Source organism: Coptis chinensis, chromosome 2 (genome assembly GCF_015680905.1).
Source record: "Coptis chinensis isolate HL-2020 chromosome 2, ASM1568090v1, whole genome shotgun sequence".
Lineage (NCBI taxonomy): Eukaryota > Viridiplantae > Streptophyta > Magnoliopsida > Ranunculales > Ranunculaceae > Coptis > Coptis chinensis.
Window position 1 is genome coordinate 23,119,881 of NC_141457.1, and position 72,089 is coordinate 23,191,969.

General features: G+C 36.3%; 4 protein-coding genes and 1 pseudogene across 8 annotated transcripts; 3 read left to right on the forward strand and 2 right to left on the reverse strand.

The window, feature by feature from the left end:
• Window positions 1-5,424: 5,424 nt before the first annotated feature.
• On the forward strand, window positions 5,425-10,801 carry LOC147515413 (uncharacterized). Of its 2 annotated transcripts, XR_015210451.1 has the most exons (4): window positions 5,425-5,561; window positions 6,473-8,944; window positions 10,076-10,281; window positions 10,379-10,801. XR_015210451.1 is itself a non-coding variant. In XM_086587435.1 (3 exons), the coding sequence occupies exon 2, from the start codon at window positions 6,655-6,657 to the stop codon at window positions 8,911-8,913; it is 2,259 nt and encodes a 752-aa protein (XP_086443561.1). In that variant the 5' UTR covers window positions 5,425-5,561; window positions 6,473-6,654; the 3' UTR covers window positions 8,914-8,944; window positions 10,379-10,801. The 2 variants fall into 2 exon arrangements, 1 of the variants encoding a protein (XP_086443561.1); XM_086587435.1 differs by lacking the exon at window positions 10,076-10,281.
• A 9-nt stretch (window positions 10,802-10,810) lies between these two features.
• On the forward strand, window positions 10,811-14,228 carry LOC147515414 (protein TIFY 9-like). Of its 3 annotated transcripts, none has more exons than XM_086587455.1 (6): window positions 10,811-11,246; window positions 11,322-11,394; window positions 11,480-11,555; window positions 11,640-11,709; window positions 11,806-11,863; window positions 13,956-14,228. In XM_086587455.1, the coding sequence occupies exons 1-6, from the start codon at window positions 11,144-11,146 to the stop codon at window positions 14,023-14,025; spliced, it is 450 nt and encodes a 149-aa protein (XP_086443581.1). In that variant the 5' UTR covers window positions 10,811-11,143; the 3' UTR covers window positions 14,026-14,228. The 3 variants fall into 3 exon arrangements, with proteins under 3 accessions (XP_086443581.1, XP_086443574.1, XP_086443590.1); XM_086587448.1 differs by having other exon boundaries at window positions 10,866-11,246; window positions 13,953-14,228; XM_086587464.1 differs by having other exon boundaries at window positions 10,893-11,240.
• A 3,753-nt stretch (window positions 14,229-17,981) lies between these two features.
• Window positions 17,982-47,325, forward strand: LOC147515415 (neuroblastoma-amplified sequence protein). Its single transcript, XM_086592902.1, is given in 17 exon segments — window positions 17,982-18,209; window positions 18,297-18,345; window positions 19,876-19,964; window positions 19,966-20,059; window positions 20,786-20,990; window positions 21,749-21,972; window positions 22,146-23,142; window positions 24,163-24,547; window positions 24,550-25,150; window positions 26,773-26,866; window positions 27,676-27,991; window positions 28,428-29,183; window positions 29,253-29,621; window positions 36,200-37,068; window positions 37,196-37,246; window positions 37,349-37,421; window positions 41,101-47,325. Coding segments are annotated over 17 exon segments (5,442 nt in total). The 5' UTR covers window positions 17,982-18,104; the 3' UTR covers window positions 41,266-47,325.
• On the reverse strand, window positions 41,383-44,780 carry LOC147515416 (protein CYPRO4-like; annotated as a pseudogene). The gene is made up of 4 exons (XR_015212978.1): window positions 44,662-44,780; window positions 44,384-44,568; window positions 43,796-43,920; window positions 41,383-43,645 (listed from the first exon to the last, which is right to left on the reverse strand). The product of XR_015212978.1 is annotated as a protein CYPRO4-like (transcript).
• Window positions 46,452-47,348, reverse strand: LOC147515417 (uncharacterized). Its single transcript, XM_086587476.1, has one exon. It carries the CDS (start codon window positions 47,296-47,298, stop codon window positions 46,645-46,647), a length of 654 nt encoding a protein of 217 aa, XP_086443602.1. The 5' UTR covers window positions 47,299-47,348; the 3' UTR covers window positions 46,452-46,644.
• Window positions 47,349-72,089: the final 24,741 nt, after the last annotated feature.

Genomic DNA, 72,089 nt, shown 5'->3' on the forward strand with positions numbered 1-72,089 from the left:
TTTGTCTATATACTGTTTGAAATCGCATGTGATTCGTGCATGTGTGGTTACCTAATCAATCTTGCATCAGAAGTATTGTATCATACGCCTTTGCCACATAAGAAAGAGCCACATCGAAAAATATGTGACACGTAATTAGAGAAAAAAAAAACTTGGCACGTATGAAAAAATTGAACGGAAGTGTAACAGAAGGTAACGTTGCAAAATGTGGTACACTTCGTTACCCAAATTTGCTAAAAAAAAATTTATGCCTCAATGTTTGATTTCGTGTATAGTTCGTTACCCATCTATGCATTTTTTTTCATTAGTATATAGTTAACAACATATCATCCATCTTATGCATAGTCTTGGGGGATTTGACTTAAAATGACCCACATATAGTCTTGAATATAAAAGATTCATTATGTTTTCTCAATGCATTCCATGGGAGTGCATCCTTAAGGTAACCGGGTCCTCCTCTTGGAGTGTGTGGTTGTAAGCGCAGAAACCTTAGTCCACTTATATCTCTCACATTCTAGTATATTTAGCACTTTTTATTCGTAGTTTGAGTAGTGTTACTCTATGAAGCGAGTATACTATTTTTTATTTCTTTATTTTACACATCTTTTTCAAAAATGATTGTTTTTCCCCGTTCTCATAATAAAAGACTCTCTATACAACAATAGTATGTGATTTTCTACAAAACAAAAACACGGGCAATGAATTCCACCTAGACCAACCCTTAGAAGTACGCAATCTCCATTCTTCTAAGGGCGGTTTAAGGATCAGTTATGTGTTACTAAGGGTCGTCCATATCACCATGTTATTCGTACAAGATATCTTACGTCTTGTACATTAAATCCCCCAACACACATAACTGAAGCCACATTTTGACTAGATTGGGTTCAATAAAGAGTCGACACGAAAGTTGCCTAAGATCACCTGTTATAGTTTGTTTTCAAACTTAGCTTTAGAAATCACAGCTTTTGTACGAGTTATATCTTTATAACATCTCTAAATAGTTTTCCAAAATCTTGAGGATATAAAAAACTGAAAATCTTACTTCCCAGAGTAACCAAAATGATATTGGATAAACATATGATTTTATTCTCTTATAGAAACCCTCTATATGGTTAGAGATACATTTTGATTGAGAAAAACAATTTTTTGCAAACACACACACACACACACACACACACACACACACACACACACACACACACATTTTATATGTGTATGTATAGACAGTTGTTTACATACTTTTTATTTCACACTTTTTATTTCTTCAATTGTTAGTGTAATAATAATCATGTATGCATATTTAGATTTTCTTATGCGGAATTTGGTATATGAGTAGAAAATAATAGATATACATCATGCCACAATTTCGAATTTATGCACTATGTAGGTTTTCAAAAATAAATATAAAAACCCAAAAATTTCATAGTAGAATAATTATGTAACTTACTATAACCCATGTATTTCTCATTCTATATCCAACAACCCACGCTCCGAACTTGTTTGGGGGTAGTATATTTTTATCACAAAGAACATAATACAAGTGTACTGCCTTTTTTGCTTATGTTTCTATGGTAATCTCTTTCCTTATCTCTTCATACTTTGATGACAAAACATATTTATGTTTGGGGGAGGTATAATAACATTTTGCAAAAACTAGGCATTTCTTATACCAATATATTTCTTTCTTTCTTAAATTTTTTTTCAAAAGACCAAAAAATAGTTTTCTATTTAGTACTAAAAGTTTTGTTTCCCGTTTTTTGTGATAAATAAATAGTCTAGAAGTCTCATTATAGCAATAGAGTGAATCTTCGAACTTAGACTAATATACGTACAATAGTTTCTACATCTTTTCATGAATGACATACATAAACATCATTGATTGTATATAGCAGTAAGTTTCCAAGACTAAGGTTAGAACAATTAAGTTCCATATCCTGTAAGAATCTAGCCAAAAGCCTCATCTTATTGATTATTGAGTGATGACAAAAAGGATGTATGGATACGATAGAAAAGCCACACGTCCACTTGCTTGATCACTACGCCATATCCTATTTAGGCCATTTTTGGATCGATATAGCCAAATAAAAGTTAAAAATCCAAAAAGATATTTTTCCTCTAGTTATCCCATTTTTAGCCTTCAAAAATTTATTAAGCCTTTTTATTCTTTGACATCAATCTCTCACCCGTTACAACACACAAAAAAAAACTTAAACAGTTGACGACTTGAGAATAGGATGAGTATCAAAAATAGAGATGCGAAGATCTTGTACAAAAACAGATCAGTTAGTTGCTTCGAAAAGAAAGAAAAGAAAAGAAAGACCCCTCAAAAACCAAAACTCTAAAAAACTCTAAGGAGTCAAAAATTGAATCTCTCAAAAGTTCAAAATCAAATGGAGTTGATTTCAAAAGAAACAAAAGCAAAGTTAGAACTCCCAAAAATCAACATCATATGGAGTCACAAAGCCAAAGAGCTAAAACATGAATCACAATTCGAAAGCGACGAACAAAACGAGGTTCTTCTCTAGTTACAAGTATTTTGAAGACCCAATTTCTCAAATCATCATATTTTGTTTTCCCTTCTATTTTCTTTCTAAATCATCACCCTAGCCCCGTAACTCCTAATAAAAGACCTCTAGCTCGACTAGGAATAGGATGGTGTGATAGTAAGTGGCAATTATGATCAATCGACCCCAGTTTTCTTTGAACGTCATTCGTGTATGTGAGGAATATAAATGCCTGTTGCATTTGAGAGAACGAAACTTGAGTGAATCTATTAAAGAGTTTATGTTTCGACACATCCCTGTGAGAACCCAACTTAAGGACGCTTTCCAAAAGTTTCAGAAATGACTCTGTTTTTTCATTTCATTGCTCATGTTTGTGCATTTACCTTTAAATGATTAAATTATTGTACATATGTTATCCTAAGTTCAAAGGAGCTTGTCCTTATTCCCCGCTAATGAGATGTATAGACTTCTGAGAATAAATAAGGAGACAAAGCCCTTTGTGCTAGATAGAGGAAGTTTGTGAGTACCTTCTCTGGAAAACTCTCACGAGGCTTAAGCTCGTCCACTAGGGAATTCCTAGTGGTTTAAGGCCTTATTGCATATGGTCAATGCAATCGCACTTTGCGAAACGAGATTAGTATAATAAATCACAGATTTGTGATCTTAGTTTTTTTCTCTCTCATTTTTGCTTGAGGACAAACAAAATGTTGTTTTGGGGTAGTTGATCAGACCCCAAGTATGCATTTTTATCCCTTTACATTACTGCGTTATAGCCATTCTTATGCATAATAAATGGATAACTCATACCTTTTACTATCATTTGCAGGTTACATGCCTTTTCAGACTACTTATCGTAAAATATGCACTTTAGCGCCAAAATGAGCTCTATCAATGTTATTTATGAAGACTCGAGCTTATATGAGAAAGTGCTTAAAAGTCAATGGTCAAAGTCAACGGTCAAAGACTCAAACCTAAAAGTCTGAAGATTTTGTCCTTAGCTCAGAAGACTAAAGATGATGTCCTTATCTCAAAAGTGGTCTTAGCTTGCTCTTCCTTTGCCCTAGCTTGCTCAAGAAGAAAAGATAAAGCCTAAAGCAAAAAGGAAAAGTAAAAAAGCAAACACCATGAGGTGTCCTACATCTAGAGGAGGATGGCAAATATGTAAATGTAAAAGTAAGGGTATATAAACAAAAAGTGTAGAGAGAAATCATTATCCAATTCTTGGCTTGACAAACCAAGGATTGAGATAATTTACTCATGTTTTTTAGATAGATTTATTTTATTTCAAAGTTTTATTTCTTGTTTTGCTATTTTCCATTTTTCAAACTTTATGCTTTCTTTAATTTAAAGTCTTTCCTTGCAGTTAAATACTTGTCTTTCAATTTTGTTATCAATCAACTTGTTTCCTACACTTCCCTTTTGTCATTTCAATCAATAGAAGCATGTCACACTCAATTAAATTAGTGTGACTTGTTAACCAAGTTATTTCTTTTTCTTTCCCTTGTTATTTTAAGTTTTTAATCCAAAACAACCAACTTTTAATATTTTTTATCTTCCTAGCACTTTAGACAACTTGTTTTCAATCATTTTAGAGATTAGAAACATGAATAGGAGAAGTTTTAGGTACGGTTTTGTTTTGTAGCCATCAAACCATCCTCTTCAACATAAGATTAATTAGGACAAACTTCAACCGACTACTCACCACAACATACTCATCAACTTCACATGCTCAACCAAATTTGGCATGCCAAACTCAAAAAACCATTCCAATGGGCACTTTTTAGCAGTTGTTAAGTTCGGGAGACGGTTGATAGAAACTCTGCAGTCTGTATATTAAGTTGCAACAGACGATAGAAAGTCTGCCATCAATTTAATTAAAATAAGGGACAAACAACACAGTTTCTACCATTTGTACACAACTTACCAACAGACGGCAGAAACTGTGTCATCTGTCTCCCGAAACTTAATTATGAGAGCTGCTAGACAATGCTACAAATTTGGTTTGGTTTATCACACCAGCCAAATTTATGAGCATTCTAGCAAGGGTCGCAGTATTGACACCCCACTTTTTAGAACTGGCACCCCTTTGACCAATTCAAAGGTACTGGCACCCCTCCATTAATCACATAAAAAAACACTTACGGCAAAAAGCTGTCGCGAGATCGCACAATCCACAGCATCGGGTTGCCACGAGATCCCATATCCCACGGAAGGTAGTTGCCGTGTGTATTTTTTTTAATAGCCACCATAAAAAAAAGTTAGTTGCCGCGAGATGATTGTGTTCACTAAAATGGAGTCTTTGTTTGTGTTAATTATCAAAACTCTTATTCATTAATTTGATCATAAATTTTTCTTATAGCATATGAAATATATTTGCTGTGAGATAGCAAAATTATACATCGATTGTACATTATTTTGTTATGGTTTTGGTGTTGTTCTTGGAGTGTATAAAAAAGTTTTAAAGAAGAAAATGAGGTATCCATATGTTATGTGTGTTCAATACGCAAAATTTGAAGTGGAAAAAAAAACAAAAAACACAAAAAAAATATTCCACGACAACTCCCTACCATGGGATATGGGATCTCACGGTAACCCGATGCCATGGATTGTGCGATATCGCGACAACTGTCTGCCGTGAGATATGGGGTCTCGCGGCAATCCAATGTTGTAGAACTATTGGGCCTGTGGGATATAAAAGGACATATAAGGAACAACCATTATTATTTTACTTTTTGTCAAAAGAGTGTCAATCTCATAAAGTGGGGTGCCAATACCGCGCCCCTTCTAGTAGCCACATTATAATTACATTTTGGTGTTTGGAGTGCTATATGGACTTTAGCAGCCCCATATCTCAGCCCATTGGACTTGGAGTTGCTATTAGGACCCAGTTTTAAATTACACATAAGTAGTTGGAAATTTGGAAAGACCCAGTCTCAAACTCTCTTTCCCTCTCCTACTTTCCCCACTCTCAAAAGTACTACAGTTTTGTTGTTTTATTTTGCTTCTTCCTCAAAAAACCCCCACTTCGAGAATCTCCATTTCTCAACTCAATAACTAGTAAGTCTTCTTTATACCCTTATGTGTATTTCTTTGTTTCATGTACTACATTTTACTATATAATATCATTTTTTTCCCTTGTTATATGGTTGATGTTCTTAAGTGATGGGGTGGGTTGCTTTATTTTTGCTAGACTTCCATTTTGAGTAAATGGGTTTTCAGTTTTGGTTGATGGGTTGAGAAACTTGGGGTTCAATTGTATTTTGTTTTGTTAAAAACCAGGTTTTTGTTCTTGTACTGGAATTGAGAGTGAATAAATGAGTAAATTTTGTGTTTTTTTGGCTTATGGTTCATTGTTTTGTCATATTGAGTACTTGTCATGAATGGTTTAGTCACTGTCGTTGTGTACTATATTGGAAGGTTGATACTGGTTTTATTCTTAACTGTTGTGGACTTCGAATTATAATGTTTATTTATTTATTTATTGGTAAGCCTGTTTTAAATGAGATCAGTGACTCTTTGATGCTGGCGGGGTTTGAGCCCCAGACCTCTGGTATCATCACCCAAAGGTTTTACCGACTTTGCTAGTCAGCACCTGCATTATAATGTATTTAGATATGAATATGTCACTACTTTGTAATTATTATTCTCATATTTCCCATTGTTGTAGTCAACCTCATGAATCCTATAATGCCATCATTAGTCATCAAATGACGGTCTAACCTTGGTATGGTGATGATGGTTTCGAGAATCTAGGTTTTCTTTTTTGGTACATTTTCACAGCCTTTAAGGTAGTTACAGTCACTTTCATGTAGAACTAATTAGTGTATCACATTACAAGATGTATAACTGGCTGCATGTTGGGGTACATTGTTTGATATCTGGCAAGTTAAATTTTCTCTTGTTCTTCATCATCTTCTTTTATATGTAACTAGATTGAAAGGGTACTTTCCGCCCCTCCCCCCTTTCAGGTTGTTAATAGATTTCTGGTTCACACGGCATATTCTGCTCCCACTATCTGGATTCTTGCAATGGTCCTTGATAAGGGCTGACCAGCTCATGTGTTGCACCCATTGGAGTCAATTTGGAGGGGAATTCTTCTAGTTCATTTAAACGAATGTAAAGTGGTTCTTCTCAGACTTGTATTTTAGAAATGGATTGCAACAAAGATGAGGCCATCAAAGCCAAAGAAATTGCCGAGAAGAAAATACAAAACAAAGATTTTACTGGAGCAAAGAAGATAGCAACTAAGGCTCTACATCTATGGCCCAATCTTGCTGGCATCCCCCAGATACTGACAGTCTGTGATGTACACTGTTCCGCTGAACAGAAGTTCTTGGGTAATGATAAGGATTGGTATGGTATCCTTCAAGTTGAAGTAACGTCCGATGAGGCATCCATTAAGAAGCAGTACAGGAAGCTTGCCCTCCTGCTTCATCCTGACAAAAACAAATTGCATGGTGCAGAAGCTGCTTTTAAGCTAATCGGAGAAGCGCACAGGGTGCTTACAGATCGAGTGAAGCGATCGCTCTTTGACATGAAGTATAAGGCCCTTAAAGATAGATCAGAAGTACCACAGCAAGGCCAACAGTGGCCAAATCCTGTTCGAACTGGGGTAGCTAAAAGCTATGGGAATGTCAGTAGACCACATTATACAAGTGTAAACCTTCCTCCGCAACCTGCCCCGCCACCAAACGTCCGATCAACTTTCTGGACTGCTTGCCCTTACTGTGCTATGATATATCAGTATTACAACGATTTACTGAAGAGAACTCTTCAATGCCAAAGCTGCATGAAGCCTTTTGTTGCTTATGATTTGAATCTCCATCGTGTGCCAGCAGGAGTACCATTGGGAGCTCCCTGGAATCAGCCTGCAGTTCCCCAACAGAATGAGGTCGGTCAGGATGGTCAGAAAGTGGGATCACAAAGTACAGTTCAGGATTTACCACCCAACATGGGATTTCAAGGGCATAAATCTGGCACTTCCAATGTTAATGGCATATCTGAAGCCAAAGGCGAAGAAGATAAGGGTGTGAATGAGGAAGACAGAATGGAAGGCCAAAACCGGGCAAAACATCGTGAAGTTCCCCAACAGAGTGTGGTCGGTCAGGATGGTCATAAAGTGGGATTACAAAGTACTTTTCAGGGTTTACCGCCCAACATGGGATTTCAAGGGTGTAAAGCTGGCACTTCCAATGTTAATGGCATATCTAAAACCAACGGAAAAGAAGGTAAGGGTGTGAATAAGAAAGACATAATGGAAGGCCAAAACAAGCACAGGTTTGAAGCAGAGGACTGCAATGCAGGCAGGAAGAGGAAGAACCCAGAATCGGAATCATGTGAAAGTTGTAATACTGAAAGTAGCACCAGAAGTGATGATATTAAAATTCCTGATGATATCAAAGGCAGTGTTCCTGTGGCCCAAAATTCTGGTAGCCCTGAAAGCCTCAACACTCGGAGGTCTGCTCGTCAAAAGCGCCAGGCTATATGTGATGAAGATAATAATGATTACCATGTGGGGTCTCAGAGGCACAGTAAGACATCATTTGTTGTAAAAAATCGATGTAAATCAACTTCAAGAGAAGAGGGGTCCAAAATTGTGAAACCAAAAGAAAGTGCTCCTAAGAAACAAATCTCGCGTAATGGCAATGTCAAAGGTAAGCCAAGTAAGAGCAATGGAGAAAGTGCAGTGGGTACAGAAAGTGATGAAGAAGAATCCGAAATCGATGGCATTGAAGTGCCTGATCCAGAATTTTATGTTTTTGATAATGATAGGAAGGAAGACTGTTTTAAAAGTGATCAAATGTGGGCTGTTTATGATGATATGGATAGCATGCCTAGATTCTATGCTTGGATCAGGAAAGTTTTCTCTCCTGCATTAAAGGTGAAGTTTACATGGTTGGAGGCCAAACCAGATGATCAAGATGAGAAGATATGGGTTGAGGCACAGTTGCCTGCTTCGTGTGGTAAGTTTAAACTTGGGAAGACAGAAATTGTCGAAGGAGTTAATATGTTTTCTCATAAGGTTATATGTGTAAAAAGCAGCGGGAGAGGTACATTTGAGATATACCCTAGAAAGGGTGAAACATGGGCTGTCTTTAAGAACTGGGATCTTAAGTGGAGCCTTGATTGTGACTATGAATTAGAATTTGTTGAGATTCTGTCAGATTATGATGAACAGTATGGCGTTGGTGTTGTGTACTTGGATAAGGTGAAAGGTTTTGTAAGCCTCTTTCAGCCAAAGAATGGACAGGCTCCATCTCAAATTCCACCAAAGGAGCTCTACAAATTTTCGCACATGGTCCCTTCATATAGAACATTGGGGAAAGAAAGAGGTGGTATTCCTGAAGGATCTTTTGAACTGGATCCTGCTTCTTTGCCTTCTAATCTGCTGGAAGCCAAAAAAGTATAATTGGATAAAGGCGTGGATTTTGTGAAAATGGGTATATTTCTCAATCCTTATTGAAATTATGCTTGGTTTTACTGTTCTTTTGTGTCCATGTGTATTGGTGAGTATCACAGTTTGTTTATCCAAAGGGTGCTTCAGCCTCAGTTTGCTTCATTTTTATTCTCATGTTTCCATTTTTCACAAACTACTAATATGACCCGTCTTACTATCCGTGAATACGAACTGCAGTTTTTGTCTGTAGCTTTTATCAAAGTCCTTGCGATAGATTTATACAAAAATCTTAGAAACTTGTAACTGATTGGAAAGAACTGTTGTAGTGTAGCAGATAGAGATAACAGAGTTTTATAACAGCTCAGTTGATTGCGTTTTGTCTGGACGAAGTTTTTATTCCCCACCCCCATAACTTACTGCTCAATGTTGTTGTTTCTTTTTCCTGTTTGTTTTGTCCCACCTATTTCTGTTTTTCTTGCCAGTTTACTTCTTCCTTCGACGGTGTTCCTGGTTATGTAATGATTGCTATAGTCTGTTGCATTGTCAGTTCTCTTCTCTTTATTGGCATTAAAGCTCATGATTGTTAACTAAATCAACATTTAGCAACGTAATTCAGCTCATTCAGCTTGTCTTTCGTTTATGATCAGTTAGTTTAACATGTGAATGACAGCACTGAACAGTAGACGAGTTCTGATATTAATATTATAGACTATAGATAAAAAGCTTATGATGAACTGTGTCTGACCTATAATAGTATCCCAAAAACAGAGAACACAAAGTTATATGTAGATAAAAAAAAAGGGGAAACAGTCCAAGCTTTATACCCACCCTCCTCTTCAGCCAGTCTTTATGTCCGTTGAGTTTAATAGATGTGGGCTAGGTGGGCTGGCTTGTGTTAAGTTAATAGCTTGTAAATTATGCGAGTTAAGGTTTTGCGACTATAATCAAATGATTGAAGCTTACAGGGTGTTGGGTATGTAATGCTATTGGATGTAATTGATGGTGATCTTGATCAGCATGGTTTTGATTTGAAAGGAAATGAGGATATTGGAGTGGTTTAATTCTGGTCTGAGTTTTGTTTTTTACCTTTTTGGTTGTCTTATCTTGTCTTTCTGCATCTGATCTCTTACCAATGAGTTTCTTTTCATGAATATATTATTGTATCTTTTTGCAGTTTTAGACATTTACCCACTAAGTTTATACTCGAGAATGTTTATGAGGACTGGACGAAAGTGTGCTTGCTTCGTTATTACTCCATTTGGACTTAAAGATGCAAGCCCGTACATAACAATATTTCAGCACTTCTCCGCCATTATCATAAAATTTTGCAGGCTGTGTTCACTATCAAAGACACTGCAGAAACCACAAACTGCATTAACTGTTAGTCACGCACACTGCAGGCTCAGTGTTGACCCAAGCTTGCTAGCTGGGTATGGATACTTATTAAGATATTCTAACTGGAAGTTTCTGGCTGCAGGAACTGAACAAGGTTGCGCAACAGATGCTGAATGTAATAGAGCAATCAATTGGTGCAAGCAGCACCAGCAAACCAAACTTCTGATTGAAATGCTCTCAACTTTTTGGAGAATGAAGAAGGGAGTTTGACGTTCTGGTGAAAAGACATTTTGATAGAGACGCTGCAGAAGCACTGGGAATATTTCTAACTAAAAGAAGTGCAAGCAAATATGACAGCACATAAGTTAGCTGTATTTGCTATTATTAGCCTATTAGCAGACCCTACTGTATGGAACTTATGGACTATGGAGTATGGATTATCCCTCCTTCCTGGCTACTAATAATAAGCTGTTTGGAGGTGGACTATAGGAAATGTAACTCCCATTTGAACTACATATTATGATTACCAACCAAAAAGTTTATATATGGTGACTGCTTTAAGGAAGCCTAACTTACAGCTAGTTAAAAATGGGTTAAAAAAAAGTTAGAGGTAAATTTGGCAATAAACAATTTTAAGAAGGCTATTCTTGTACTTTACCAAACCAACATTTTCGAAAAGCTCGAGGAAATCGTGCCGTTTCGAATTGTTTAGTTAAAGTTTACTTGTGATTCTCTTCTTCCGTCCTTGATTCCTTCTTCTAATGGACTTGACTCCTTTTCTTTCTCGTGTTCCCTTTTATTTCTAAAGTTAAAACCTCGTGACTTTCCCCTCTTTTTCTCCTCTTTGCATTTATTATATATTCTCACCAAAATTTTCTGTCCATTACTCACCAAAAAAAAAAAAAACATGTCTGGAGCAACAGCAGAACTCGAGAACGGGACTCCCTCCAAATCATCTCAGTTCCAAAGGCTTTTTCAACACACAAGAACCGTTCGTGGTACTGGTATCGGTACATATATAATTATATTATATGTTGTTTCATTTCTTTTTTTTTTTTTTTTTTTATTCATTTTGTGTTTTACAGATATTCAAAGTTCTATTTCTAAGATTAGTCCAGAAATTCTTAAGACTATGATTGGAACTACCCCAATTAGCAGGTAACAATTTATTGTTGACGTTTCTTCTTATGAGTTTGTTCCGATCCCCTAAACTTTTGGACTTGATTTTGTTCTAATTTTGTAGTCCTGGAATACCCACTACTCCTTTGACCATTTTCTATAATGGAACTGTTTCAGTCTTCAATATGCCCCATGATAAGGTTTTTTTTTATTACTTGGATTTGAGTTTCCTTGTTTTGATTTTTTCGGAATAATTTATTTACAGATTTTTTGTTTTTCCTTAGGCTGAAAACATTTTGAAACTTGCTGAAGACGGAAATTTGAAGTTTGGTGAACACAAATTACTTGATAAAGGTAAATGATTTTTTTTTTTTTTTTTTTTCTTTACTAGTTACTTTTGTTAGGTTATATTTCTTGTTATTTAAGCGTTGTGAAAATGAAATCTTGTAGATTTGCCCTTTGCCCGGAAGAAATCTTTGCAGAGGTTTCTTGAAAAGCGTAAGGAGAGGTACATTTACTGATTTACCTGCTTTTGGCCGTTTTGAATGAAGCACGAAAAACACATGTTGATTTTTTGAAATTTATTTTAACTAAAATATCGGTGTTTCATTATGGTCATCTTATCTTGTTTTACGATTTTAAAAAAAAATTTAGCACGTTTTTCTTATTCGCGTGGAAAAGTAAGATGCCCGCCTAAAGTGAGAGAAAGATTCTGCATATATTCTTTTAGATGGCGTATGTGTGCACACGAAACACCCCAAATTCACGCTGCATTACAAAAGTGACAACTAACCAATCAAAGATTTGTAGCATAGCAAATTATAGCAACCACCTGAGCTAGAATGAATGCAATGCAAACCCCCTGTTAGAGCATCTTTAGGAGCGAAATAAAAAAAACACCAAATTTTTGAACTAAATTAAATACCAAACAAAAAAAACACCAATTATTTTTTAGAGCAACATCAAATGACGCTGTTTTGAATAAATCGTGTTATATAGCCCACGCTTCAAAACTACGCCACTAAAACCTATTTGACAGGCCTAAGTCTACGTGGTTTTTCAAAAATCGTGCGATGTATCGCACATCAACTTTTTTTTTTTTTTTTTTTTTCCAATCTCTCGTGCGGTTTTCGCAAAATCACATGATTGAAGCCCATTTAGAAGCCCAAAACCGCGTGAGAGATTTGATACAGCACCAAAACTGAAACCAAATTTTGGGTGATTTGGTGTTTGGTTTGGTGTTTTTTTTTATGTTTTCATCAACATATGACTCTCCTGAAGATAAAAAAAAATACCAAATTGTTGGAAATTTAGTGTTTGATGCTAGGAAACTATCACCCCTAAAGATACTCTTAGCAATTTACAAAAAATTTCACAAAATCGAATTTTTGAAGGGCCATACATTTAATACTTCTGAAGATTTGAAGGATTCAGAATAACTCGCGATTTTTGTGTTGAAAAGTATAATATGGTTTTTAACGAATTTTTCAAAAATTTGGTTAAAATATTCAGTGTTAAAAAAAAATTGAATTAAAATTATGTTTTGTTTTGTTATTTTTTATATATTTTATGTCCCCTACTCTTATTTTTTTAGTAATAAATTAATCCAAAAGTTTTGCTCATGTTTTTTGAGTAATATTTAAATTGTCATGCCATGGTATGTGTATTTTGAAATTTGAACTGTAATTTAGTGGAATCCAAAAGCAAGTAAATGAATGTACTTATGTGGACTGTTCAATTGGTTTCAATATTTCGTAACTGAACTATTTGGATATGTTTGTTATTTTGTAGAGAATGATAACTATTATTAATATTTACTAACAAAATTTCACGAATTTTAACTTTGAAATTTTTGCAACCAAACGTTTAAAACACGTATTAATTAAACACCGCATAATTATCGTATGGTGAATTTTTTATTGAATATTTGTCTGTATCATGTTTTTTAGTCACCGAATAATTCTTGAATTATTATGAATTATTCCTGTATCATATTTTTGTCATATTTTGAATTTCTAACAAGGTTGCAAACTATTGGTGGTCTTGAATTGGATCCATGTGGACCAAAAAGTAAGTAGTTGTGTAAAATGAATATGTATTTTTGGAGTAAAAAAGGTCCATATCTTATGCATAAAGATTGAGGACTACCAAAAAAATGAAAAACAGTAGTTGCATCAATACGTGGAAATAAGTCATCAATATTGAGTAATTTCTACTCTGATCAACAAGTTGGTAGAACCGTAGAACCTGTCACTCAATCATCTTTGTTGCTTTGAGATGAATGCTTAATTCCAGATATATACACTAGTTAATGCTTTGTTGTGCATCCCAAAGGAACATCAACGGATGGTCGAGAACTTAGTGATTATGATAGTGTCATAGGCCGGCCTTGGACGCCTTTGTCTCCAACTTGCGCCAGAAACACTTGTTTTTTCCCCGTTTTTAGTGGGTAGAAACATGTTAACAATACCAATACAAAAGTGGTACATGCAGTATTATCCAAGCATCTAGAAAGATAACATATTTTTACTTTTATTAAATACGTTTTGGTGCTTGTTGCATCTACTAACTAAAGGTATACGGATTTGATATATTAGCAGGATGGCTTCTTTGTCCCCATATGCTGCTAGTGAATCTCATGCAGTGGAGAAGAAGTCAGAGCAAGTTTGAAGACGTTGTTCAATATGTTCAAAGCCGTAGCTGAAGTTGTGATTAACTCAGATTTGCTTGTATTAATTTCTCTAATTATCTCTTTTGTTAAGCCTGCTTGCATTTATACCTTATCTTTCAAGTTTCTTATATTTAGATTGTGCAACTTTTAAATGTTTCGATTCTCAGTCTAATGAATTAAAGGTTAATGGGATGTTGACTAAGATCCAATTGTTCACGTTTTTTAATCGTTATTAATGTGCCCCTATGGCGTTATGTGCCTGTCAATAGTTGGGTTTTGTCTGTGTTGACTGTTGAGACATACCCAGTAGTAATGTCGTAATCTAGACATGAACATCCTTCTAAAAAGGGAGAGGTTCAAGGGACATATCTTAACGTAAACAAACGGGCAAAATCGTTAGTACATTTATAAATTTTGGATTAGATTAAATTTTTGTGGATATGATTTTCTAACTATTCTAAATATTGTCACAAATAATCAAACAAATAAAATTTTATAAATTTGTCAAATATAGTATCAAAAATGGTGAAAATGAATGGTCTACAATTAACCAAATTTTATAAATTGTTAACTATATTTGGCAAGTTTGAAATTTTTTTATTTTTTTTTATTATTTGTTAGAATAATTAGAAGACGTATCTACAAAAAATTAGTTTAATTCAAAATTTATAAATGTCTTAATGATTTTGAATTTGTTTACGTGTTAACCTAAAAATATGTCTCTAGAATCCCTCCCTTCCAAAAATTAGTTTATTGCAAAATATCTAACCTTAAAAAAACTTGATTCATTTTGTGACGAGATTAGAAATATCAGTCTGAGGTATTTTCTCCTGAGGAAGATTTTCATATAAATAGTTCATCAACACCGAACGTCCTCCTTTATTAATTCTGCAAGTGCAGTAGGTTGAAGTATATGTCTAATTTCTTCCAGTTAGGGTATGGCAATAGTTTATGTTGAAACGTCAATAACTAATAGGGCAATTGTTGATGTGCTAAACGTGCGATTAATTAACAAGAGGCTAACCAATTGATGATAAAATAAACGTAACTCAAGATTCCTCCAACCACTACTCAATAATTATCATTGCTATCATGATAGAATTAATGAAGATGTGCGTTTACCCAATACAGTACAGGTTAGTTAGACTTATGGGGACTTGACCTTAGTCACCAGATCGTGGAGCGGGAGCGGAAGCGAAAGCGAGAGTGGAAGCGGTATCGTGAGAGCACCCAAATTGGGAAGCTCTGTAATCTAGAGCGCCTCCAGAGCGCCGATTAAATATTATACATAATACATTATATTTAACTCAAATAAGGATTAATCACATAGATTTGTGCAAAAAAATCCCAAATGATTAATCACATATCTTATTTTTTGGTTACAAAAGTCAGTTTGAAGTGAATATGTGATTAAGTCACAAGGAAATAAGGAATAAAAACAAAAAAATGTACAATCGTGTAGACGTGTAGTGAAACACTCAAACTCCCAAGTGACCAAGTCCCACCAAAGTTTCTTGTACGAGAAAACCATTTTTACTGTTTAAAAACCAGTTTCATTAAAACTAAAACTACTGTGTTTCTCTTTCTAAAACCACTCTTCCATTTTCAAGCTAAACATCCCTCTTCTCCAGTATTGTAACAATATATCCCATGAGTTCATAACTAAATTTAAAGTTTGAAGTTATTTCAGCCACTATAGTTTCCTTTCAATGAAGCGATTCGAGATGGGCTTCATCTCACTCTATCGTGAAATCAATTTTGGATTTCATACTCTTTAGTGCAAATTGATTCATTGAAGCAATTCATGTGTGGGCATCAGTTATCACTATGTGGGTTATTGGATTTGTGTTTGTGTGGGACGATTTGACTATTCCCATGAGAGCGCGATTTACAAATTCTGAGAGTGCGGTTTTGTCGCGGTTTTGCATCTAGAGTGCAAGAGCGCGAATTTAGAGCGGGATCGGTGAGGGTGTACTACGGTTTGTGTGACTAAGGACCTAACTGTACTGATACCTAACCTGCAAGCAAGAAAAATGTGATAAACTTGGAAGAATACTTGTATACATGGACCAAAATATCTCTGATATATCCTATATATTGCCGATATATATTGGTATTTTGGTATACTGATATCGATATTTTTTATATATATCTACCAAATATAGAATTTTTTTTTGATATATATCGGAATTTCCGATATAAAATTTTATATCGTTGAGATAATCGATATATCTGATATTTACAGTATATATCGTTTGATTTTTTAATATAAATCCGATATTTTTTATATTTTCGATATTTTAAATAGTTTGGATTGGTTACGAAAAAAAATGAATATATCCGATATTTCCGATATATATTGGTTTTTGGATACACCGATATATTCATCAATATCGATATATTTGGGCCTTGCTTGTATATATAGGAATGAATACTTCAATTGGTAAGTGGGTAGTTTTAGGTTTTTCTAACAAGCTAAGTTGGTGTTTGGAAAAATTCTAAAAACAATTTTTAAATAAATATGGTTGGTTGAGATTTTTTCTTAAAAACTATTTTATCAAACTAGTAAATTTTGTGATATTTCTTTAAATATCTTAGTATTTTTTACTAATGGACAATCCATATGTCGAGAGAAAACGGTTTTTTAACTTAAAAAACAAGTTTTTGTTATTTATCATAAAACATGTTTTTATGTTTTTTGGATCAATAAATATTTTTTGGGTAAAAAACTACTTTCTACAAAAATAGGGACCAAACATGTTTATTTTTTCAAAAAATTTATTCACTAATAAAAATTTATTGACAATAAATAAATAGGATCCAAACACCTTCTAAACTTTTGGCTGAAAAATACTAACATTTATTCTCATATCTTACTATATTAAAAAAATATGGAGTAGGAGGAATAGTATTTTGGTGTCACATTTGTGTCCGTCACAGAGACAAAATAGTAATTATCTGATTTCCAGAGACTTGAAAAAACCAAAATTGATGGCATAATAGTAAATATTTGAGTGTTTAATTTTCAAAATAAAAATGGTGGGCCAAGCATAATAGTGTCCACACATAATTCTTTTTTTTTTTTTGTCATTTTCGGTTTTTTTATCTCTTATGTGGGCTACTAGAATAAAATAATTAAAAAAATATAAAGAGAGAGAGAAAGAAACAGACAGCCACTTTTTTTTTTTTCATCTCTCCAACTGTGGGGTCTATGTATACTAAATATTTTTTTGCTCAGGTGCCATGATGTTTGCTAGTATAATATAATTTATATTTTGGTAACTTGGTTGACCTCTATTTCCGCTGATAGAATCGGTAGTTTCAACTTTCAAACTCTACTTCTACAGATTGATGCTGGTGGTCACTCATCCCCTTTTTGTTTTCTATTGGCGTCTACGTTTTAAACTCTACGAAGTTACTGTGATTGTTGAAGCTCCTATAATGCCACTCAACAGAAACTAGCAATAGCACTCAAAAGATGCTATTAATTGCCCATTAATAGCATCCAAACTCATGCCGCCCCTGCTAATCTGCTATCTCTGCTAAGTTGACAATGCATGCTATAAATGGCCGATCATAGCTTTTGTTATTACAATAACTTGTATCACAATCTTCTTGTGTAAGAAATTGTAGCTGTGTAGGTTACTAGGTTTCCATCGAAATGTACCCAAAACACATAACATTGATAGATGCACATTGAACATGACCACGCGACTTTTCATCAATAACTCCATAATTATTTTAAGTCGTTGTTGTTAAGTCCCTATTCCTAATGAAAAGTATTTATCAGTCACTAATTATCGATGTTCCTCAGCATTACGCCCAAGGGTCCCATGGTTGGCGTTCAATCCTTGCGTCATCACTTGACGTCACTTTTATAGTTTTGTACACATTTTCAGGCCCAATTACTTCTTGTTGGGCCTTAAATCAATGATCTGTTCCAAACCCAAGCCCATTAACAAAAATAGAGCAAATTTTCTGGTGCACGCAGCAGCAGCTTATGTGACAACAATCACCATTACTGACCCTTCTTCTCTTCTTCTGATTCGAGGGTGTCAATAACTCAAAACACTCAACCATGCAAGAAGAATGCATTCCAGAAGTTTTTTATTATAAAACTATTCATCACATAACTAGACCTTTTTCTTCTTCTTCTTCCTTTTCCAATTATCAACAGAAGCAGGTACTACTTTTTCTTTAGTCTGATATTCGTTCTGAATACTTTTTTACATTGTCTAACTTGTGTCTGTTTTGTTTTTGGAATTAATAGGAAGATGGAGGTGTTAAAGGGGGTTTATTGTCAATGCTTTCTGTTAAAGGTACCTCTTTTATACTTTTCATGAAAAAATCAGTTGTTTTATGGATTAGAATAGTATTAGGAGATAATGGGTATCTTGAAATTCTAACTTTTTATTTATTTGCTGCTTGTTTAGGGATAATGCACAAGTAGTTTATAGCAAAATAATGAGTGCTAGAAAATCAGGCCACTAGATTCTGTGTTCCATCCATGCAATGTAATTGATGGTGCTTAATATATATAAGGTTAGAGAGTTAGATACTGTTTCACATTTATAGATAGTTCCAATCATCTTTTTTAATAATGGTTTTTTTTTCACTCAGTTAGACATTGGTGCTACTGTGTTCTTTTAGGGCATGCGCAACAGCCCAAAATGTTGTGGAGAGATTTGAGGCTTGCGAACATCCACACCTTTAGCGTGTTGCGTGATGTGCTATGGAAGTTTGGGTTGGTGAGAGAGAGCTTGTGAAGGAAAGCAGTTGTGTTTCGTTTTAGTGTGTCTTACGGTCTTACCTTGGTTGGGACTTGGGAGAGTGGTATGGTCATACCCCTATGGTTGTGGGTATGAACTATGAAGGCTCTTTCTCAAAAGAGGTTAGTTCGAAATAAGAGTTCTGAATCACATTTGGTTTTGGGGGGACGTGTTGCTTGGGGAAAACCTCTGAGGGAGGATTATGAAACTTTCTTAAGAATTTATAAGTTTAGAGGGCACACTACTAGTGCATGCATGGTTTATTTATATTAGAAATATCTTTTGGCATCTTGGATATCAGGGGCTTTCAGCAATTGGGTTATCATCTCTTTTGACTAGGTTCGAAACAGTTAATTTGAACTGACAAGACCCTGATTTGAGAATATGGTAGGAATTTGGGATCAAGTGGTGGATTTTCTTATTCATTGCTCCTCCAGGGGTTAGTCAAGTTGGGTTATACACTTATACTACCATTTTGGATCATTTGTGAGGTGTACCATGTAAGCACCACAAATACCACTTTGGGGATTGCACCGAACTTTTAAGGGGTCATTATAGATTTATAGCCACACATGGCCTTCTTTGGCAGTGCAGCAAAATATTCATTCTGATCACTTGATCTGTAGCTTATATGTGGAGATTTTTTTTTATTTTTTATTTTTCATCTATTTTTTTTATAAAGATTCTCAATTGTGAGTGTAAGTGTCAGAATTTGTGACTGTACTTTTTCATTTTCTCTTTTCTTGTACATGTAGGTTCTCTCGACGTACTTTAGTTTGTTATAATTGAATTTCACTTTACCTGTCCAAAAAAGAATATATCAAAACCCAGAGATAGGAATTTAGTTTCTTGAGGAGATAAGTGGATGGTGTTTAGTTCTAAGCAATGACTACATAGGTGTTATTTGATGATATTTTATAATTTTTTAAAAGGGTTACAGCTGTGATATATGCATCCGATCCTCAGATAGATTTTTCAGGATGCTTGATATCTGAATAGTTGCTAATCTTCTTCTATCCCCCAGTTTTATGCTCCAACAAAATTGTGTGTTTGAGGTTTTTTGTCTCTTATGTCATATAGGTGTAAATCATCTCAAACGGAAATGGGACGAATATAAGCATCCAAATGATCCAAGGAAACTGAAGAAATGGATATCTGTATTCGTTTCTCCTAAGAGGCAAACATGTTTCTATAGCTGTTGGAAATCAAATTACAATCCTACAGGAGAGGGATAACTACAAGGAGCCGTGTGGCGTTTTTACTAGTATGATCTACTCCAAGCAATTTCTTTCGGAATGTTATTGTGGTTATTTTTCTTTAAATGAAAACAAATTTGCGAATCAACCTTTGCTGTTTTAAAAGATTGATCCGGTGGTGCTCTGTTAATGAACTATTCGCCACAATTGAACTTTAGGTTCCAAGCTCGCACAGACGTCAACATATTTTTCAACAAAAGGGAATTCAACTGACCCGCTTTGGTTAAGACTGTGAAGCCTAGTTTAAGTGTGTTTGGAGAGTCCTAGTTTAAGTGCGCTTAAAAGAAGGAGGCGGCCCACCGGTCGATGTTCATCCTTTTTAGTTTCTGATCCTCTCCTTCTCAAACATCATAATATAGCTAAGTTAAATTGACATGGATAGCTGAGTCCATATCCGACACAGCTACGAATTGTCTGACACGGCGAAGTATAAATAATTGAGGTGTATCACATACAATATGTGTCCGACACGGACACGTGGATATGTATCCAACACAAATTATTTTCAAAATATGGTGTGTCCATGTAACATAGCGCTAGAATTTTGTTTTTGAAGCCTAAGTTAGACTAAGAGCATATTAAAGATTTCTAAATTGTTTAGTTATGCTCTCAGCTATTTCGAAATTAATATCTCTAGATATAGACTCAAAAGTTTTGATCACTGATTGAGTTTTGGTCTCATATGGATTTATGTTCAAATATAAATATTCCTAACTCATATGTCATGTAATCAGGTCAAAACAGGCATGCTACATTCACGCTGGGTGCTTTGTCTGATTCCCACGATGTTCTTGGAGCCGTTGATGATTCACATACTCTCTACTTTATTAAACCAAATGGAGAAGAGATAGAGAGAGTTACAAAGAGCAAGTTTAAAATTTTTGTCCCTATTGTTGGACTGGCTGTGCTAGGTGATCCTGATGCAAAAACGTCTTGCATGTAAGTGTTCGGTCTGCCCAGAATTTGACCATGATTAAAGAAAACATATAAGCACATAGAACTATTGAAAAGAAGTAGTTTAGATAAGTTACCTTTTACCTCTTAAAACCATTATGCTTTGATGTTAGAAAGTGATACTTCTTCATCTTTGTTTTTTTACACCTGTGGGAGGTCTCTTGGGATTTCGGGGTGGAGGTATGAAAAACCCAGAACCAGGATTCAATATCTGGGGGTGCAAGAATATATGCAACCCAAAAATTGAACTAGGAGGTGCGGTAGTGGAGCTTCTGTAAAAATCTCGGGGGCAAATCCTAGTAGTCTAGCCATTTTTCTAGCAAATTACTATCACATTATGTAACTTTTCCAAATCTTTGGGGGTGCGACTGCACCCATACGCACCCCCCTGATTCCATCTATGTGAAAAGTCATTTGTCTTGGTATACGACCGTGTCCATCCCCTTCAACTTCCCCAAATCTTCCATACACAATTCTCCATCTTATCCTCTCAATTATTCATCTTCTCCACTCCATTCTCCAACTTCCCCACTCAATTCTTCATCTTCTCGTTTTCTCGGCTTCATCTATTTCCCCCTCACCCTGTTTCATCTCTCTTTCTCTCGCACATCTCTCCACCTCCTTACAGTCAGTCCTCACCTCTGTGTGGTATTCTAGTTAGAATTACAATTGGAAAAGTATTATGTACCGCCTTCGATATTACATGACACTTGAAATTTGGAAAATTTTGGGACATTCTGCAGGTGTACCTTCATAGTTCCTACATCAGATGGATTGCTTAACCAGGTTGAGGTTGGTCAAAAGACTTACGCACACATATCGTCCATGCTCACTTCCAGTACTCAGCTTTCTCCAAATAAGAAGTTGTACCGGAATGTTATGTGCTTTGACTACTGTCCAGAATTTTCGTTGCTGGTTGTAGTTGGCATTTTTTCTAACATCTCAGGGAAATCTAGTGATAATGCTGGTATGCTTTTGTACTTTAAACTTGATATTAAAACGTGAACTCCATTTCCTAAGAATCTGAATTTTGAATATGTTAAAAGCTGCACTACTTTAATTAGCACCTGAAAAATGTGAGTATTTAAGTCAAGTTTGGGGAAACAGTTTTAAACTAATTCTTTCTTTCTTTTCTTTCAGAATTTTGTTGTCTTTCCGTATGGCATATAAAAGGTGACTTAGATGTAGATTTGGTGTCCTTTAGTCCTCAGTTAGAAGGTTTCGATTCTACACTAAAAGGTTGTGAAGGTCCTTTGACAACTCCAAAAGTGGTTATCTCACCGCAGAGCAAGTGTATTGCTGCTCTAGATTCAACAGGAGGTTTGGATGTTTTTGAACTTCATGAGGAGCGTTCTTCCCTGTCTATTGTTGATTTGAGCCACAGTGGGCTCTCTCAAACTGCTAAATGTTCGATTGGGAAAAGGAAATTCGTAAAAGATATTACAGATTTTACTTGGTGGTCTGACCGGGTTCTTATTATTGCAAAAGTAAGCGGTGTGGACGATCCAGACATCTTCACTGGTAAAAGTCTTCTGGAGGACGATCCAAAATTCTGTATGCTTGTTCTGCAAAGAGTTCAGCAATGCCAAGGTTGTGTTTTACTAATGGAGCTCTCACCTTCTGAAAAAGTATATCCAAATGTGTCGCCTGAAGTCGTTGACGATCAGGATAAACGGTTGATCTTTCAAGACAAATTCAGTCAGTTGGACTTCTGTAAATTGAGCTGGAGCTTATACTCATTTCTAAAGAAATCTGTCGAAGAAATGTATGAGATATTAATAGCCAATCAACAGTATCAGGATGCCTTGGACTTCGCTCATCAGAATGGGCTAGATAAAGACGGAATTTTCAAATCGCAGTGGTTGTGTTCTGCTCAAGGAGCGGATGATGTAAATATGTTCTTGTCAAGTATCAAGGATGAAGCTTTTGTACTTTCAGAGTGTGTAGATAAGGTAGGAACAACAGAAGAAGCTGTGAAGACTTTACTTGCTTACGGTCTGAAGATCACAGACAAGTATAGCTTTTTGGCATCTGAAGCTGGTGAGTCCAGCAAAATTTGGAGTTTCCGTCTGGGCAGGCTTCAGCTATTGCAATTCAGAGACAGGCTAGAGACATTCATTGAGATAAACATGGGCAGGTTTGAACCTCTCCTGACACATTTATTGGACTTGATCGAGGGACTGTTATTTTCTTTGTGTACTTTCATTTTGTTATATAACTAAACATCATCTGCATCTCAATCACTTTTGTCATTACTAATTGTCCTAGCTTTTATGTTCCTACAAAGCTCCTCTAGAGTGATTTGTTCTCTGCTTAAAATCTACATGCATGAGGAACTTGCTTCTTTTGATAATACTTTGAAATTATGTTCCTAGGAACTATGGTTTCCTTGGCTTATGTGGTTGCAATGGACGGAATTGGCTTATTTCATACTGATGAATGGATACTTTAGGTCAAAATGAGTGATAAAGAGTGATTGCATGTCTATGTCAGGTTTAGATCCTTCTTTTTTCTATCAAATACAGAGGGGTGGTGTAATTTTCAAATCCAATTTTGGAATGAGATTGTTGGATTCCCAACCAAGATTTAGCAACCAAACAGCATTTTAAATGGAGATCAACTTTGCCGCAAAACACACCATGTAATAGTATCGTACTATCTCTTTGTTCTATTTCCAAGGATAGTGTTAACTGATCACCTCAAGTAATATAAGAATGGCGTTTTTATTTTTGATTGGCAAGCCTGTTTTAAATGAGATCAGTAACTCGGGGATGCTGGCGTGGTTCGAACCCCAGACCTCTGGTATCATCGCCCAAAGGTTTTACCAAAAAGAAAAGTGTTTTTTTCTTTTTGTAACAAGTAAGGACAAACAAGTAGTTTTCTGTTTGTGATTTTAGTGTTCACTTCTCTCTGGATTGTACTTGAGAACAAGTTTTTGAGTGTATTTGGAAGTCATGGGATAAATCATAGCTCTCAGATTGTGTATCTTATTTTGCTTCCATAATGATTTGATTTGATTTATTATTATTATTATTATTTGCAAAATTTGTGCTTCCGTATATGATACTATTCACCAGTGCAACTCTCTTATTATTTATTTATATATCATTTTCATGATCTACTTATGAGGCATATCCTTTACTGATATTTGCTGTAGGTTTGTTTTTCAGGAATACAGCAAGTTCCGCACTGTGCCCCTCAGTGAAACTGCTGTAGCTATTGCTGAAAGTGGAAAAATTGTAGCCTTGAATCTTCTTTTTAAGCGCCATCCTTATTCATTGGCACCTTTTATATTGAGCATTATAGCTGCAATTCCTGAAACTGTTCCTGTCCAGTCTTACGACTAGCTTCTTCCTGGGATATGTCCTCCTACGGTTATTTCCCTGAGAGAGAATGATTGGGTTGAGTGTGAAAGGACTGTAAATTTTGTGAACAGATTGCCTAACTGTGAAAGGAGCTCTATATGTGCAAGAACTGAATTTATTGTTAAGCATTCATTGGGTTTTGTTTGGCCATCAGTTGAGGAACTTTGTCTCTGGTACACAATAACACAAGTAGGGTTAAGGATATAGAACATTTTAGTGGGAAACTGGACAACTGCCTCTTCTTGTTGGAATTCGCTCTTCAAAAAGGCATCTCAGAGTTGCAGCCTTTCAATAAGTTTATTTCATACTTGTATCATCTTATATATTCCGATGGCACTGACAAAGAACAAAATTTTACCATGAATCTAGCTGAGTGGGAACAATTATGCGACTATGATAAGTTCAAAATGATGCTTGATAAAGTCAAAGAGGATAGGATAGTGGAACGGTTATATACAAGAGCAATTCCATTCATATTAAATCAGTTTTCTGCTATGGCCTCAGCTTCTGCATGTGAAGTGACAAATCACCAGTGCGAAGTGGATGACAAACATACGGAGTCATTTCTGGTGAGATGGATAAAAGAAACTGCTTCAGATAATAAAATGAATATATGTATGGTGGCCATTGAGGAAGGGTGCAAACATTTTCGTCCTGATGGAGTGTTTATGGTTGAAACTGAAGCTTTGCAATGTGCTTTACAGTGCATGTATTTGTGCACTCTTGCAGATAGGTGGGATACAATGGCCTCCATTTTGTCAAAGCTTCCGAAAGTAAAAGGTAATTTCTGTCCAGCTGATATAAATTGGGGTATTATTTGGGCACGAGGTTTTGGTCCTCTCAAAATCTTTGTTGGCCATAAAGTTCAAGTTGGTAGGGCTAGTTAACTAGATGACCTGGGCAAATATCACAAATCTTAACTTATAGACCAGCTGTAGAAGCAGTGGCAGAGCCAAGTGGGCGCTGACTAACCTTCAAGTTTGGGAAATATGCATGTTAATAAAGTGTTGAGCTGTCTGTGATAGTTAACTGACTTTACCACTCAACCACAGTAGGATGATAGTAACGAGAAATTAGAACTCTCCTTGAGTCCATGATGTATTACATGCTTACGTGTCCAACACAAGTTTGTGTTGGTAGGAAATAGGAATAGACATCCATGGGTCAGTTTGATTTGGTTCTTAGGGGTTCCAGTTCCTTATTGCAGTTATTGTTTTTGGTTTCAAACTGAGGGACTGGGAATTGACTGAGAGCCTGACTTCTGTTCCAAGTATTGAGAATAGCAGTTAATACAACAAAATACTATTACGTAGGTGTTACACATCACTTTCGGTCCCTACCGAGTTGGTTGCAAATTGCCATATGAATTGGCATTGGAATTGACTTTGAAACTGTACTTGAACTTACTCACAACCTCATTATGTCATTAGAAGTTATGTGATGCTTCTTTTCCCAGATGTTCCATGCGTACAAATCCGCAATTTTTGACATGCATAAGTTTTTAGTAAAACAAATTAATAGTGTGACTGGTCCAAGTATATGTTTTAATATTTTCTGAAGTGATTACAAGACGATCAATGCTTGACTGTGTTTGTATTGGATAAACCTCCTATTGTCGGGAGCTAGTGTAAATCAACACTCCCTTCTATATTGGATAGATGGAAAACTAAATTTTCAGGGTTTCTTAAAGGCATATGTGTTACGAAAGGAGACATTCTTTCTTAATATATGCAAGACATTCCTATGTCCAATGTCCAATAACTATCTTGCTCACCCTCAAGAAAATTACTGGCTCTGCCAATGTATTGAAATTAGTATTGGTTTCTTGCTCGTGGTACTAGGATAGCAAGCTGATCTGTATGAACTGATACATGCACAGTATGAAAGCGTGTATGCTCGTGCTAATGACAAGCGTGCGCCGTGCGTCACACCAGATTTTCAAAGTGTAGTAATTATATAAGTTCTTTCTGTGAATTGTATCTCATATCTCTTGGCATTGGGGGGAAGAAAAAACGGATTCCCCATTTCATAAGTTCATTAAAGCCACCCTTAACTAGAATTCCACTTCCTACAATCATTGATATACCATAAAATGTGATGCTGTTGGTAATATTATTAACTAGCTGTCTTCAAAGACACGATTGCTTACATTAATTTCAGCAGTTATGTTTGAGTCAAGAGAACTTAAAATTCTCAACTGTAGCTATATATTTCTTTTTCGTTGGGGAAGGGTGAAAAAAAAGAGGGGGCCGGATGGGGGGGGGGTGTTGCTTCTATAGCCTGGTGGGCCTTCATAGCGTCTGATTGAGACCAAGAATCACTAGTTAATTAATACTCTTATTTTTCACGATCTTTTAAAATGTAAGAAAGATGAAAAATGAGAAACTTCCTAAACCTGACAGATGCTGGCAGTCGTGCTGAAAGCCTGGAAAAGCAAATAAAAGCTGCTGAAGGCCATGTACAAGCAGGGAGGGTTTTTGTCATTTTACTAGGTTTGTATCCTTCATCTCTCTTTTGGAGTTATCCTTTTTTACTGTTGAATCACAAGTCAAGTTTTAAGGTGCTTTTCTGTTGTAATTAGCAATATTGCATGTCTGATTTATCTTTCAAAGCTACAACCTACACTTCACAGACCTTTACAACCCTGTTTGAGCAATATTTTTCGTGCTTCCTAGTGCTGGACTTGGATTTGGGGATCCAGTTTTCATCCGCATAGCAAAATATGAACTTTTTCTTTTTTTGGGTTGTGATTTCTTACCTACATGCCATGACATCTGCTAAGCTTCTAGTTGTTAAGTTTTATGTTTATTGAGCTGTGTGCCTAAGAAATCAACTTAGGAAACATCGTAATATGCATTTCGATGCCTAGGTAGCAAATGTGGGGTAATAATAATAATAACAGTGATCAATTTCAACTTATCTACAAAGGAATATTGTATGAAATGTAGTTTTATTTGGGTTCTAATTCTTCACACCTGACATAAACTTAGGTTTCAACTTAAGAGTTAAAACTGTTAATGTGCTGTCTGTACCAACTTCTAATTCCATGAAAAGAATTGGTATTATCATAATCAAAGTCTTAACTATGTGCTGCAGCAAAGTATTCTCTTGGTGGTGGTTGTTTTTTTGTTGCGATGGTTTTATTATGTTAATGCATCTTGTTGATTCGATGATCGTTGTTATTTTTCTTGTATGCTCATTTGTATTATGTTTAACTACTTTGATTGCTATTGACTCAAGAGCATGTTTTTGTCTTGACATTCAGGGGTATCTTGTTTCTTTTTCCATATATCTTGAAATTCAAGTTGTTCTGTTCGGTTGCAGGTTCCAATACCAATGAGCTTCTTCTTAGAGGCTCATTCAGATCAGAAGTCTGTAAGGCAAATTCTTCGTCTAATTCTTTCAAAATTTGGCCGTCGGCACCCTGGTAAGTTAGACGGTGATTGGGCGAACATGTGGCGTGACATGCAATTGCTTCAGGAAAAGGTGTTTCCTTTTTTGGACTTGGAGTAAATGTTGATGGAATTCTGCAGAGGGCTGCTTAAAGCTGTAAAATTTTCTCTTGTTATTCAAGCTGCAAGGGAGTATCTCTTTTCAGGTTCAAGCCTTGCATGCGCAGAAGTAAGAATTCTAATTATTCTTTCTTCTATCTTGAATTTACCTTTTGCAATTAAATTTTGCTACATGTTGGGGATGCCCCATGTGCTTCTGACATATGTGTCCCTACATTTGCATTTGGCATGCTTGCACTACTTTTAAAGCTTCAACAATTCCTCATACCTCTGACAGTTGCATGATACCTTGAGGACTCCCGTGCATCATCATTTTTATTTCTGTCTAAGTATTGTTTGTACGAGGTGCCTATTCTAATAAAAGCATTTTTTTCAACGAAAAGTGATAAAATTCTAGCATTTAGGTAGAAAGTAAATAACAATAAAGATGATCTTGTTGCGTGTTCATAGTGTTATATATGTGGTGTGTTGTTCTGTATGTTCCTGTCTCTGTGTTTTCAACTCGTTAGCCTAAACAAAAACGAATAAGTTAACCTATTTTTCAGATCTGGAAAGCTAAGGAGTGTCTGAACCTCTTTCCAAGTAGTAAAAATGTCACAGCAGAGGCTGATATCGTTGATATGCTCACCATTAAGCTTCCAAACCTTGGAGTAACTCTTCTACCCATGCAGTTTCGACAAATAAGAGATCCAATGGAGATCATTAATATGGTAATTGCAAGTCAAGCTGGAGTGTATTTCATTGTGGATGAACTGATTGATATTGGCAAAGTTCTAGGATTGAGCTCCCCAGATGACATAGCAGCTGTCCAAGAAGCTGTGGCAAGAGAAGCTGTCCACTTGGCTTTCAATCAATGTCTTGTTTTAGCTAAGAAAGGACACAGACCTATTTGGGACTTATTTGCTGCTATAGCTAGGGGTCCAGTTCTTGATAATGTAGATATAAGCTCGAGGAAGCAGCTTCTCAGTTTTGCTTTGATCCATTGTGATGAGGAGTCCATAGGTGAACTGCTACGTGCATGGAAAGATCTAGATATTCAAAGTCAATGTGAGAGTTTAGCAATGTTGACAGGGACCAACCCTCCAAACTTCTCTGCTCAAGGTTCATTCATCATATCACTTCCAAGCATAGTAAATAATACAGATTCCTTGAACATGATATGTCTTCCCTATGGAGCCCTTCCGATGCAGTGGTTAGATGCAGTTGAGGCTAAACTTAAACAAGGTAACCCAGATGGAAGTGAGGACCATGAGCTTTTTACTCTTTTGTTTGTCCTCCGGTGCAATGTCAACCATAGCGACTGACTCAGCATATGAAACCACCTTCTCTTACTTGTGCTATTTGGCTGGACATTTTCCCGTCTTTGTCAGGAAACTCAGTTATCACGGTTCAAGTGGCAAGGAACCAAATGTATCAAATCAGATGAAGACAAATTCTTCATCCTTTTCAGAGCAGTTCTATTCCCATGTTTTGTATCCGAGCTTGTAAATGCCAAACAACCACTTTTGGCTGGTTTTATGGTATCTCGGTTCATGCACACAAATCCTTCTCTTGGTCTTTTTAATGTTGTGGAGGCTAGTCTGAAAAGGTATTTGGAAGGACAGATTCAGATCCAACAAGATCCTGAGACTGCTCTTGAAAAGATTGGTACTTGTAAATATTTAGAATATACTGTTAATAGTTTGAGAGGCAAGTTAAAAGGTTTGATGTTATCCGCTTTAGCATTACTTTCAGAGAATGTAAGATGAGAAGGAATATCAATCTTTTGTAGTTGCAGTGTTGTTTGTGAAAATAGTCCAAATGAGACTAGTTTTGCCTATTTTGTATGAGATTGGTTTTTAAATGGTTACCAATGTTTCTAAAAAATGCTAGGTGGTAATCGGGGGCGGTGATAGGGGTGTAATACGGGGCGGGTCAATCGTGGGTTAAATAGTAATGGGTCGGGTTGGGGAAGGTCTAGGGGATACAAATCTTGCGGTTTCCAACGGGGCGGAGCAGGTTGAAGTGTAATGTCTCAGTACCATCACCCGGTTTGTTGAGTCAGTTTTCGGGGCGGGGTTTGAGCGGGTCATTCGGGTCGGGTGGAAATTATCATTTTAATCCAATTTCACCCAAAAAAAACTTTCTAATTCTGCAAGTAATATATTTTTCATTCACAACATAAAGAAAAAATTGGAATCAATCAATAAAAAATAAACAAAAATAAAAAAAATTGAACTTGAACCCAAAACCATATCTGTAAATTTGAAACTTATTTATCGTGATTTACCATTTGTAAATTGATTATTTTCTATAGGATGATAAAAAGAAGATGGAAGCGAGAATTTATGGTACAAAACAATAAAATATAAACTAAAAGAATTCAAAATTAATATAAAGATGAATGATTCATTTTCTCCAAAATTCGAAAGTTGAATTTAAACTTTTGATATATGCCCAATGTTCAAATTTGAATATTTGAAGTTGATGTTGAACTCATAAGTTTGTATTCATATCGATCTCCCAAATTCCTACAAAAGTTAAAAAATATATATATAAACTGAATACAAAAATATTAGAGTTAGAGTCTTGAAATTGTGCGGGTCAACGGGGTTGGGTCAACGACTTTTGACACGGTGCGGGTCTGGTGGCTTGATGGGTTGGGTTTGAGCATAGAACCTACACCCATAGCCGACCGTGTAAAAACGATGGCGGGGTGGGGCGGGTCTATTTTCGGGTCGGTGCGGATTTGGATGGCGGGTGAAGACCGGGTACCCTACCGGATGATAGGTCAACGGCTTTTTTTTACACTCCTAGGCGGTGGGGAGGTGAATTTTTTGGGCACCCAATTTTTTTTTGAGGGATGTTGGGGTTTTTCAATTTTTATTTTTTTTACTTTTTTTTATCTTCTTTCTTTGTTTGTTTAATTTCGTTTGTGGAAATATAGACAAGAATTTTGTCATTTATTTGTTACTATTTCGGGTGTTAGTTATTTAATTAGGTAAGTTCGTTATTAGTTATTTTTTTGTTTCTATTTATTATTGGAAAGAGAAATATAATTTGGATGCCACGTAAGATAAGGAGTTCCTATGGTGTGGAGTTATTAAGGGAGTCTAAATAGATTTTTTGTTAATATTAACTAGAAAGTAGACGTGTGCATATATGTCAGCTCCTAAAAGGATTTTAAATAAGGACCAAATCTAAAACAACTTACAACTTCACCTACAAAATGATTTAAAACCTAATATTTTGTGCATATGATTTACTAACCATAAATAACATCTCTACAAAAATTTAACTCGTTTGATATCCTTTAACTTAGATAAAAATTGTTGTCTACTTTTGAAAAAATATCTAACAGTCCAGAAATGTCAAGTTTTTGCAATCATCTTTTGCCAATATTAAAAATTGTCAAACAAGTTGAATTTTTATAGATATATTATTTGTGGTTAGTATATCATATTCACAAAAGATTAGGTTTTAAATCATTTTGTAGGTGAAGTTGTAGGTTGTTTTAGATTTGGTCCTTATTTAAGGTCCTTTTAGGAGCCGGGCTATATATATATTAAATAATTTTGTAGATAATATATATATTAAGGACCAAATCTAAAACAACCCACAATTTCATCTACAAAATTATTTAAAATCAATTTTTTTGTACATATAATCTACTAACAATAAAGAACATCTCTACAAAAATTCAACTCGTTTGATTTCCTCTAACTTAAATAAAAATTATTGTCCACTTTTGAAAAAATATCTAACGGTCCAGAAATATATAGTTTTTGCAATCATCTTTTGCCAATGTTAAAAATTGTCAAACGAGTTGAATTTTTGTAAAGATGTTCTTTATGGTTAGTAGATCATATATACAGCCCGGCTCCTAAAAGGACCTTAAATAAGGACCAAATCTAAAACAACCCACAACTTCACTTACAAAATGATTTAAAACCTAATCTTTTTGTGCATATGATCTATTAACCATAAAGAACATCTCTACAAAAATTCAACTCGTTTGATATCCTCTAACTTAGATAAAAATTGTTGTCTACTTTTGAAAAAATATCTAACGGTCCAGAAATATCTAGTTTTTGCAATCATCTTTTGCTAATATTAAAAATTGTCAAACAAGTTAAATTTTTATAGAGATATTATTTGTGGTTAGTAGATCATATGCACAAAAGATTAGGTTTTAAATAATTTCATAGGTGAAGTTGTGGGTTGTTTCAGATTTGGTCCTTATTTAAGGTCCTTTTAAGAGCCAGGCTGTATATATATATATATATATATATATATATATATATATATATATATATATATATATATATTTCTAACAAATCGTGATTCTTGTTTTCTTCGCTAATTCGTTTTAATTTTATACCAAATTGTTTTAATCAAGTCTTAAAAACATGTTCTAATTTCTTAATAAATTATTTTAATTAAGTTATAAAAACCCGTTTTTTATTTTTTATTTTTTTTGGGGATCTCGTTTTAATTTAGAAATGTGATTCCCGTTTTTAATAGGAGAATGATTTCCGTTTTAATTAGAAGTGCTAGATTTTTTGTTTTTTTTTTCAATAGAAAAGAAATTTCCATTATAATAAGAGAAAAAATCTCATTTTAATTAGAAGAGCTAGAATTTCTCTTTTTAATATGAAATGAATTAAGATCAGTATCCAACATATCAGTCTCGTAATTGCTTTCTAGGTTAGTTGGTAAAACATTTGGGTGATGATACTAGAAGTCTGGGGTTAAAAACAGGCTTGCCCACACATTTTAAACCAACAAAAAAAAACATATCAGCTCCAACATTCAACTTGGAAGATCGCATTATGGTTGGCTTAGGGGTGATAATTTGGCCCTCGACCCGCCCCTCAAAATTGCATGTTAAAGCCCTCAAAAGTTGGCCCTCACAGATTTGAGGGGCCGGCCGGCCCGACCCTCATGCTTATAAGGGGCCAATTAGCTAGGGCCTAGGTTCTGAAGCATGAGCCCGGCCCTCATTAAGCCCTCACCGGCCCTCACTTGGCCCTCATACGTTTTCTTGTTATTTTACATTATATTTATGTATTATACTCTAATTATCTAAGTTGTATAAAAAAAAAAATCACTAAATTAGTTTTCAATAGGAGATAAATTAAAATATCACATAACATATGCGTTTTTTGTAATTGATTTAATGATATATATAAGTCATACATAAAAGCAAATCCAACCTAACAAGTAACAACATAGTTAAATATGAAAAATATAAATGTTTTAAGAATATCATCTCTTCCACCATCTCTATCTATTTTTTTTTTTTTTTTCTAAAGGTATAACAATTAGTTTTGTATATTTAGTTAAAATTGATATATATTAGGGGTGGGAATTTGGCCCTAACGACCCTAACCCGGCCCTGACCGACCCGACCCTAAGCCCTATAAAGCCCTCACAACTAAAGCCCTCACAGAGTTTAGGGCGGCGGGCCGGCCCCTAATGCCTTCCCAGAGGCGAGGGGCTAGGGCTAAGATTCTAAAACATAGGCGGACCCTAATTCAGCCCTCATTAGCCGACCCTAACCAAGCCCCTAACCGGCCTGTTTCACACTTTCACTATAAATACACATACCATAATTGTCCAACTCTTTGTTAAATATTTTCAATTAAAATAATATTGTCCTTTGTAATTTATCACTTACACCCAAGGGTACTTCCAATAACTTGTCTTATATAACAAAACTTGTCAACTTAATGTACCATGAAGAATGATGAGCACTAGCCTAATAAAAAAATAAGACTTTATTCCTTTGATCATCAAGTCAAAGTCCATAACTTATTATTCTCAATTTTTTCTCACTTATTTCTTATAAATTATATTTTTATTCACATCCAAGCCAAGTCTAAAACTAAAGATTTCCTTCCACACCATTAAAAAGCAAAATCTGAGGCGGACATTTGTAACATAGAAACCAAAAACAACCTTTGTCGGAAAAATAACATTTGTAATCTCAAACCTTTCTCCATCACTTGTTCAAAAGCCAATATTTTCATTTCCATATACAAAGCTTGAATCACTTTTAAATTAGAAGAAAGGTAATATTATATTTGTTTGAATCTATTATAGAAATAATTTATAATATTACAAATAGTTTAACAACTTCCATTGACCTTAACCAAAACTATTATGTTTCTTCTTTATATCTATTACTTCTTCCTTTAAAATGATAATATAATTATTTGTCATGTATTTCAATTTAAAGTGTAATTTTAGTGAGGTTTGAGTACAAGGAATAACAAATTCGAACTCTCGATGTACTTCACTTCATTAGATTGTGGATGTGCATTTAAAATTTTGGACTTATCTGGGATTATTACTTAGATTGGTTGGACTTTGAGTTTGTAGATTATTGTACATTTTGTAATATAAATGAGTTTTAAAAACTGATGTAGTAAAAAAAAAAAAATATATAGGCAGGCCCTAAAGCGCTTTAAAGAGGGCTTAGGGTAGGGTAAGGGCTTGAGGTTTAGACTTGTGACCCGCCCCGACCCGATCCTATGTTGACTTTTAGAATTTGACCCGCCCTAATATTTGAGGGGCTTTAAATGTTTAGGGCCGGGCTAGCCCGACCCGGCCTATTGCCCACCCCTAATATATATAATCAAAGTATGATAAAAATAAATAAAAAATCACAAAAAAATAAATAAAAATAAACTAGCCTAGTATAATTAGATCGGGTCCGACCCGACTCTCATCTGGTCCTAAAAAATGAGGGTTGAGATGCAGATTAAAAGTTTGAGTTTTCATGTTTGACCCTACTTGACCCGGCCCTCAATACAAAATAGAGGCGGACTAATCGGGCCTCCAATCACAAAGACTTTTATAGTTTGAAGAGCGGGCCCAGCCCAGTCCTTTTATCACCCGTAGGTTGGCTACCAAGGTTGAGCATGAGAAAGTCAGAAAACAATAGAATTCAATGCAATTATGCAGGTACAAACGACGCAATGCAAAGTTTTCTGGAAAGTTGAAAAATCCTGACGCCTTCCTACAAATTCAACACGCCCCACTCCATGCATGCACAACTCGGTATTCCCGAAGTCCCATGTCCCATACTTCTCTTCCACATTCAACGCCAAGGCTACCACTGCACAAATTTACAATGTCTTCTCAAATATTAGCATAGCATGCCTGACATGCACTCATTAAACCACATGCACATGCAAATACTGAATTACGATACATCTCTCAGTGTTTCTCTCTCAAATCACAATCCTTATATTGTGGAAGTAATCATGAGTATGTCATTGATCATACTATGATAATCATACCTATCCTATCGATCACTTCACTTTTTAGTCTTTAAGCGTTCTTTTAGTTCCAACCATGCATGGTTGCATTGTGAACTTGGGAAGGCAAACCCTTTCTCACATAGGACCATGCACACCCAAAGTTAACAGTAATACCAAATTATAACTGCGGGGACTCCGATACATCCCATCAATGTTCTTTCACTCCCCTTCATGAGGAATGGCACATTCACTACGTATACAAGCTAAAGTATTCATGCATCATTGCATATGCTTTAATTCTTTTTTTTTTGGTGAAAGAAATATATGCTTTAATTCCAATTTCTATTTTGCAAACTAAACTAACCGTTCGGTTGACCCAGTTAGTTTGGAACTTTGGATGGAGAGCATAAATTAAACTGACATCTTTAACGTTAATCCTCTTTCTGGTTCAAAGGGGTATTAACTGTTTTAACAGTTAAGACAGACTGTTCTAAGTTTCCAACTCCTTAGATTTGTTATTTTTACAAACTACCTAAAATTATAAAACCAATTGTAAAGAATTGCAAACTTTAAGAAGACAGGGCAGCATGGAGGAAAATGCAACCTGAGTACATGACTATCCGATCAACTAACCCGAATAAAGTTGTGCTACGCCCATCGGTTTTGGGTTTTATTTTTAGGCCCAACTTGGGTTGGGCTCAGGTCATCATGGTGGATTTTGTAAGAAATTGATGTGGGGTCAAGCTAGTAAAAATGGGCTTGAGCGAAAGTTTATGATAATTTAGGGATGTAGGATGGGATTATATGGAGTGATTTTTTGCTCCCAGATCAAAGGACGTTGGTGCGATTTTCAAAAGGTAACAACTCAATGGGATATTTGGGTATGGACTATGGAGACAACACTTCAAAGCAGGTTGACACATTATTTCCCACTATATGACTATATCATCTTTCCACATGCTTCCAAAGAAAGAGAAGTAATGGGTGAGCAGATTACTTTCAAAGGTTCCATCTCGCTCTTGTGTTGAAGTACAGTTACATTTCATACAATTATTAATCCCAAAACCTAGCTTATTTCATTACTTGCTATCCTAGCTTGTCTTGTTGGATATCATGGCAATACTTTGACAGATTTCTTTAACTTTAAGTTGTTGTGTTATATATGTTTAAGATCATATACAAAAAGGAGACAGGGTCGGAAGAAACCAAGTCAAAACTTTCCATCTGTTGAAGATATGACCATGGTTCCACCTCAATATCTTGCCAAATCCAAACAACATCATCAGCAACAAGAACAACGAAACGACAGTTATAACGGTTGCGAAGGCAGTCATTCTTCTTGTTTAGGATTTGATCATCATTTACAAGCAGCTGCTATGGCTGATCAGGAAGAATCAAGAACAAGTACTAGCTGCGTAAACGAGGTGGAGTCTGATTCCAAAGAGCAATGGCTTCAACTGGGTCTTGGGGGCTTTGTAGATCCGGTCATCCACCAGACTGGATCAAGAAGAGATGACTTGGTTGAACTAGATCTATTCTTGCCTTCACCACCACCACCACCACAACAACAACAACAACAGCAACAACCACAACATGTGATGTCTCCATCATTAGCATCCACCAACCATGTAGCTAGTACTAGTTCTCATAACATGACTTCACCTTTGTTATTACAAAACCCAAGAACAAGTTTAGTTAGCTTTTCCCATCAAGAGGTCCCATGGGGTTGTAGGCCTTATCTATATGATCCGATTACTTCTTCACCTTCCTCATCTTCATGGGCGTTGCAGCCGCCTTCCATGGGTATTTCTTTTTCTTCACCATATCACTGTCCCAGTTTGGATATCAGCATCCCGATCTCCTCCAGTTGGACAGTTAGTGATCCACCACGGAGAACAAGCTCAGGCCTTTGGTTCATGATCCAAGCATCACAGCATCAGTAAGTAATGAAGCCAATGAATATGGGAAACACAAACCTGGCCAACTCTTTTTACTATACACTCTCTAGGTTATATTTTTATATATAGTCTAATATCATTTATTTATTTCTGTCTAAATCATTGCAGAGCTAAAGAACCCTTTTTGCCTCAAGTATCCAAGAGATATCTCAGAATAAAGTATAACTCTTGCTTCTATCTTTTGTATGTCCATTCTTAAATGAATACTCAATACTTATTTGTTCCCTTATGCTTATAATTAACTTTCTTTGAACTCTACAGAGATGGGAAGATGACAGTTCAAATGTTGATGAAGTATCTGGTTAACAAGCTCAAACTAAATAGCGAATCAGAGGTATTTAGCACTACAACCCATCCTAGAAATCAATTTATATTTAAATTGTTCTCTTTAATATATATCATATATTGACGCATCTGTTTGGCGGGATTTATGTACACGTACGTGTAGTCCCTTCAACATTTCGCATACAAATCCACTAAAACTAGTTTCATAGAATCACAGCATCCCAAAAAAGATAGGCCAACCCCCTTTCTTGAATATATAACTATATATAACATTTGATTTTGTAAATGTCTATTCTCTTGCACTAGTGGTGTTAGTAGCATGATAGAAACTGCAGAACCATAAATGCCTATCTGGTGAAAACTACTACTGCCAGTATATGGAATTCAGGTGGCAAGCATACTTCTTTGTGGTCTTTTACGTACTCTATCTTATAACTAAGCCAATCAGGTCATAATCCACTAGAAAAAGATCTCCTAGAATGTGAGTTCTACTCTAATTAATAACGAGTTCCTATGAACTGTGATTGCCGGCTTAATGCCGTGTGTACGTACGTGTATGTGTTTTATGTGCACAGTTCGCCCTTAAGTATTTTCATTGATCGATCGTTGGAAGTAACTTTCTTATCAGAGAAGCTCCAGTCCTCTCAGTACGTTCAATTCACCACCTTAATTAGTGCTTCAGTTAGAGCTGGCTGTGTTGGCACTTGGCTGATTTCCTAGACCTAGCAGTTAGTGTCAGCTCAGGAGGCTCCTCAGTGTCCCTTCGTTTATGTTGTTTGTTTAAGGATTCACTAGGATTGTCCATGAGACTCTTAGGAAACTCTACCTCCGTCTAATATGACTATTATACTCTTACCTGTTAGTGGTGATCGAGTGAGGAGTTTTAATAATGTAATTTACAGGACTTTAAATGCGCGCTAGTACGTCGACTAGCCTAGCTTCAGGTTTGTTTAAACCATAGCCGATGAGGCGATGAATCGATGATAGCCCTCTAGCTATTTGATATGTCCTTTGTAAGTTGCGACTTGGCTTCAATTCTTAGGTACGGTAGACCATCAAGAAGAAATTAAAGTCTTATTCGTAGAGATCGACGACATATATAATTGTGATTTCCTGATATGAAGATTATTAGGTGGCAAGATACCCAGGTTTCGCTTGAGTCTTAGTAGTGACATCTTGTTCGATTAGCCTTCATGGATGGTACCGTGATCCAGCTTGATAATAACCTCCAAGTCTTACTGTATGTAACAATAGACCAAAATTAAGTTGCTTGTAAATGCTTGTAGAATTATATGCATGGTTCATGCATCTATAGTTCTATATAATGGAAAAATTCCTTTTAGCTTCAATACATTTGATCCGGCCTTTTACATTCTCCATGAACCAAATTCCATAAAACTACTGGTGGCCGGGAGTTTGATTTATTGTACGAATGAGGTTTTCGTGGGAATATTAGCTACTTTTTTGTGATAGAGGCCGGTTTGAGAGCTCTCGAGCGGGAAAATTTCTCACAAAAATCAACTATAATCACGCTAAAATTTCTCTTAACATAAGTGGAATAGTTAGGAAGCATCTTTCCCTACTTGCGTACAAAACATTCTACTTTGAATTTTTTTATCACTGCCAGGATTTCCTTATTCAACTTATCCAGTTTCCTAGGAATGAAGATGCTTGTATATATCGAATTCTACTTACATCAGCTTTTTTTTTTGGCTAAATGAGCTTGAAATTTTATTAATAAAGAACGAGAAAAGTTACATGGTAGGTGAAGCTAGGAGAAAGTAAGGTGAGAAAGACAACATCAAAAGGAAAAAACCTATATAGAGGTACATCAGCTGTCATATAATTGACTTTAAAAATGTGACTGCGCCGCACAGCTCCTCAAGGAATTGACATGATCAAACTGCTTTAAGAAACAATCTCCGTGTTATTAAATGCTTCATGCATGGATGGCTTGCTGACCTTGAACATAATCAAGTATTGAGTATGATTTGGTGAGATTTACAACTAACGTTAACGTGTATGGCAATACCAATTACCAAACATTCCTTTACCTCAGAGTATTAGATATATTCTACATACATCTAATATTATTTTTTGAATGTCGACTCTTATCTGATTATTAATTAGATGATCATACTACTTATTTTGCTCTTAATAGTTGTGACATTACATCAATTTGAACATACATGCACGGAACTGAGATCAAGTTTCACAATTTTGAGTTATTACCTTTTCAAGAAATAGGATGCTAATCACCTTTTCAACATCCTTACGCACCAATAATTAAGTAGTTAGATTTATTCTCTTGTGAAACCTGATCGAGCTGCTAATTATTTTATTGCATTTACTAAAATCTAGTTAATGGAGTCGATCTGCTTTGATCATCTATCTGTTTAAACAGATTTTCAAACCTGGTCTGTCTTCAAAAGAATCCAACCATATTTTGGGTGATTGAATTTCAGAGAAACCCATGTTTTTGCTCATTTTTTATGTGTTATTTTACATAAAATATGATCTGATGATTAGATTGTGTGCATAAAATGCTCTAGAAATTTGTGTCAGGAACATGATTAATTTATATGAATCTATCAAATTCAATGATCATAATACTGGATATCCATAAACAATAAAAACAACAACAAAAACTTTAAATAAACACAAACCAACGCACGCATGACACGACCATATGCATATCCCAAATTCCGAATTATCCCATTTGAGGACAAAACCACACTTTTTCAGTTGTTCCCCGGCCAGGCGGCCACCATCAAAAATTCAAAACTAAGTTCAGTTGTTCCCATACTTTTTTCTTTTGCACAAAGTTATGGGGTTAGGGCGTTAGGCAGACCTCTATCTGCATTAGAAATACATCATCTTACGTACATAGGTAACTCCATGTGCATCCTCTTTTACAAAGGGTATATATGTAAGGTATTATCTGCATGTAAGGTATAACATTGAAACCGATGAATCGTCACTTGTTCTGAAATTCTGATATTATTGTATTACTTAACTACGACGTCATCATCTCCACATATATACGACTAGTCTTTAGAAGAAAGCATCGCATGATGTATAAATTACAACAAATCCATTCTAAAAGTTGATTAAAATGAAATGCACCTTCGCACGACCAATCGACCATATACAAGTCAAGTAATAGTACAGTTGATTAAGTATTTAAGTGAATGCATGGGAAATTAAAAATCACTTAATACGCAACAAATGAATTATATATTCAGATAAAAATATGTGAAGGAATATTGACTGACAAGGATGAGATAGCAACGTGAAGAAGTCATGTATGTAGTGTCCATTTCATGTTAGGTTTTAGAGAATGAAATGCTCATTCCCTGCCGTGGTTTTTGGATAAGTCACTTGAATTCTTTTGCCATTTTTTTCTTCCTTTTTCCCAATTTAGAAATAAATAAGGAAATTTGGATGATCATTTCATTCGGACATTCACAAATCACGATTCACATCTACGGACACCATAGTAATTATATTCTAGTAGAGCAATTTGAAATGGGCTGATGTTCACCTTAAACTTTGACATCAGTTTTGTCTAGAAAATATTTCAGTGTTGGCGTCTGCCAATCCCATATCTTTATGGTGATAATACCCTGAAAATATTTTATGTATTGATGTATAATCTATTCCAATACAGATAGCCATCCATATATGCACCAAAGCCGCTAATATATTTGCTATACTATGCATTTCAGGTAGAGATAACTTGTAAAGGACAACAGCTTCCACATTTCTTGACATTGCAACACGTTAGAGATAGCATATGGAGCTCGAGGGGTACACTTTTTTCCCTTAAAGACTCTTCTTCGACCACAGATCACATCATGATTCTAAGTTATGGTAGAAGTTCTGAAAGATAAACATTTACTACATATATGTTATAATATCACACTCCAATTCCGACAAAATTCTTTTTGATTTCGACATCTCTAACTTATTGACAAAATAGCGACTGATCAAGCTGCTAAGTACGCATCTATGTTGAATAGTAATGAAGCGCAGATATGGGACGGAACACCACATTGGATCACGAGGTGGGAAGTACCTTATAGGACTTATGTTCTAATTGTGCTTGAATTGGTTTGTAAAGGGAGCATTGCTCAGGGCATGTTCCTTGTTGGATTAAGTACTGACACTTGTAATTTTTACTATAAAAATACAAAATAGTTGACTAGCAGTCCCTTGTAAGAACCAAATGCCGTTCAGGCCTTGTATAAACCAAATGTATATGGAAGCAAATTCTGGCTTCACAAGTTTGCGGATTCTTATTCTTCAATGAAACGTCGATTATACTGCTATGCCACAATCCAAAATGGGCACTCATTCACCAACAAAGCAAAAAAAGGCTTGAATATACGCCTCAAACGTGCTAAAAAGCCTTGGAATACACTGCATATTAGCTTCGCTTCCCATTATTTCTATACCCACAGCAATACAGAGAAACAGGCCGTACCAGGTCACCGGAGAGGAGCAGAGAGGGTGACAAATCATTTGACTTCTATTAGTGTGATACAGGTGATTACGTAGTGAAGCTGAAGATACCACATTTGCCATCAGCATCGGCACCTTCGTTTTTTGGTAACCGACCAGTATCAGCATCAGCATCTTCCTCTTCCTTTACCTTTTTCTATGGCATTTTGTCAAGTTTCTAAACCCAAATTTAAGAAAAAGACCCTAATTTGTTATTTTGAATTGGAATTCTGACTACCTATTTAAAATCTTGATTAGAGATTGATCACACTAAACTTCCTATATTATTTATATCGACTGAAAATCACTCTTTATACAGAGATATATAGCGAACTCGTAACTCAGCCTATCAAAAATAAGAGTAGAATTATGTTTTGGACTGTTTTAACTCGGTGTGTCAAAATATTATTTATCTAGTATAGTACTAAGTTCAAAATTTCAAAGCCCTTCAAACTTACCTTGTCCTCCAGGCTCCAGTAGAACAACTTGATAATGGTGCATGAGATTCAAGTAACGCCTTCATCAATTTGAGTATCAATAGCATCAACTAGTAAAATTAGTAGACAATTGCAAAGATTGCCTGGTCTATATAGTACAAGAAAGTTGAAACACAAATTGCTGTTTGTCGCTACCGTCTTGTTGTCCCAAGTAAGTGGTTTCAATTTCAAATAAGATCGAAGAAGACGCTGACTTGAAAGAATTAACCGAAACTTCTAAAGAAAACTCTTAAATGACCAAAAAAACTTTGGCCAACGCCAAATCAAAACCCTCAGTGAGCAGAATGTGTGGTATGCACTTCGAAGGATACGATAAGAAACAAACCCAGAGATATTCAAGCTGTCCTGAATACACACTCTCCCTCTACACACAACCAGTTAAAAACCAGATAATCATCTTCTATTTGATATACTGAAGGAGCTGACTGTCGTGGACATCACAACCACCAGTATAGCATCCGGAGATTCAGTAACTGCAAAATTTTGTGCATGAACCGACTATAAAAAAAAACCTCATCTTTCAGCACAATCTTGTACAGTAACAGCTCTTCAGCCCATCCTGGTTGTTGTAGCATTCATGTGTGCTATTTTTCACCTGCTGAAAGTTCCAAAGCACTCTAAATTTTCCCAGTGTTGCAACCAGATGGTGTTCCTGCTTCCCATTTTCTGTCCCCCATGAGAATTGGCCACCATGGAACTTATTTGTTCGCTCCACGCCTCCACCCAAATGAGAACCCACAGGACTCATCTTCAACCTATTTCCATTCATGGAGCCACAATCCTATTTCCATTCTACCTTCAAAGCCAGTCTTGGTGCTCCCCATCCTTATTTCTATATACAGTGTGGATAAGGATCAAGTAACTGTCAGCAGTGCCCAATATCCACTTCCCGTAGAAAGTATCCACATTCATTATGGGAGAACAATTCCTGGGAAAGCCGTGCTTGCCACGTTGAATTTATTGAGTACAAACAAATCTGAATCCACAACTATACAGAACCATCACCAGTAATAGGAAAACACTGAAAGTTTGTACCTCTAGAGAATCTATGCCCTTGAGTCCAATTCAATACAAGGGTATTAGCAGAAGCCAAATTCTGAGCAATCCCTTTCCGATCAGGCATATCCCACTGACAAAGCAGGTTATCATTTAACCCCAAAAAATGTCGACCCCGAGGAATCTAACTGAGCCCCTTGACTATCATTTGTTATATAGTTATATCTCTCAATGTAATATCAACTCCATCCTCATCAAACTTCCAATTAGTGTGTGGCTTTCAATCATATCCTTGAACACATAAGTAACATAATAGTTTCAGCCCTCATAAGAAGTGCCTTCTTCATTCGAACCAAACCTCGAACTCCCACTAGAATAAAATTTCACATGAACACCTTTCACACGTCATTCCTCGCAACCTGTATACCCAAATAGTAACTAAAAAACAATTATCCAAAGCACCCAAAGCCAAACTCTGAATCCAACATTCATGAGCCACCTCCTCAAGCTCCTCCCTCAAATCCTGATTAACTCGACTCAGTGTACCCAAAACTGAACAAGGTGCCGTCGCATTCACAAACCCTCATAAGAACTGCTGTCTTCAACTTCTTATTCATTTTTTGCTTCATTTAAGGTAAAGCCAAAAGTACATTGATGAAAAATTGTTTGTTATGATGGGATTATAGAGCCAGATCACAACTACATCCACTATCTTCATAAAGAGTATTGGATCCTAGAGTAACAAAAGTGATCTAGCTCTCCCAGTTATACAGGCATGGTGCAAAATCAAACAATCCATAGCTAAAGTAGAACCATATATTGCAGCACAGTCAACTGCAAAATTACACTCTCTACATGTATTGGGAACAAGGACATATAATAACTCCGTGCACCATTTCCATCTTGTCCTCAACAGCCATGGTAGTTCTCCAGTGTTGAAAGCCATAGTTCACTGCTTTTGAATCTGACTGAACCCAGACCCTCAATTAGTTTTTTCTCATTTCTATTTACACACTTTCCAGAATTGCATAGGACTCAGCAATAAAGTTGGTAGCAATTCCAATGCCCTTGTTTGCTGTACCTTTATGGTTTCTGAACACAGACCACCAGCCAGCATTGCCTGAGTTCCCAATGGCAGAACCATCAACATTTATCTTCATATTAGGCCAAGGTTGAAGTTCCCATTGGCACTCTCTAAGCCTGTTTGCCAATAACACCCCAGTTCATGAAAAATGTCTTCTCTTGAGTAATACTGTGCATATGCCCTCTTGAAAGATGGCCAGTACACCTCACTTCTTTATGGACCAAACCCCTGCAGAAATATTTGCATTGGAAGCAACATTGTCAAAATGCACCCTATTCCTATGCTTCCACAAAGCTACCATTCCACCAAAAACAGCAGCTCCCCACATATGTTAAATAAAAGTACTACCCCTTAGCTCTTTTAAATGCGTTAGAAGCAGATGTAAATCCACAGTCAAAAGAGAATTTGTTGGCAATATACTGACATAGCTGCACTGAAAAAGGACATAACAACAGAATCAGAGATTCGCCATCAGCATGACACACAGCATCTTCGGCTTCAAATCTCCACATTCGAACTAAACCTCGAACTCCCACCATAATTAAACTTTACATGAACACCTTTCCAATGTAAATTTGTCACAAGCTGTATACCCGATTACTAACTAAAATACTATTATCCAAAGCACCCAAAGCCTAACTCTAAACCCATCATCAGCCACTTCCTCAAACTCATCCGTCATATCTCCATTAACTCAACTCAGCATACCCGAAACCAAACCAGGCGTCTTTGTATTCACAAACCCATCTTCAGCACCTTCCAAATCGAATCATCTCCAACTTCTGGTCTGGCTCAACACATAAATCCTTCCCATAAACCTAAACCCTATTCCCTTCATTCCGAATGACACCATAAACATTCTCCAATAAACAATTGAGACAAAACTTATTTACTCTTCATACAATAAAATTTTCATTTCCCAAGCCCCACAACTAATGAAGTCAACTCTTCTCATTTTTATATGGGTTCAGTCCCAACTTTCACTTTTATTTCCAACCCCACTTTTAAAAGCCATTTCAAATTACCTTCATCACCATCAGATTCTTGGTTGTGGAATTACGACAGTTTGATAAAAAAAAAACAAGTGGATAATTTCTCAGATGTATCCATTCAGCTTTTGGTGTATTAGCACAGCAGCTTCAATATCGTCTCAAACCAGGGAAAAAAATGTACTAATCATATTGAATCCAGGGAAGTAAGGAACTAAATCTGATTTCTCGAATAGACCATGTTTGACAAAGTTTAGAAAGTAATCTACCAGGAACCAAGTGTTCACGAGAACCAAAATGGATACAGAGTGCTCGAGAAATATCTTGCCTACAGAGCATCCTATAATACTGAGCATTGCCGTCACATGTTAGGTGAACTGGAGTAAGGAAACAGTTGGCTATTGAAAATACCCGGCAAGGCTTTATATGTTCAGCCTGTAAAATATCCAATCTTCATGATTAACACTGTCAAACTGTACGTGGAAAATCAATGAGAACATTTCTGACTAAGAATTGGGCACCACTGAAACCTAATGTCGAACCCCTTGTTGCGGACACACGGTAAAGCACAATGTGGAAGGTGATGTTGTCAAAAGACCATTCAGATGGGAATTGGCTCTGTTAGGATTAACTGAAGCATTTCGCATTTCCTTTGTGTATTATAGACTGCTACTATATTATTTATCAATCACCGCCTAATATGTAATCAATCACTTACTTTATCAATTAAAAAAAATGCAAAGGATTCCTATAGTAGTCATATTCATTGAGAGGGGGAATGCAGTTTTAGAACCTCATCATTGATTCGTTTCATGTAACTAAGTAATGTAAGTGTCTCTCTCTCTATCTCTATGTGTGTGTTCCACCAAACGAAGAACGCATAAACCTAAAGAGTAAGCCAACACCAGATATTTCTCGATCATGAGATACTATCTAACATTTGTATCTTACTATCTTGTAAGGCGTAAATCTACAAATCTCTAAGGTTTCTCTATCATGCAACGTAAACCTCCATAATATATTGCCCACTAGTCATTCAAGCATTGAACCTTTTCCACAACGTTTATAACTTACAACTAAATTTACCATGATTAGTAAAGAACATACAAAAGCATTTTCAAACATATATATAAATACATTAACACATCACTATAAGTAACAAAGATATATGGATACCGTCAAATTAACCGCTTCATAAACTCATCAAGAAAACCCTTTAGCCAACTTCTGAATAGCAGAATAAAGTTTCCGTCGCGACCCGACAGCATTAATCCCCATTTCTTTAAGATCATCTAGTGTTAATAAAGGTAAAACTTCTTCATCCACTTCATGTATCTCAAAAACTGGCTCATACCTCCCTAATCCTAATCCAATAAGCCACATTCTCACACTATCTTCTAGTGACCCCCCACTTCTCTCCTCCATCTCTTCCCACTCCCTTACATCCTCCTCTAAATAATTATTATTATTTGGGCTTTCTTGTTGCTCTCTCATTGGGCTTGGGCTTTCGGACTGCCCACCATCTCTATACCAATTATTATTCTCGCCTCCGTGCCTTACTCTTTTCTTCGTCACGGCTCCTCCTCGTTTCACCTTTTTATTTTCTTCTTCTTCTTCTTCTTCTTCTTGGATATTTCGAGTTCTTGATTTATCGAAATATCGGTAACTTGAATTATTATTCCAGGATAGTTTGTTTTGACGAAATGAATTGACGCCGATATCGCCTAATCTTACGCTGGGTCGGCGTTGGCGTTTGGAATATGAATTGTGAGGAGTTGGGTTTTGGGGTATAGTGGAACTGTTGACTGGTAATTCCGGTTGTGGTAGTTGAGGGGGGAGTTGAAGTAGCTCTGCCATTTTATTTAGAGTGAGTGTTGTAGAGTGACCGAGTGACTGAAAGAGTTAGTTGGTGGGTAAGTGGGTTGGGTTTAGAAATGAGTGAGTTTGGTTTGGGGCTTTGGGCATCGTTCATGGGCTCGCTCAATGAGCGCCCATCTAATTTTCAAGATTTTACAAGTTTGCCACAACAACTAAAAAAAACCTAATAAACGTTTTGGCCATTTTAGAAAATCAAATAGGATTAAACAGTTTCAACTTAGACGAATTGAAGTAGGATATAAACCTAATAATCGATAATTTTAAGAAAAAAAAGCCTAAATACTCCCCCAAAAGTAGGACCCCAACCCTTTACTTTATTGAATGAAAATCATTTTTTTTTTCCATATATCAAAAGTTGAAACCATGCAAAATTTCAACTTGATCAAATTATACATCTAAAGTCTAAACAACTATTAAATTAACAAAATAAAACCACACCAATTTAATTTATCTCCAATTTAACAAATTCAACGAACGATGAGAAAGGGGATAGATAATAGACCTTGGAATTGCAAGAGAACTTAGTATCCTTGAATCAGCGAAAGAACAACTCCGACGACGACCAACATGATGCCGCACCATGGCTATGTTGTAGTGGTTGCAACATCAAGCAAATTAGGCATATATTATACTAAGACAATGACAAAGTAAAAGAATTAAATATATAGTCACGTCAATGAAATTGTTATAAATATAATGATATGAAAATGAATAAATGCCAATCAAGAGAAATTATTTATCAAAGCTTTTACGAAAGTGATGATCTTTGGTTGGGAATTATGGTCAGGTTTAGAACTAGTATATAAACTAACATTTAATGAGGTAGATTGTCCATCACTTAATAACCAATAGAACAACTAAAAACAGTATGGTTTGTGAGAACTTGAGCTACTTGAAATATAAACAAACTCTAAGAATGAACAAATATATAGGTCGCTAAAATAAACTAGGGCAAGAAAGTAGACAAAAACTGGTCATACTTTTTGTACAGTTTAAAGTGGTTAAATGCAATTTGTGACATCCCTTATGCTTGCATAAATGTTCCTTATAAAAGTGACAATAATAAACGAAAAATAAACATGTAACTACATGAGAGCAGATAGGAAAACAAGAAACAAGTATAAACTGCCAAAGATTTTATTCTTAAGTGAAAGATACACAAAAATATATATATAGTCTCATTCAGCTCCAAGCCAGACTAACAAAGGGCCGAGAGTGCCTAAAATGCTAAAGTGTGCCCAAGTGAGTGTAATTACTGACTTCCTCTAATTTGATTCCGGCATCACAACTCTCAATAACTCTTCTAACTAAAGCCTCATCTTGAGCAGTAAAATACAACAAATGGCAATAAAAACATATGAATTCTACTTGATTCGACAAAAGTGAACTAGTAGTACACTCAATACCTTTCAGCACATAATTTGTTTTGCCGGCTGGTTTTGCTTCTAAAGATGCCACTTGTTCTAAGCATGCTCATCATCGGATTCTATTAACAACTGGTAATAAAAGAGAACCCTCAATTGAAACACCGCACTAACATTTCCAGCATGACTACACACTCTCTTCTCGAACCATCTCGAAATCTGCCAAGTTCCGTAATGATACAATTCATTTGCACCTTATATTTTCGAATATGTCTTTGAATATATTCACCATGTGTTACCGCCCGAATTTCTAAACAATTACAAAGTGAATATTTGAAATATAAATATCTCAAACATCACTCGGTTCAATTGTCTAAAAACCCAGGCTATGACGGAGTAGATACAACACATGTCAAAACCTAAAACCCCTATCATACAAAAATCAACTTAAATTAAAATAATCCCAACAATATTCCACCATCAGTTTATTAAGCTATCTCCCATCCAAACAAAACATAAAACATACTCTTTGAATAATAGTCCTCACTACCATGTTCTCATGTCATGCTAAAAATATAAACTACGTTATTACATCATTTCAATAAGAATCAGACCTAATAAAAGAACTAACGGACTGCTCCAGACAAGAATCCAAATCACACGCCGCGGTTCCACTGCCTTCCACCTATGTTCCCAAGAACACACCCACGTTGCCAAAACAAAACAAATATGGGTCAGCAAAATGGAATTTGCTGGTATGAGTAGACTATAACCACATATAAACATTTCCAATCTTTACTTATCCAACTAACACCTTAAATATATCATAATATAATCATTCTCAGTTTGGAAGATAGGTAGTTCCGTTATTTCAATCGGCATAGTTTCTTCCCAAGCAAGACTCCCATCTTATTAACTTGTTATAATAACTTGTTTTGATCACTAAGTAATTGAACTAAAACTTACTGATATCCACTGCTGTATTAGGGTAGGACAATGTCCCTGCACAAAATATTATTAAGTCCTACCCTCCTGAAAAAGAAGGTTAGAAATCTTATATAACATATGTAGATATCTTATAGGTATTCAAATGTAAGTCCAAACATACTCGCATAATCAAATCAATTTCTCTTATCAATTAATCAATTACTTTTTTTATACACCCACCCTTTAGTACCTACTCTACGATTTGCACTCCACACATTTGCCAAATCACACATTCTTGTGTGCCTCTCTCCCACCGAATACCGCAATATCATAGCCACCTCTAGGCTTTCATACACATATTTCACAGCCTCTTTGGGCACAAAACTCAGGTCATTCATGACACATTCAATGAATACCTTAGGTCATTCCCGGCACATTCAAGGAATACCTATCATATCACTAACGGGCCATTCAATGAATGCCCTAGGTCATTCCCGCCACATTCAAGGAATATCCAACCCTACATTCCCGTACACGCAAGGAATACAACTAACCCGCAAGGCGAATACCTTAGTTCCTCTTTAGGGCAGTCCAAACAATCTGGTCATTCATGGCACATTCAATGATTACCCGGGTCATTCATGACACATTCAATGAATACCCATATATAACGCTAACGGGCCATTTATGGCACATTCAATAAATGCCCACCTAACATATGACATCATCAGTCATAAAACTAAATTCCAAAACTTGAGGCGTGGAGAGTTCTAAAAGGATGCGGTAAATTTTGTTTACGCATTATTGAACTTTATTGCATATATTATTTCAGAGAACGAAGGAATATCTTGATTCATGTATTTTTGGTTTACACGTTATTAATTTTATGGATGTATAAGTGTCATAACGTTGTGTATCATAAAAGACTGACATATCACAGAGTAGTAAATACACGTACACAAACATATTTAGAAAGGTCTTAGCCTAAAGTCAAGCATGCTAATAATCCTAGACCTATCCTAATAGACCGAATCATAATATGAGGTAAAAGTCAAATTTGGGTCAACTGGTCAAAGTCAACCCTGGTCAACAGTCAAAGTCAACCTGCCAATGGTCAAAATAGATCAACCAACCCGGTCAGTCAAGTGATCTACCAGACCTAAACTCCTATAACCCAAAAAGCCCAACTCCTAAGGCCCAAAGTCTAAACTTAAGTCCAAAAAGAAAATTCAAAAATTAAACATTCAAGCCCACCCACGAAATTTGGGCCCAAGCCTAACAATAACAAAACACTGTTCATCTTCCTCTCTCAGCCTTGTCCAGCGCATCCACCACCATTCAACCACCACCAGCCACCGCTAGCCACCACTAGTTAACCTAGCGGTTTGGTTCCTTTTGCAAACCCCTACATACCTATACTCACAAATCGCGATTCCCAATCCTAGGCTAGGTCACCTCTTCCAGCGCCTCCACCACCACTGTAGAGCTCGCCGGACCACCACTCACCTCTCCAACTAACCGAAATTAACCTACAACAAAACCCCTACTACTTTAATTCATACCAAAAACCCAAATCATTGTTTATCAATTTCGTCCCTCACACTGGATCGACATTGACCTCCATTAATGTGCCGGTTCCAAAGCTTCCCCTCACGCTCTCCAGCACCCACTCTATTCTTCACCATCCAACGACTAACAACCAAGTAAAACCCACCACAACCACCATTCAATTCAATTATAACCACAACAGTTAACATCACCACACAATCAACCAAAACACATCATTCAAACACAACCAAAAATATATAGGACAATTTGGTTTTGATGGCGACGCCTTTAACAACCGGCGTCAAGGCTTCGACAGTTTTAAATTCTCAAATTCATCAGAGTTTTACATACTGTAGTACTGCTAAATTTTGTATCTAACATCCGACACCATTAACAGGGTTTACAATATCTCAAAATATGGAAACAGTATTACTGATATGATTAGCATAAACAAATATAAAAATAAATATCTTCAGACTACTCACTGTTTATAAACCGAACAACGAGAAAAATCCCGAAAGACCGAAGTCGACTGTTGCGCGAAAGGACGATCTTCCTCGTTCAAAACCTTTTCTTCTTTCAGTAAAACTCCCCCCCTTTTTTTTTTCTAAAACTCTCGCTGTCTTTCCCTCAAAAACTCTTATTGAGAATATATATATATATATATATATATATATATATATATATATATATATATATATATATATATATATATATATATATATATATATATATAAAACCTCCCCGAAAAACAAGGGTTGAAACTTATCTACTTACTTACGGGACTTTTATCCCTAAGCTGATAGTTATCATATATTTGTTTTATCTATTTCATTATTATTATTATTATTATTAATACTACTATTATTATAGGAAAAGCAAATAAAAGACGGGGTGTTATAATATACACACCTTAAAAGGATCTCGTCCCGAGATTCAAGGTAGAGTGTCAGAGAAGAGCTTAGGATGCATCTGTCTTATCTTATCTTCAAGTTCCCAAGTCACATCATTTTCCCTTTCACTCCACTGCACTTTTACCAAGTTTACAATCCTCCTCCTAAGATGTTTCATATCCCTATCTACAATTGTGATAGGCTTCACTGTAAAAGTTACATCATCGTTCAACTCTAGCTCTGCCGGCTGAACAACCTCAGTAGGATCTTTCACACATTTCCGTAGCATAGACACGTGGAAGACATCATGAATCATCGCTAAGTTAGGCGACAAAGCAAGACGGTACGCCAAACTACCAACGAAGGCTACTATCTCATATGGTCCAATATATCGTAGACTCAACTTTCCTTTCATGCCAAACCTCATAACTCTTCTCATAGGGGAAACCTTCAAAAACACAAAAGTAAGCTCTCTGAGAAAAAACTCAACCCGTTTCCTCTTCAAATCTGCATAACTTTTACTGCCTACACGTGCTATCTTAATCCTTTCTCTAATGACTTTAATCTGTTCGGATGTCTCTCTCACTATCTCCGGCCCAAGCAATACTTTCGGGTCTCCCACATCGCCCAACAAGTAGGTGATCGACATGGGGCCCATACAAAGCCTCAAAGGGTTCCATACCGATCTTTCGGTAGGAAACCGTTATTATATGCAAACTCCACGAGGGAGGTAAATGCTCCTCCCATCCTCCACCAAAATCCATTACACAAGACCGTAACATATCTTCTATTATCGATTCACCCCTCTCAATGCGTCCATCATGCGAGGATGATAAGCAAGTACTCATCGCCAAACTAGTGCCCCATAGCACCTTTGAAAACTCTTCGGAACTCAAAAGTGAACAAAGGATCTCGATCCGAAACAATACTCACTTTGGAATCCCATGTAACGACCACTTCCCGAATGTACAAGGAAACCAACTTATCTCGTATTTCTACGCCGACGTCAATAGGAATGAAATGAGCAGACTTCGTTAAACGATCAACAATAACCCAAATAGATTCATTACCTCTTCGAGACTTAGGCAAGCCATCAATGAAATCCATAGAAATGTGCTCCCATTTCCACATCGGTATCTTTAATGGTTGCAATAATCCAGAAGGCCTCTGATGTTTTGCCTTAACCTGCTGACAAGTTAAACACTGAGAAATATATTCTCCGACATCTCTTTTCATTCCTTCCCACCAAAAGGTCATCTTCAAGTCTTGGTACATCTTCGTTCCTCCAGGATGAATTGTAAACCGAGAACGATGAGCTTCATATAATATCTCCTTCTTTAACTCTGCATCATCTGGTACACACAATCTCTCATGAAATCTCAATCCTCCCTCAGAATCAACTGCCCAATCAGACGGACAATCATCTAAAATATCAATGACCAGATCATCTAACCGACTCAAAAGAAATCGGTCTCTGTGCTGCATGGCAATCACTCTACTGAAAATCACCGGCCTAACCTCCAAACTGCATATATACCCCTCATCTGTATCGGGTGTAGTCCGGACATCATAAGCTGCTATAGTCTCTAAACTCTTCCACTCTTGCACCATAAGAGTGGTCAAAACACCAGGCAATCAATTAAGTGCATCCGCAACTACATTGCCCTTGCCTGGGTGATACTGAATCTCGAAGTCATAACTACTTATGAACTCCATCCATCTATGTTGTCTCATATTCAACTCTTTCTATGAATAAAGATACTTCAAACTCTTGTAATCTGTGTAAAGCTCAAACTTCTCACCATATAAATAATGTCTCCACACCTTCAAGGCAAAGACCACTACCGCTAACTCCAGGTTATGAGTAGGATAACGTCTCTCGTGTATCTTCAACTGTCGTGAAGCATACGACACCACCTTCTGGTCTTGCATTAACACACAACCCAAACCAGTTCCACTAGCATCTGTAAAAACCACTAGCTTTCCGCCTCTAGTCGGGATTACTAGAATTGGAGCTGTAGTCAACCTCTGTTTCAATTCTAAGAAAGCCTTCTCACAATCATTAGTCCACATAAACTTCACATCTTTCCTAGTTAACTTTGTGAGCGGAGCTGCAATAAGTGAGAACTTCTCAATAAATCTCCGATAATATCCAGCTAACCCCAAGAAACTCCTAATCTCTGTAACAGTGGTTGGTTGTTTCCATTCTTTCACTGCAGCAACCTTCTCAGGGTCTACAACAATCCCTTCACTAGATACCACATGTCCCAAGAAACGAATTTCTTCTTCCCAAAAATGGCACTTGCTAAACTTAGCATACAACTTCTGTTCCTGGAACGTCTGCATCACTATCTTCAAATGCATCTTATGTTCTTCTGTGTTTTGTGAATACACTAAAATGTCATCAATGAAAACAATCACAAATTTATCCAAATAGGGCTTGAAAATACGATTCATCAGGTCCATAAAGAACGCAGGTGCATTCATCAACCCAAAAGGCATCATAGAAAACTCATACAACCCATACCAAGTTCTAAATGCAGTCAAAGGAATACTCTTCTCTTCAACTCCCATCTGATAATAACCAGTCTTTAAATCAAACTTTGAAAATATCTTAGCCCCTTTCAACTGGTCCAACAGATCATCAATCCTAGGAAGCGGATACTTATTTTTTATAGTCACCTGGTTCAAATCCCTGAAATCAATACACATCCTCAAAGTACCATCCTTCTTGGAAACAAAAATAGTAGGCGCACCCCATGGTGAGTTGCTCGGTCGTATGAACCTGGTCATACACACCTTAAAAGATTCAAACCCATATACTCAAAAGATATGGTTAAGCCAAAAACAAAATCACTAAACATTAAACTCTTACCCCTTCTTGAGTAATTCCTCGACTTGCACTTTCATTTCATCCAATAGCTTAGGTGCCAACTGGTAAACCGACTTTGAAACTGGTGCAGTCCCCGGTAACAAGTCTATACGAAACTCCACCTCCCTCTTGGGTGGCAACCCTGGAATCTCCTGAAAAACATCTTCGAAGTCTCTCACTACTTCCACATCGCTGATATCCCTCGTGGGTATCTCTATAGAGCACAGGAAACTAGACATCACCGAGTCCTCCTTACTAACACAGGTGTAAATCAACCTCGGCATGCCAGGTGTATTCACTATAACCTCCCTCCTCGCACAATCCAAAGTAACATGATAACACGTCAACCAGTCCATACCAAGTATGAAATGGAAACCCTAAAACCCCTACACGATCAAGTCTACCATAAAGACACGGTTTAAGAAACACAACTTAAAACCTTTGCACTCATCATATAAGGTAACATAACCTCCTAACGGTGTCTCAACACACAAGGGCTTAGATAAAAGGGTAGTTTTAAAACTTTCTTTCTCAACATACTGACGAGATATAAAGGAATGTGAAGCACCCGAATCAAACAAAACTCTGAATGTAAACTGAGATGAACTAAAGGTACCTTAAACATTCCCAGGTCCTGGCATAGTTGCATAGGCTCTAGCATGAGTGACTGGTGCTGGTGCTCTGTTATGCTGATTACCCTGCTTGGTAGGGCAATAACGAGATAAATGACTCACCTGCTTACACTCCCAGCAAGCCCTTTTAACAGGAACTATGGCTCTGAGCACTGACGCTAGTGCAGGTAAAAGTAATGATGTTGGTCGATACGAAAGAGCGGGAGCTCGACCCTGAAGTTGGGGACCCTGCCTCTGCCACTGATTCCCCTGAGGTCTATAGCCTCCAGGTTGCCCCGGTGGCCTATAACCACCTTGCTGTGCAAATCCTCCCTGCTACACCCTGCTGATGAAATCCTCCCTGAAACCCCTGGGATGGTGGTCTTTGAAATGGACCACTCTGAGGTATATCATAAGGCCTAAACCTATTCGGCTGCCTGCTCTCAAAAGGCCTAGGACCAACAACTGGTATCTCACCAAACTTCCTCTTCCCCCTCGACTCTTTTAGGGCTGCATTATGTTCCTCATATCTCAATGCCAAGTCCAACACACGATCAAAAGTGTCCCCGTCAAAAGGAATCAACTTGTTGGATAAGTGACTCTCTAACCCACGTATGAACTTTTGGTTTTTCTTCTTGTCAGTATCCACAACATAGGGAGCAAACCTCGATAACTCATTAAACTTGGTCACATACCCAGTCACAGACTTCCCGTCTTGAGTCAACTCAGAGAACTGTTGAGCCAACTGCTCTTTTACTACCTTAGGAATGAACTTACTCTCAAATCTAATCTTGAAGTCCTCCCAAGTCAAAGTTATAGTGTCCAGACTAGGGGTGAGAGCTCGCCACCAAAACCTAGCAGCGTCATCAAGTTGGTGAGCTGCCAACTCCTGCTTCTGAACCTCAGTAAGCTGCATACGCTCAAATACATTTTCACAACTTTGAATCCAAGACTCCGCTGCAATCACATTCCCAACACCAGTAAATCGTTGCCCACTAAGAGTACCAAACTCCTTATTGCGCTTAGCAAAAGGATCTCCCTGAACTAGATCGTTATTCTGCATAGCCTGCAACAACTGATTCAACTGTCCTCCTGACATCTATACTGGAGTGTTCACTGCAGGTCTAGTAGTATTACCATTACGTGTCTCAACCATGATCTACAGTTCAAACAAAACTCCCATTAATATTCACATATACCCAAAACTCTCAACACTATAACCCATATTCCACATCCGAGGATCACTTAGACTTCCTCAATCTAAGCTAACCTAGGCTCCGATACCAAAAATATCACAGCCCGAATTTCTAAACAATTACAAAGTGAATATTTGAAATATAAATATCTCAAACATCACTCGGTTCAATTGTCTAAAAACCCAGGCTATGACGGGGTGGATACAACACATGTCAAAACCTAAAACCCCCATCATACAAGAATCAACTTAAATTAAAATAATCCCAACAATTTTCCACCATCACTTTATTAAGCTATCTCCCATCCAAACAAAACATAAAACAGACTCTCTGAATAATAGTCCTCACTACCATGTTCTCATGTCATGCTACAAATATAAACTATGTTATTACATCCTTTCAATAAGAATCAGACCTAATAAAAGAACTAACGGACTGCTCCAGGCAAGAATCCAAATCACACGCTGCTGTTCCACTGCCTTCCACCTATGTTCCCAAGAACACACCCACGTTGCCAAAACAAAGCAAACATAGGTCAGCAAAATGGAATTTGCTGGTATGAGTAGACTAACCACATATAAACATTTCCAATCTTTACTTATCCAACTAACACCTTAAATATATTATAATATAATCATTCTCAGCTTGGAAGACATGTAGTTCTGTCATTTCAACCGGCATAGTTTCTTCCCAAGCAAGACTCCCATCTTATTAACTCGTTATAATAACTTGTTTTGATAACTAAGTAATTGAACTTAAACTTACCGATATCCACTGCTGTATTAGGGTCGGACCACGTCCTTGCACAAAATATTATTAAGTCCTACCCTCCTATAAAAGAAAGTTAGAAATCTTATATAACATATGTAGATATCCTATAGGTATTCAAATGTAAGTCCAAACACACTCGCATAATCAAATCAATTTCTCTTATCAATTAATCAATCACTTTTCTTATACACCCATCCTTTAGTACCTACTCCACGATTTGCACTCCACACATTTGCCAAATCACACATTCCTGTGTGCCTCTCTCCCACCGAATACCACAATATCATAGCCACCTCTGGGATTTCATACACATATTTCACAGCCTCTTTGGGCACAAAACTCAAGTCATTCATGGCACATTCAATGAATACCTTAGGTCATTCCCGCTACATTCAAGGAATACCTATCATATCACTAACGGGCCATTTATGGCACATTCAATGAATGCCCTAGGTTATTCCTGCCACATTCAAGGAATACCCAATCCTACATTCCCGTACACTCAAGGAATACAACTAACCCGCAAGGCAAATACCTTAGTTCCTCTTTAGGGCAGTCCAAACAATCTGGTCATTCATGGCACATTCAATGAATACCCGGGTCATTCATGACACATTCAATGAATACCCATATATAATGCTAACGGGCCATTTATGGCACATGCAATAAATGCCCACCTAACATATGACATCATCAGTCATAAAACTCAATTCCAAAACTTGAGGCGTGGAGAGTTCTAAAAGGGTGCGGTAAATTTTGTTTACGCATTATTGAACTTTATTGCATATATTATTTCAGAGAACGAAGGAATATCTTGATTCATGTATTTTTGGTTTACACGTTATTAATTTTATGGATGTATAAGTGTCATAACGTTGTGTATCATAAAAGACTGACATATCACAGAGTAGTAAATACACGTACACAAGTATATTTAGAAAGGTCTTAGCCTAAAGTCAAGCATGCTAATAATCCTAGACCTATCCTAATAGACTGAATCATAATCCGAGGTAAAAGTCAAATTTGGGTCAACTAGTCAAAGTCAACCCTGGTCAACAGTTAAAGTCAACCTGCCAATGGTCAATACAGCAGTCAACCAGCCAGGTCAACAACAGTCAACCAGACCTAAACTCCTCTAACCCAAAAAGCCCAACTCTTAAGGCCCAAAGTTTAAACTTAAGTTATAACACCCCGTGTTTTATTTCTTTTATTTTTCCTAATAATAATAATAATAATAGATAATAGATAAAATAAAATAGGATAAATGTTAGTGGAAATATGAGACGTGGGTTTATGGGATAAACTTTCTTCCCTATTTCGGGGTTTTGTTTTTAAATGTAAAGGAAACAGAATAGAGTTTTCTCCACGAGTTTTCGGGAGGAAAAAAAAACAATGAGAGTTTTATACAGAAAAAAAGAGAAGTTTTTTTGTATTGAGAAAAGGAAGTTTTTCCGATAGTCGATCGATAATCGAGGAGCTTCTGGTGAGTAGTTTAGTTTTCATTTTTTTAGTCGATACCCGGGGATAACTTTAACTTTACTGTATTACAGTGTTGTTATTCTGCGTATTGTCTGTCGTAGGGTAAAGAAAACTTAGAGTATTGTTAAAACCTGTCTGTTATAGATTGTTTGTTCTTAATTACTAAATTTATTGAACTGTTAGAGCTCTAAAGAGGTCGTTAATGGCGACCAAAGCTATAACCAAGAAATCGTCAGTTTATACCTTGAACTATTTTGATTGAAACTCGATAATGTGTATTATGATGTGATGTTGGTGGGATGATGTTTGGTTGTTGAGGGTTGATTGGGGAAATTTGGAATAGAGGGCGGATTGAAGCTTGGAGAAGAAGCGTTAATGGCGCCCAAATAAAAATCGATCTATGATTTGGAAATGTATTAGTTGGATCTTGATGTTGTATGATGGGTTTTGCTTTTTGATTGGGTGATTGAATGTTTCGATGGGTGGTAAGGTGCTGTTGAAGCTTGGAGGTCCATTAATGGCGTCGGTTTGAGATTTTCGCAGTATAAGGAAATCTAAATTTTTGGATATCGGCAACTTGGGTTTTTGAAGGGGAGTGGAACCGCTGGGTTCTTTTTGTTTATAGGTGGCCGGTGGTGGCTGTTGTGGTGGTCGGTGGTGGCTGGAGAATGGGAGAGTGAGGAAGAAGGAAGAGGACGACCTGTTCCTCTTACTTGGGCCTGGGTCGGTTTCTCTTGGGCTTGGTTGGTTTCTTTGGGCCGGTCTAATTTGTTTTGTGTTGGGCCCGGTTTTGTGTTTAGTTTGGGCCGGTTTAAATTAAACTTTGGGCCTTAGACTTTGGGCTTTTGGGTTAGAAAAGTTTGGGACTGGTTGGACTGCATTTGACTTGGCAGGTTGACTTTGACTGTTGACCAGAGTTGACTTTGAACAGGGTTGACTTTTGACCAGTTGACCTAATTTGACCTTTTAACTCGGATTATGATTTTGGGCTATTCGGATAGGTCTAGGGCTATTAGCATGATTGGCTTTAGGCTAAGACCTTTCTAAATATACTTGTGTACGTATATTTACTACTTTGTGATTTTTCAGTCTTTTACGATACACAACGTTATGACACTTATACCTTCATGAAATTAATAACGCGTAAACCAAAATTACTTGAATCAAGATATTCCTTTGTTATCTGAAATAATATATACAATAAATTTCAATAATGCGTAAACAAAATTTACCGCACTCTTTTAGAACTCTCCACGCCTCAAGTTTTGGATTTGAGTTTTATGACTGATGATGTCATATGTTAGGTGGGCATTTATTGAATGTGCCATAAATGGCCTGTTAGCGTTATATATGGGTATTCATTGAATGTGCCATGAATGACCCGGGTATTCATTGAATGTGCCATGAATGACCAGATTCTTTGGACTGCCCTAGAGAGGAATTAAGGTATTCGCCTGCGGGTTAGTTGTATTATTTGATTATGCGAGTGTTTGAGTTTACTTTTGAATACCTAATATAATATCTACGTAGGTTATATAGAAGTTCTAACTTTCTTTTGCAGGAGGGTAGGACTTAATAACATTTTGTACAGGGACGCGGTCCTACCCTTATGTAGCAGTGGATATCGGTAAGTTTTAATTAAATGATTTAGATATTAAAACGAGTTATTTGAATGAGTTAATATAATGGAAGTTTTGCTTGGGAAGAAACTATGCCGGTTGAAATGACGGAACTATCTGTCTTCCAAGCTGAGAATGATTAAGTTATGGAAAAATATAAAGTGATTGTTTGGATAATTAAAGTATGAAAATGTTTATCTGTGGTTAGTCTACTCATACCAAAGAAATTCCATTTTTGACCCATGTTTGCTTTGTTTTGGCAACGTGGGTGTGTTCTTAGGAACACAGGTGGAAGGCAGTGGAACCGCGGCGTGTGATTGGGATTTGTGCCTGGAGCAGTCCGTTAGTTTTGTTAGGTCTGTTTCTTTTGGAAGTATGTAATAACATAGTTTTCTTTTCATATGACCTGAAAATACGATGTTGAAGACCTGTTATTCTTAGAGTGGTTTGATGTTTTATTTGGACGGAAGATAGACTTTTTTATAAAGAAATAAAGAGAATTTTGGAGATTATTTTTGTTGTTAAGATTCTTTTATGATGTGGGTTTTAGGTTTTGACATGTGTTGTATCCACCGTGTCATAGCCTGGGTTTTTAGACAATTGAACCAAGTGATGTTTGAGATATTTATATTTCAAATATTCATTTTTTTAATTGTTTAGAAATTCGGGCTGTGACATAAGTCCAAAAAGAAAATTCAAAAATTAAACATTCAAGCCCACCCACGAAATTCGGGCCCAAGCCTAACAACAACAAAACACTGTTCATCTTCCTCTCTCAGCCTTGTCCAGCGCATCCACCACCATTCAACCACCACCAGCCACCGCTAGCCACCACTAGTTAACCTAGCGGTTTGGTTCCTTTTGCAAACCCTTACATACCTATACTCACAAATCGCGATTCCCAATCCTAGGCTAGGTCACCTCTTCCAGTGCCTCCACCACCACTGTAGAGCTCGCCGGACCACCACTCACCTCTCCAACTAACCGAAATTAACCTATAAGGCTGAGTCCAATGGCTCTCTATCCCTTTAAAAGTAGTGTTAAAGTCGATAAAAGTAGAGCTAAAAAGTCGATAAAGTAGCTCAAAAAAAGTAGCTAAAAAAAGTAGCTAAAGCTAAATAAATTAAAGTGGGGGCTAAATCTCTCATATTTTACTCTCTATAATCTATTTTAAAATCTATAATAGAGTAAAATATGCTGACTTTAGCTCTACTTTATTGACTTTAGCTCTACTTTAGCTCTATTTTAGAGCTACTTTATTGACTTTAGCTCTACTTTATTGACTTTAACACTACTTTTAAAGGGATAGAGAGCCATTGGACTCAGCCTAACAAAACCCCTACTACTTTAATTCCTACCAAAAACCCAAATCATTGTTTATCAATTTTGTCCCTCACACTGGATCGACATTGACCTCCATTAATGCGCCGGTTCCAAAGCTTCCCCTCACGCTCTCCAGCACCCACTCTATTCTTCACCATCCAACGACTAACAACCAAGTAAAACCCACCACAACCACCATTCAATTCAATTATAACCACAATAGTTAACATCACCACACAATCAACCAAAACACATCATTCAAACACAACCAAAAATATATAGGACGATTTGGTTCTGATGGCGACGCCCTTAACAACCGGCGTCAAGGCTTCGATAATTTTAAATTCTCAAATTCATCAGAGTTTTACATACTGTAGTACTGCTAAATTTTGTATCTAACAGCCGGCACCATTAACAGGGTTTACAATATCTCAAAATATGGAAACAGTATTACTGATATGATTAGCATAAACAAATATAAAAATAAATATCTTCAGACTACTCACTGTTTATAAATCGAACAGCGAGAAAAATCCCGAAAGACCGAAGTCGACTGTTGCGCGAAAGGACGATCTTCCTCGTTCAAAACATTTTCTTCTTTTAGTAAAACTCCCCCTTTTTTTTTTTCTAAAACTCTCATTTTGTCTTTCCTCAAAAACTCTCATTGAGAATATATATATATATATATATATATATATATATATATATATATATATATATATATATATATATATATATATATATATATATATATATATATATTTTTTTTTTTAAACCTCCCCGAAAAATAAGGGTTGAAATTTATCTACTTACTTACGGGACTTTTATCCCTAAGCTGATAGTTATCATATATATGTTTTATCTATTTCATTATTATTATTATTATTAATATTACTATTATTATAGGAAAAGCAAATAAAAGACGGGGTGTTATACCATGTACAACCCTAATCTTATTTTTAACTGTTTCAATCCTCTCATCACCATCTTTACCATCAACCTTGGATTTCAAAAAAACATGACAATCGATATACAAATTCAAAGAAAAAAAAAATGCGAGGATATATATATATCCTATTTAAAAATGCATCTACTCAATTCTAACACAACAATCGATATACATACAAAAACGATTCCAAACAATATAAAAACAACCAAAACATTATCATATATCGTTACATCCAATATTCAAAAAAATCAATATACAATATCTAGTATCATATATCTAATATACAAACAACAAAAGAAGTATCATAAATCATTACTATAACATCCAATATTCCACACAGAAATCGATCGATCTACTAAACAAAAACATAACAACTAAATAAAACAAACTAAAAGTCGTACCTTTTAAACTCCAACAAAAGCAACTGCCTTCCTCGATTTGTTACTAAGAAATAAATAGATGAGATAAAAATGTTAAAGAGAGAGAGAGAGAGAGAGAGAGAGAGAGAGAGAGGTGGATTCTATTTTTCTATATGCCGGCAAATGTGTTTTGGGTTTTGCCGTTGCCTTTAAATGCAGGCAAACACTGGCAAATTGGTGCTTCTAGATGGAAAATAGTGTTTGCCAAGCCCATTTGCCATTAAACAAACACACCCTTAGATTCTAAACAACCCTACCCCTCCGCCCCTAAGCTCAAATAATTGCAAGTTTGCCACCTCTTTTAGTCTTTATATCATCATCATCATCATCATCATCATTACACACCCCCTAACACCCAACTCTTTTTCCATCCATGTCTCAAAACTCAAACTCATTCACTCACTACTTCTCCTAGCTCTCAATTTCTCTCCATATCTTAATCCTTTAACTCTCAAATTCAGTGGTGGCCATGATGCAAAGCAACCAATGTGGGCAAAAATAAAAATATAGGCCACATTATTAGCAACTTGAAACATAAAACCTGTCCAATAATAGCTCCCACTTTTTTAGAACAATAATACCCACCAAAATTTAAGAAAAAAACACATGGTTCTCATAATCTATCCATTAATCTAAGAACCCAACTCCTTATCAAAGTTGTTTTATCCTTACCCACTCATTACAAACAAAAAAAAAGTAAACTAATAAACTCGAACTCATTCTTATTAAAATAAAAGCACAAAAAACTCAAGATTCGATTTATAATAATAATAAAACTACTATGTCAATGAACAAAATCACTCATTTTTTTTTTATTGGTAAACCTGTTTTTAAACGAGATCAGTAACTTATTGGTCCGGCCGGGTTGAACCCCAAACCTATGGTATCATCACCTAGAGGTTTTACCAACTTTGCTAGTTGGCATATGCACTCGCTTTCTTTTGAGTTAAAGAAATTGCCCTTTCGTTTCATTGCTTGAGAAATATTACAATGCCACCATCCCTGGGGTTATTACTACTTTTTTCTCTATATGGTGTATGCATCAACAGGGAAGGCTATCCACCTGCACTTGCAATGAACTCAAAATGTGTTCAATAGGGCTTTCTGTAACTGTGCGCTACATGGCCTTTTTGTTATCAAATGTAAACAAGCAATGAAGTCTAAAATTTACACATTTTACTATCAAATGGGATTGTACAAAGTGAGGATGGCTCCAGCCATACACATTCATACTCCACAACTTAAGAGATACTATATCTTTGACAACCTCATTCTCGATCTATAACTTGAAAGAAGCTATAAGAAGGGAAGAGGTATAATATAATAGTTTACAGTATCAACTTTCTTTAATCACTAGTAATCTTAACTCTATTTGTACATCGTCATAACATGTTCATCTCTTGACAACGAATAATTATATATCTATTCCTTCTTGTATGGCTGTGCATTTTGCAATGAATCGAAGTTAGTGGTGATGCCGATGTTTTTGTTGCACATAAACTCAAAACCACCACTTGTGTTTCTACACACGACCCCAACATTAGCAGGCCTAAGATTGCCCCTTGTAGCTCCATCGACATTAAGTTTGACTGTCATTTTTAGGTGGCAACCAAGTACATGGTAAAATCCTTGGCGCTTTCCTAGCTTTTCCGCCGGTACCCCATACCAGTAAGATTTCAGTATCACTCGAGCTGCTGTAACTTTCAGACAATGAGGCAGTTATCATTACTTGTTTTTTCACAAAATTCTTACAAAAGCCTATACTTCTGAAAGAATATTCATAGAAAATCTTGTTTCTATTCTTCCACATACAATGCAACCATGCCATCGAGAATAGATGCCAGCCACATACATATATTTGAGCGGAGGACTAAGATCTTTACTCGTGTCTATGGCTTCGGAGAATAAGTTAGAAAAGTCTGCAATGAGCATGAAATTGGTGGCAATTTATTTCCAAATATCATAAGCAAACGGGAAACTCCATAGCAAGTGATCAAGATTTTCACATTCACTAGCACATACACAACACCTGGAAGCAAGTCTAATACCTTTCTCTCTAGTAGACTCTTGAATGGTTGCACATTTGTGTGATAACTATTTCCAGGCAATTGAGGAGCGTACGTTGGGGATGGATGAAGCCTTTCCACACAACCTTGCTCCAACAAACATATTGAAGGCGTCTTCATTATATACTCTTGACTAATAAGACTCCCTTAGGATCTGTTGACTAATTTCTTTCTTCATCATCTGCATTGCATGGTTTGACAATGCCATGAATATCCGCCCCATGTAGGGATAGACCTAGGAGTTTCGACAAGGATATTCATAAATTCAGCAACCAAAAAGTCTAAGAAAATGATACTTGCGGGAACTTGAATAAAGAATTTGAGAAAATGATCCACCATTTTACATATGGTGTGAACCTCATTACCTACTTGACTTCACGATCTCTTCATCCAATAGTTCAAAATTGTTAGATAGTTGTAGTGGTTATGAAATGAACCTTGGTCTCTCCGATGTTTGAATTCCACCGGCCACATTATCCACTGGTTCGCTAGTTACTACAACAATCGAAGAATGTAATGGTAGATCTATTAGAAGGAGTTGAATAGCAAAATTACCCTCCCGAATAGCTAGTGCTAATGAAACCTCATTACCATCAACTAGAATTAGAAACCGGTCATTGTTCTTATTTGTGTTGGCATCTACTTCACACTCAAGGACATGGTTGGGTCCCCATCCTCAAGTGAAACTGAAACTACCTCAACCTGAATCTGAAACAAACAACTAAAAGCCTCTAAAGATATTGTATGTGCATATCTATGCAACATACCATATAAAGTTTTCAATCCCACATATCAAGAGTTTCTATACTTATAGATTTTTAGTTAGGATAGATTTTATCTCCACATATGTAATAGTTGTATGGAGATAATAACGTAGGATTTCCTTGATTTTAGGTTCCTTGATTGGGGGTTATATCCTTGTATAGTTGCATATTCAAAATTCGAATTTACTTCCTTGTAATACATGTAAATGATCTATAAATAAATCTTTTCTTCTTGGTCTTCTTAAGGAAGCCAACCAAATCAATTCTCGATTTTATATGGTATCAGAGCTTTAACAAAAAAAAAAAAGGATTCACCTTCCACTCGTTCCACTTCCGTAATCCCCCAATGCAAGCTCCATTTTGGACCCTTTTTCCATGCATTATTTTGATAATCCAACGGCGGTTTAGGTCTCTACAGTTGATCAGCTCTCAAATGTACATTTAATTACCCTTATATTACTGTATTACAGCCCGTCTTACGCTTAACGAAAAGACAACTCATAGTTTTTATTATATTTTTTAGATCATGGAGTATTTTAGACCACTTATCATAAAAGCTGCATCTTAGCACTAAAAGGGGCCTTAATCACGCTTATTATGAACACCAGAAGCTGCTATGGAAAAGTGCTGAAAAAGTCAAAGTTAAAAGTCAAGGTCAAAAGTCAAAACTCTCAACTCAGAAGACCAGAGATGGAGGCCCTTATCTCAAAATATGACATTCTCCCAAAACCTACCTTGGTCAAGAAGAAATCAAAAAGCAAAAGCAAAAGCAAAATGTGAGGTGTTACATTTGTAATGGAGAAGGACAAATCTATAAAAAGCAAAAGTAGGGGTATATAATTCAAAAGTAGGGGAGAGAGAAAGCATCTATTGTCTTAGGATCCAAACCATTTGGTTTGTTTAATTTATTATCTAGTTTTTCAATTCAAGTTTTTACTTTATTGTTCTTCATTTCCTTTTAATTAAAACTTGTTATTTCCCATTGTTCTTATTTCAATTTTCATCAATCTTTCTTTCAATGTTTTCAAGTCATTTCAATACCAACAACTAAAAATTTCTTGTTTTCATTAGCTTAAAACCAATCTAATTTATACAAAGAGTCTACCTTTCTTCTTCACAACTCCCAAACTCAACCTCTAAACAATTTAGGATGAAACTCACTTCTAAACAAACTCTTTTGAAGTAACACACCACTATACAACAAGCTTCAAATGGCGCTGCCGTCATGGATTGAAGGAGGAAGAGTGTTTGGTTGAGAATTTAAGAAGGAAGCATCATTCTCATCCCTCAATTTCTATTTTTTTTTTTCAATTTTTCGTCATTTTATTTTATTGTTTTTCAGTACTGATCTACTTTCTTGCAAATCAGGGTGCGGGGCCAACAACCTGGAGAGGAGTTGAAGACATAACCAAAAGATGACCAAACTTTACTAGTGCCGGCGGGCGATCACAAGATACCTAGGGGGCGACCACCTAGTCACCTCCAGAGACGTGGGTCTAGCTTTTTGGCAGCTCAGTTGGTTTTTGATGAATAGTTGTACTTCGAGCCCAAATTTTGTAATAGAGTAGGAGAAGTCAGTGAAACTTGTTTGTAATAGTTAGAGATAAAAAGAAGAACGAAAAAAATTAGGAAAAATTAGTTTTTGATTGATTCTTTATGATGAACATGAGTTAAACTTGGTTTAAGTTATATACTTACCAAGTGATTAGAGTTTTAATTGCCTTGGGAAGTTCAAGTGTGTGAGGCAAGTTGTGGATCATAGCTCACACACTATGAATCAGCTTGGTAATCAATACTCTAAGTCCATTTGACTCTAGTTAATCTAGTTTATCAATCTAAAACTAGTTAATCTATTAGATTAGTATAATATTAGTTTAATTTTAAGTTGGGAAAAGTTGAAAACCCAACTTGTTAATATATTACTCTAGTTGAAAGCAAAGTTGTATAAATTATCAAAAACCCAACTTGTGGCTTTTTAAGTGGGCCTTTATTATAACTTAAAACAAGGTAAAACTCGAAAAGTTGGGCCTGATTCTCAGATCACGCGCCAATCGACGTCACTTTCTCCTCAAGCAGCGTGTAAGCACGACTTGAGAGGTAAATTTTAAACCTTTTCGAAGCCCAAGTAAGAGGATACCTTGTGTGTTCAAGCATGCTTACGTGATTGTTTGAAATTTAATTTCTGCACTGCAATTTACATTCACGCATAAGGCTGAACTCGAGCCACATAACAACCATTGAGAAGTCATTACCCAATATAGGTAAATTAGACGTTGCTTGATTCTTGAAAGCCCTAGACCAAAAAAATGAATTAAAATCAATCAACTAGAGCCAAAAGTAGTCAAGCTCCTCCAAAAAGTAACAAAAATATATATAGCCACGAGAATTTAGAGTAATCAGTTACCAGATTCCAGTGGACCAACTACCTTCCTCACTCCCCTCCCCCAAATTCATCGTGAGTGAGATTCTTGGTAGCACACCACTTAGTGAAGTGATTGTCTACTCTTTTGAGACGTGTAGTATAACCATCCTAGTCTCATGTCTAATTGTTCCCTTGAACAGGGCATAGTAAATTATAGACCAAAACAAATATTTTCAAAAATTCAAAAAAATGAATTTCTACTGTTTGTGCATCATCATTGATTGAGCATTCATGTTTTATCAATATGCATCACAACCGTTATGGAATTACAATGCAAACCCAGAACCTTGTTTTTTTTTTGTGGTAGTCCTTATCACTGGTTATCTCATTGTCTATCATATACCGAATTCGAGTCTACTATGGGAAATCATTACGATTATGAACTTCAATTTTCAAACTTCCCTAGTACCCCATACACTCAAGAGTATTCTAATCATTTCGACAATAATTCATGGAGTTCCACTACAAATAGTCAACCACCCGTCATGTATCCATATGGTCAGTTAGAGTACGGTTTCACCCAAAACCCATTATCGTTCACATCACCATCCATATCAAATTCATATTCTGCTCTACCATCCATTATAGACCAACTCTAACAGGAAATGGCCAAACAAACAATACTAACTCAGCAAATAGCAACTATCTTATGTTTTCTCCAATCCGATTCAAATAATGCCACATCTGAGACTAATATTCTTCCCACCAGTCCAAAACCCAACCGAAAAGAGAGACAAGGGGTTACTATAACAAAGCCAATTGCTATAGCCCATCCTGATACTCATAACCAATCAAATCCTTATCAATCTCCACCTGACTATAGTGAGAATTCCAAATTTTATGACGATGACTATTTGCCCAAAATCATAGTTTCTCTCACATGCCTAAATTCATCATCACCTATAAATGAGAAAGAAACTCAAGAGCATGTATTAGACTCGACACATTTGGAAAATGACATCGAGAAAATTTATGAAGATCTAGGCAGAGAGGACGAAGAAAATAAAGTGTTTGAAAAAGAGGGAATACAATCTAAGGTGGAAAGTGGATTTCAATTTAGTTTGGCCGTTCAAGACTTATCGATGGAACAAATTTGTGACATCCTTACTATTACAGATATGAACCACAATCTTGTGGAAAAGCTAAAACTAGATGAAGAATTCTTTGAGTCCTCGAGATCATGTGAAAAACCACCACCCAACCAACCATCACCATCCCAAATCAACACCTATTGAAATCCAACCTCCATTCATAAAAAATCTGCCAATTTCTGAGGACTGCACCACAAACCCATATCAAAGAAACAAATTTGCACTTAAGCCAATTGCCTTTGAGATAATTCATAATTTTCTAAACCTTCCCAATAAAGAGACTTCGCCCAATATACAAACACAAAAGTCCATAATTTCAGTAGTTGAGAAACCTCGTATGTCTTGTTCATCGTCATTTGAGCCTCATAAAGTACCTCTACCACCAACCTCTCATTCTTTTGGACAATTCAACTATGACGGGTTATTGCTTAAGTTCCATGATAGGTTGCACAAACATTCTCTTATCATTCTACATCTTACACTCTATATGCATCATCTCATTCTGTTTGGGGTTGTATGCTTTTATATGTTTTTATAGATTGATCCTCAACTGTTTAGATTATTAGTTTATAGTGGACATAAAGTTTACTTACGTAAGAGAGCACGTCATCCTATCTAGTCGTGCGAGCTGAAGCAACAAGTGACGTGAACGAAGCTAGAGCGCTAAAAACTTTTCTTAATCATCCCATCTACAAGGATTGACTCCTCATTTTCGATGTATTCCTTTCCCATTCCATTCCATCTTTTGCTTTAAAAGGGGATACATCAATAAGGTAACCGAACCTCTCGACTTGGAGGGTGTGGTTGTAAGTGTCGGAGCCTTAGTCCACAGTATATCTTGCATATGCTTTGTAAAACACTTTTTACTCATCATTGGAGTAAGCGTGAACCTGTGGAACGAGTATACAATTTTTCTTTTCTTTATTTTACATTTATTTTTCAAAAATGTTTGTTTTCATTTGCTGTTAATGATAGATTCTCGATACATCAATAGTTAAGTAATTTTCTTTATTTTACACTTCTTTTTCAAAAATGTTTGTTTTCATTTGCTGTTAATGATAGATTCTCGATACATCAATAGTTAAGTAATTTTTCAAAACGGGCAATGGATTTTACACAAACAAACCCCTAGAACAATGCAATCTAGGGGTGGTCTGAGATCAGCTTTGCTTACTAAGGGTCGCCTATATCACCGAGCTATTCTCCCGGGTCAGGACATTTAATGTCTTGCGCAATGATAATCAGTCCTTTAGGGTTTTTGTCCTTTAAGTCAGTAGTCCAAAGTCCATAAACGTCTTATTAGTCAAGTTACCTTACTCACGTGGGTTGGTAGCATAGGTCGAGTAAGGGATCGTCCATACCTTAGGACTAGGCAAGGTTCACAACTGGATTTACAACTTTTAGTGAGTAGGATTTTAGGTTATTTCTCAGGTTTAGGTTAATTAAAACTTGGAATGCAAGTAATGTAAAATTACGATGATTGATTTCTATGTAAAATAAAGAGAGATATACAGGAAAAGGGTTAATCATAATCATGCAAGGTCATTTTCAACAGTTAGAGAACCATGTCACTATAGCTCTAATCCGTCTCGAGTTCATAGAAAAACCCGAAACGGCATCGAGTATCGATCCTTAGTGAGATGCACTCATCTCTGAGTTCATCTCACTAGCAGAAAGAGTTGAACTAACATTCCATCTCTGGAATAATATTTTAGCTCCTGGTTTGATTCTACATCAGCTGGACAAACCAGAGGGCTGATGGCCACCATAGGGACTTGCATGAGACTGGACCTAGTATTAACTGGGTCTCGCGCGAGATTGGTCTGGAGTATCAGTACTCCAACTTTGGTCAGATTCAGTCATTTTGGGGCCGGATGTATAATCTAAACCTATTTCCTAAGTAGTGATTCTAGAACACTAAATTGCAGCCTGATCCTCGCATGAGCATCATTAACCCTCCCCTTGGGAGGATTTTAGCTCATGGTCCTTGGATATATTGATTGTTCTTGCTGTATGCAATGAATAACTAACAAGAAATGAATGAAGAACATGAATTTAACTTGAAGGAAAATAGATTTTATTGAAGTGAAATACTTACTGTACCTAATACAAGCTTTAAAAGAAAGGAACTACTACTGTATGAAAGTGCAAAACAACGGAATGAAAATGCAAGAATGAAAAACTAGCCCTTTCTCTAGCCTCCCAACAAATATATATCCCCCTTTTGAATTTCACGTGAAGCCTTCCATTTAATGTTTTGTCCTTTTCCTATTTCTAATAATCCAAACTTTGTATTAACAAAGTTTGTCTTTTCTTCATTTACAACATCAAATCATGTATTAATTCTTGTTTTGTCTTTTCTTTATTTGCAAGGTGGCACACAAGTGTTTTTCCACTTGTCTTTGCATGATGACTCATCATTTCTTATGGGCCCGTAGAGTGGGTCCACGTGCTGT

Coding starts and splice junctions, on each gene's coding strand:
- LOC147515413 (XM_086587435.1), top strand. CDS start 6,655: ATGGATTGCAACAAAGATGAGGCCATCAAAGCCAAAGAAATTGCCGAG.
- LOC147515414 (XM_086587448.1), top strand. CDS start 11,144: ATGTCTGGAGCAACAGCAGAACTCGAGAACGGGACTCCCTCCAAATCA. Junction 11,395..11,479: donor GGAACTACCCCAATTAGCAG/GTAACAATTTAT, acceptor CTAATTTTGTAG/TCCTGGAATACCCACTACTC. Junction 11,864..13,952: donor CTTGAAAAGCGTAAGGAGAG/GTACATTTACTG, acceptor TTGATATATTAG/CAGGATGGCTTCTTTGTCCC.
- LOC147515417 (XM_086587476.1), bottom strand. CDS start 47,298: ATGGCAGAGCTACTTCAACTCCCCCCTCAACTACCACAACCGGAATTA.